The sequence below is a fragment of the Lactuca sativa genome, chromosome 8 (genome assembly GCF_002870075.4).
Source record: "Lactuca sativa cultivar Salinas chromosome 8, Lsat_Salinas_v11, whole genome shotgun sequence".
Lineage (NCBI taxonomy): Eukaryota > Viridiplantae > Streptophyta > Magnoliopsida > Asterales > Asteraceae > Lactuca > Lactuca sativa.
In genome coordinates, this window is record NC_056630.2 from 29,893,701 (window position 1) to 29,965,789 (window position 72,089).

General features: G+C 39.4%; 1 protein-coding gene and 1 non-coding gene across 2 annotated transcripts; one reads left to right on the forward strand and one right to left on the reverse strand.

Annotated features, from left to right (window-relative positions):
• Window positions 1-26,918: 26,918 nt before the first annotated feature.
• LOC111911152 (uncharacterized) lies at window positions 26,919-29,304 on the reverse strand. Its single transcript, XM_023906943.1, has 3 exons — window positions 28,301-29,304; window positions 28,149-28,230; window positions 26,919-28,004 (listed from the first exon to the last, which is right to left on the reverse strand). Exons 1-3 carry the CDS (start codon window positions 29,302-29,304, stop codon window positions 26,919-26,921), a joined length of 2,172 nt encoding a protein of 723 aa, XP_023762711.1.
• Window positions 28,814-28,920, forward strand: LOC111911166 (small nucleolar RNA R71). Its single transcript, XR_002856779.1, has one exon. It is a non-coding gene; the product is annotated as a small nucleolar RNA R71 (small nucleolar RNA).
• Window positions 29,305-72,089: the final 42,785 nt, after the last annotated feature.

Consider the following 72,089-nt stretch of genomic DNA (forward strand, 5'->3'; position numbering starts at 1 on the left):
AAATTACATTAAAATAAGAAAGATTTAAAAAAACAAAAAGAAGTAGAAAACAACAAAAATTAAAAAAACACAACCTAGAAAACATAATTAATATCCGAATTTGATAAAACCAAAGTACGTCACTCGAAATCGTCATCATCGTCATCGTCATCGGAATCCTCGCTCTCGACGACCATATTTGAATCCTCATTTGATTCGTCAAACAAATCATCGTGTCAATACTCTATCGGCGGTTGAATGTGAGCCCTATAAAGGTGATCCACCAAATCAGCACGAAGGGCATGATGAATGTCGCTATCGTATATTTATCTTCTATTTGCCCTATACTCTTTCATACCTTCGACATTTGGCAAAACTTCGTTCTCGTTGTATCGACATATCGTTCTTCCTCCGTCTTTAAGAATCATATTATGTAATATGATGTATGCACACATTACGTGTTGCTACCTTTACACTTCATATGACCGTGCCCCGACTGCTAGTACTTGCCAACGCCTCTTGAGTACACCAAATGTTTGCTCCACGTCCGTCCTAGCTGACTCTTGCGCCTCTTTAAACTTTTTTTTCATCATTCTTACATGTAAACGATTTCATAAAAACAGATAAGGGGGGGATATATACCGTCAGTAAGACAGTACTTGCACTTATATGCTACCCCGTTTGCTTGAAAAAGTAAATCGTGCGACTTTCCAAGGTAGATATCGTTGAATATCGGCGATTGGTCCAAAACATTGATGTCGTTGTTTGCACCAGTCAGACCAAAGAATGCATGTCATATATAAAGATCATGTGATGCGATTGCTTCTATAACAATCATCGACTCTCTATGGTCACCTCGAATGTACTGACCACGCCATGCATTGGGGCACAATGCCAAAGCCCAATTCATGCAATCAATACTACCTAGCATTCCTGGGAACTCATGATTTCCTTCATGCATCGTGTACAATTGGTGGACATCGTTGATAGTTGTTTTGCCCAAAAACTGTAGCTCGTACACCAAAGTAATAGCTTTGGAGAACTTGTACACACATTTCCCGTACGGTACGCTCAGACATCCTTAAATACTCGTCCCATTTGTCTACGTCCTGTCATATGCTAACTGACGAATTGTGGTTGTGCACTTTTGAATTAAAGATAAACCTTTTTGCATTTACCATCCAACTTCCATTGGAAATATGGAAAACAGCCTTCCAAATCGCCAACAACACATAAGAATAGCTCCTTCCTCATCCGGAATTGTCGTCAAAACTATTCAGCGTACACATTGTTATCTACAGAGTAGTCTTGTATAAGATGATTGTGTCCGGCTTCGCGATTTCTATGCAACGACGATTTTCTTGGTTTACTTTGTGGACGTAAAGTTTGACCTCGTCGGTTTTGAAAATATGCAACGGTCTTCGCAATGACGGAACCGACAAATAATGCCTCCTCTTGAGTCGTCGAATCGGACGACGAATATGATGACATTGTGTTTTAGTGTTTTTTTTTAGAGAATATGTAGAAATGAGTTAAAATAATGTTGGGTTGGGTTGATATTTATAGTGGGGGGAGAAATTAAAAAAATTTAAAATTATACATACATACATATATATATATATATATATATATATATATATATATATATATATATATATATATATATATATACAGAGAGAGACACACACACACACACATTTCCAATTACATTAGTGCTACCAATAAATAAATAAATAAATAAATCGGCCAATAGGAATCGGGGAGAGAGTGCGACAACCGGCTCCCCCATCTCTTTACCACACCACCGTTCCCACAATCACAATATGGCGTTCCGACGTGCAGGAACGGCTCCCGCACCCTATTCCCGCTGCACACCGACGAGTCTTATAAATACAACACACATACACATTGATTGACTCTTACTCATTTTTCTAACGAACAATTTTAGGGACCATCAAGTCATGAAACATTTGGTTTCCTATAAACTTCGTCTTCGTGAACGCGTTAATGATTGTTGATACATGAAAGTGAACCTCTAGCAATCCGAAGCCACGCCAAAACTGAAGTCAAAGTGCATTCCGAGGGTCATGAGTTCCAAAATGGAGATATTTCCGAAATGAAGATATGTCCAAGAAACACCTAGTATTTTATGTTATTTTGAGTCTGTGTCAACATTTAATGTTTCTTAGCGTTTGTTTTATTGTAAATTTCATGGGACAAGATCAAGAAAATCTTGTATGTCAGCTTTTTAACTTCTCAGATTTACATTCTCCGTGAAATTTTGTATTTTGTCTTTTTATCACTCATTGGCTACTTAAGTAGATGAGTTTTCCATGCAATGTAGCCTTTAATCAACATTCTCTTTCACATCAATACTAATTTGCAAGTCAAATCATTATCTCTATCATTCTCATTGTTCTTAAGTTATTTTTACATTGTTCGTGCTCATTTTCTCTTACTTAAATACTTTGTTGAACTTATTACTTTAAGACAAGACTGGTTTACTAGACTTGACTGGACTCTTAATATTAGCATCATACATTGATCTTAAGTTAATTCAAGGTTTGATTTTTCAAACCTTGTCCACGCACATATTCTTGCACTCTCAATTGGTATCAAAGCATAAGTGGTTGTCCTTCGAATCCATAAGAACATATTATAATTGATCTAAGATTACCTTCGTATCTCAGTCATTTTTGTGTTTAGGATAAAAGTTCTTCTATATACCACTTCAGATATAATACTTTAACTTCAATGACTGCTCTTAATCCAACTCAACAAATGTATTCGATGCAAATAACAAATAGCATGGGTTTCCCAACACGTGCCCCATTACTAGTTGTTGAAGAGTATGATCATTGGAAAGTTAGAATGGAGAGATTTTGTAACACCTGGAATCTAGAAGGTTAATCGTGGAATTATGCCAATTTCAAGTTGAACTCGGCGAGTTGAAGATGAAGAATCGTGAGGATTTAATGGGTCTACTCGACGAGTTGAGAAACATCAACTCAGCAAGTAGAATTTGTTTTGGTCGCGAGATTAATGAGACAACTCGGTGAGTTGGGTGTTGTTTAGAAAACCCTAATTTTGGGGGTTTGCACCCTATTTAAACACCTTAAGTTCCAGGTGTTGACCTCATTTCCAGCCTCCTTAGCCCCTAACCCTAATCTCGAAACCCTAGATCCTCCAAGAGTGTTGTGAGTCCATTGTATGTGTTTTGGTGTGTGTTTGAAGCTCATTCAAGGAGGAGAAACTTGGTGCAAGAGGGTGGTTCAAGAAGGAGCTCATATATCTTGATTCTCTGCTCCAGTTTCCAGCACATTTTTGGTATAAAGTTCTAACCTTTCTTAGTATTGGCTTAGATCTCTTCTTGGGTTTATTTGCATGCTTTTAGCCATAGATGGGTGATTTTTTAGGAAGTAGAAGTCCCAACTTTTTATCCTTTCCAAATCTATGATCTCCATGAGCTCTTTTAGCATAAAGGTGCTAACTTTATGGTCTTAAGGGATTCATGCATTCATTAAGTTCTTCTTTTTGCCTCTTTTAAGCTTTTGAACTTCTTCTAATCACGAATAATTTAAAGTTGGAAACTTTTCATGGCTATCTAGCCTCATATGGTGATATTTGCATCTTGGAGTTGTGTCCATGTGGATTAAGTGCTTAATGATTAAGTCTTTACCCTTTTAAGTTTAGGGTTTGGGTTTTGAACCTATTTTGGTGGTTGTTAGGAGTAAAGTTGGAAACTTTACCCTTCTTGAGGCCATTTCAGTTAAGATCTGGGTTAAGAAGCCCTTAGTTTCGAAAAGGTCGGCTTAATGAATTAAGAGGTTGGGTTTCTGGCGAACTTGGAACACCCATAAAAATCAAGCCAATTTAAAACTTTTTCAACCAATTAAAACCATTAATTATTACAAAGTGTTTTCAAAATAGTTTCATGTCAAAGTATCCCAAAAATCAAAATCTTAAAATGTAAGGAGTTGTACAATCACGCCTTCGCCTTCCCGCGATCATCCGAAGTACCTAAAACCAAAACTGAAACTGTAAGCTCAAAGCTTAGTGAGTTCCCCCAAAATACCAATGCATAACAAATAGTACACATAATAACAGTATGTAATGGGTCCATAACTCTACGGACTGGATTACCCATGAGCCTATAGTATAAGTTTGGCTTGTCTTACAAGCCCACAACTCATATCTGGCTTGCTCCCTCAGTCCTAGGACTGTAACGAAATGATTAGCCCTCAGTGCGAGTCTGGTATGCTCTCCTGGCCCTCAACTCACATCTGGAATGCTTAGGAGTTATTAGTATGAGTCTGACATGCCCTCCCTAGCCCTCAGCTCATTCTGGCATACTCCAGGGTTTGTTGGTCACCGCACGGAGCAGTGCAACCTCAACCCTACCCACATAACTGTTGGATTAGTGTCTAAGTCCATAACTATTTTGGTATGTACTTGACCCGATTATGAGCATTGTCCTTTTGGGTTGCCTTCACCATAGCAATATGTAGGATGAATTAAGGAGAGAGAGGTTTAAATATGATTTATTAATATATTATGAGAATAATATATTAAAGGAGAAATCATATTGTTTAATTAATATTAGTCAAGAATTAATTGATAATTAATTTTGTGGCTAAAAGAGATTAATTAAACTTAGGGGACTGGACTGCAATTATTGGATAATTGAGTTATTGGGCTAAGGAATGCTAAAGGAACAAGGGGTGAACGAAATTATGATGGAAGCCCATCATATTTTCGTCCATGGCCTTATCCAGAAGGTTCCATGGGCTGCTTAGAGTTTAAGCTGTCCATTAGGGTTTTGATTGAAACCCTAGCAGCCCACACAAGTATATAAAGGACCCCTTAGGCCCCAAAAACGTGGAAAACACTTCCATTAGGGTTTCCAGCCGTTTTTGGTGCCTCCCCTCTCTTCTCCTCTTCATCCAAGTTGCATAAGGTGTTTGTGACTCCATTAGAGGTGCAGCACTTGAGGCACTAAGCTTTCTAAGGCCAATTCAAGCAAGGAATTGATTGTTATTGCTATATAACAATCAAAGGTAATTCTATAAACCCTAATTCAGTTTATAATATGTTAGATCTAAGTTTGTTAGTCTTGGATTCAAAGCATGTACAATAGAGAAACCTAGATCCAAGCATTAGGGTTTGTATGAGCACATAGGATTGTTCTTATGCATAAAACCCATAAGTGGTACCAGAGCCTTGATTGGTTTCAGTTGTATGTGATGCTTAACTGTTTTATTTACTGAAAAATCGATTTTTGGCATCTGCCCGACCTGACTCGGCGAGGCAGTGGATGAACTCGGCGAGTCTGTCCCTGACTCGGCGAGTCCAGTCCCTGACTCGGCGAGTTCAGGGGTCAGACAAAGGGAATTTCAGGTTTTTGTTGCTGTTTTGACTTGGATTTGATGCCTAATTCGTTTTTTGAAGTTAAAATCTGATTTTTATCTTAAATTAGTGATTATCCTTGCCAAAACAATAGATAATTTCAAATCTTTTAAATATTGGTTGTTTATATGATAAATATGGATTATTTCAAATTATTTGGTAATTATCTAGTGACTAAAATAAGATTAGGTCAAATATAGATAATTGTAAAATTAATTGTTTAATTTGAATTATTTGTTGTTTGGTCCCTAATGTTTTGAAATGTTAAATTCTAAAACCCTAGTATTTTGAAAAGTTCAAATCACACCCTTATGTTTTTATTGATTAATTAAAGTGTATAATTAAAAGTGATTTAATAAACCCATAAAGTTTTGGTTTACATTTAATTAAATTAAAAGTATAATTTTACTAAATTAAACCACCTAGTATTTTAAAAGTGTAAAATACACCCTATACTATATATATAACATTATAAGTTTAATATTATATATATGTATGAGTAAAAAGTCAGTCTTACCATTAGTAGGCCTCATTCACGAAGCTGGTCTATAAGGGGTGTTTAAGGAAGTTGCCTATAAAATGGCGATTGAATGAGTATCCACTCTTACCCACCACACTCTTGACTAGTGGAGGGTCGTTAGCCGAACGGGTAGGACAGGACAGAACCCTTTCATTATAAGTATAATGAAGTACAAAGTAACTAAATGTTTTTTCAAATTCCCAAATCATAGTTACTTTAGGCAAAATGTGAAATTGTATGCTAACCCATGGAATTACACTTCGTACCCTTGTCAAACGTTAGTGGAGCGTGTGTGGTTAACCGACACACTAATTTGGGGATGACATTGGTGGCGAAGGGTGGCTCGATGCTTATCATAGATCAATGGAGCGTGTGTGGCTAACCGGCACATTGATTAGATGATAGTAGCATTAGGCGCACCACGTGATTCGTATGGTTATTCACACCTTGTTTGTGATCCTCGGCATCCCAGTCACAAATAGTAGGGCATAATCGAGATTAAACATGCCATTGAAAAGTTCAATGAATCTCAAAAGATCTAGGAGTTTCAATTCATTTAAAACTTAAACTTCCTTTTCGTTTTTCATGGTGGAAATTGGTAAATCGTCATTTACCTACCTTCAGATATTCTGCAACTAGATTACAGCATCCCTCTTCTAGGTTGTAGAGTATTGTGTTGGATCATAGCTTGATGTTTCATTTGGGTGTTACATCAAGAATTCTAATTAACTTAACTTGAATTTTCTCCCGTTTTGTAGATGTCTACATCTTACAATGGTCTTCCTAAATCCTTTGGAACAAGCTTTCCAAATAAAGATGACGTTCCGAGATACGATCAAGGAAATGAGAGTCATGCTTCACTTCCTCCACCTCCTCCAATCATTCTCCCTGACCCACAAGTTCAAAGGCTTGAAAAGTTCAAGCTCACTCAAGCCCTTTTGGCAAGTAAACACGAAGATGGGAAACCTGTGTGTGCACACGTCTTAGAGATGAAGTCACACATTGATAGGTTAAGCATGTTGGGTGTCGAGATTTCAAGCGAGTTGGTTGTTGATTGGGTTCTTCAATCACTTCCTGAATCATATAGTGAGTTCGTTAGAGAGTACTATATGATGGATCACGACGTGACCCTCATTGATCTCACCTATTTGCTTATGGCTGCTGAATCATCAATGATTTGGCGTGCTGGTCAAGCAAACTTGTCTGGTAAATCAAACTCCCAAACTTCAATGGACACTGGCAATATTGGAAGTGCAAGAAAGAACTAAGTCTATGATTGTCCGATGTGCTGTGCCAAAGGAGTCCATTTGCTTTTATTGCCACGAGAAGGGGCATTGGAGACGAAGCTGCCCTAACTACCTGAGAGATCTAAGAGATGGGAGAGTCAAGACGTATGGCTCTGCTTCAGGTAAAATCCATTATCTAACTCTTTTGAGTTCCTATTCTAGATTCTTAATACATGATGTGATAAGATTACATTTTGATGTTTTGTAGGATCGAAGAAAAGAGAGGAAGCTTGAGGGAAGAAGTGAGCTGAATCTAATCATGAAGAAATGGATTTCGATCGCATTACTTGATGAATGGATTCTTGAGCTACTACTTGGAGTTAGAACAGATTGTTAATAAATATGTAATAACATAGTTTTTCAATTGAATTGCATTGTAAGGACAAATTTTTTCCGCAATAAAATGAATTTTGACTTTATCTTATTTATTTATCCTTGCAATGGCATGTATGAAAGAATTAATGTTTGAATGTTTCTATTATTAGCAATAATGGATTTGATTCTTAATTATGTTATTTGTGGAAATGTCAAAAGTTTACCAAATAGGGAGAGTTTCTCATCGCCCAAGTTTCAATTGGACAGAAACTTGGAATCATGCAATGTGCATTGTATGATGAATGAAAAACTTTCACATTTGGGAAACTTAGACTAATTCTTTGGCAAAGTGTCAATTAAAGGACTAGGAGATCGAGTACACTAGGTCGTACGTTGATCAAGTCTACCACAAGAGTGACAAAGATATTCGTCATGATTTACTAAAGTTTAGTAAATATGGTTATACTTATAAGATTGAGTATAATTCTGAGTTAACTGAAATAGTTTCAATCAATAGCAGAACAAATAAGAAGAATCAAGAAGGCAGAAAGATAAAAGTTTCTCCATTCTAAGAAGAAGGGAGAGTACCTTTTATTGTGTTTTATGATGAAGTCTTAATGATTAAGAACCATATCTCAATTGATCCTCTAAGTGAGTCTTAGTGCATTTGCATGTCTAAGAAGAGGAATCAAGAATTGTAGAAATGGTTAAATCAAAGAGTCAATCATACTTCGTTCCAATATCAAGTCTTGGAGTCATACTCCAAGATTGTGACATTGAGTGACAAGTCTTAAGTAGGTTTATAACACTCATCAAATGTGGAATTTGGAAAAGTTTTCTTATTCTACACATTTGAAATTGGTAAGTTGTGATGTCTTGGATAAGACAAAGACCAACTAAGACCAATTTGTTAAGTGTTTTGTCTTGATAAATGCTTCACTAACTCTTGAATATTTGTTTGTTAAGAAATGTTTCTTGACAAGAGAATCTTATATGTCAAGGAGTCAGTGGGAGTCTTAATGGTCTTGAAAGGTTTCAAGAACAAATCAAGAATAAACCTTATCGATCATCACTAGCACACGACTTGAGGTTTACAACCTATCGTGCTGACATTATTTTGTTTATGTGCCATTCCAATTGAGTTAATTGTGTATATGAGTTCTATGAGTTCTCATTTGAATGCATACTAACGCCTTAGTCGATGGAAAGTACATTGATATGAAAGGACAAGTTACTAAACTACTTGGAAGACATGGTTGGCACTCGTGTTACCATAAGGCAAGAAATCAAGATTAAGAAAGTTCAGTCCATATGAATTTGGATTTGTCACAAACCTTGTTTTTGGCAAATTCACATGGATAGGAACTCATACACCATAAAATCTAAGTGTCATAAGATTTCCTCCTTCATGAAAATGACTGTGAGGAAATGCTTTCACTAAGAGAGATTTTAAGAGGATAGCGTTTGTGAAAATTGTATTCTCAAATTCGATTATGGTTATGACATCCCTTTCCATAGTTTGAATTGTGAGATTTGGCAATTAGTTTGAACATTTGGAACTTAGTAACATAAGTTCTGAATTGTTTAAACACACATATGAGCTATCTAAGACAAAGGTGTATAAGGTTAAGAAGCCTAGATAAAGGCTTATCGAAGCATCTGGTATTAGAAATATGAATTCCATAAATTCAATAGGCATTGTTTTCTGAAAGTTCATTTGTTTTCTGAATACATGTCAAAGCTAGTGGGAGCATAAGTGTTAATAATCATCATGATAGTGGGAGCATAAGTGTTATGCTTGTATGATTATTATGGCGAGTATTGCAAGTTAGCAATATTAATTATAGAAAAACAAAGATTCAATTTGCAAAGTTGCATGGGTTGAAAAGTTATTTTAATATAATTAAGGGAGAGAATATTATACTTCGTTTCAAAATCTAAAGCTTAGATTGAGAAATTTTAATATTTTCAGTCAAAGGATACATTGTGTGTTCTTAAAATTCGATTATGATTACGGCATCCCTCTTCATAGTTCGAATTGTGAGAACATGACACATAAAATATTATGGCAAAAGATTGGTAAAGTATCATATCTTTATGTAAGACATTATGCATCGTGTCCCATACACTTCGGGTATAGGATCGATTGCAAATGCTATAATAATTTACCATTCTAAAATTTCCAAATGTTTAGCGCATTAAGAGGGAAAAAGGACTAGAATTGGTTTTGACTAAAATAATTGAACAACTATCAAAGGACGATCCAAAGTTCGTTGAGGATTGGTCGCTTGTAAGTAGTTGGAAGTATGGTATTGGATGGACCATATCGACATTATTATGAATAGATAAGATTCTATTAAGAATGAGTTGTCATATGGAAAATGTGGAAATGTTTCCAAATTGGGAATTGGATATTGAGAATCTATGTCTAGATTAGAAACTTTTATGCAAGAAGGATGTTCAAAGGAATGTACTTTGAATGTGAGACTTCACGTCTATAGAATTGTCTAGTAACAATTTGAGATAGAGTACTTTGTAATTTCATTGGTCAAGTCTTGGTGACTTTTGTGCTATGACTTTACGAAAGGATCGTTGCGTAAAATGTTAGAATATAGCATATTCTAGTAGTGGCAAGAACCTTGTGTTCTTACACTAATGATAAGGATTGGGAATTGTGAAATGAGCATCATTGAAAAGGTTTTTCAATTAATCTATTTCACAAAGTAAGGACCATAGGAAACATAGTGTGCATGCTTTATGCATGGGACAGCTATTGTTGTAATTTAAGTAATAAGTTGATTTTATGAAACAGTAAACGATAATAATGAATAATCAATATGGTGGTTAAATAGAAGTGTTTTATTTACTCTCACAAGTTTGAGGCCGTATAGGATTAAGTATTATTGTTATGTTTCAATTTGCATGTTTTGACTTCCAGAATAACTAGGTTGTTCAAACATCCACAGTCAGTCATACGTTGGGAGTAGGTGTGAAGGAAGACTATCATGAATCTGTCTGTAGATTGTCTGAAGTGTTTAGACATGGCACAAGTTTGTTGCAGAGTTCATGAGTGCTTTGATAAGATTAGAGTATTGGATTAAACCCACGCTCACTTGGATCACTTCATGGTTTTATCACGAGTGATTAGTGAGACGATAATATTGTATATTCTTGAGACCGAGACATGTGAGTTGTTATTTGTTGGTCGGTTGCACATTGATAATAAGTAAACGCACCAGTAACTTGGTGTTATAAAACTTATTGTTGTGTGTGATTCAATCAATAAATGCAAGCGAGCATTTGAGTCGAAGTTTATCCATTCCTTTTACCCAAAGTGGGATAAAAGCGATATCATTGGGCCTCTCGATGATTTAGTGATGACACCTAAGCGCTTGGCCAAGCCGGGACTAAGTTGATGTGTTCAATTGTAGTCTGTTGTCAGTCGTCATAAATCGGAAGTCGGGAAACAGTATAGAGAGAATGATTGAAATTCATGTCTTTTGTCTATACGATATCTTGAGAATGGAGGAATATATAATCCCTTATCTAAAGGACACGCTATTTGATAAGATCAGAGTTGACAGCGGCTTTTGAAAGCTACGATTGTTGATCAGGTTCTGAAGTCATACGGAAAATAGTTATTAGACTTATCCAAGTGGGAGACTGTTGGATTAGTGTCTAAGTCCATGACTATTTTGGTATGTACTTGACCCGATTATGAGCATGGTCCTTTTGGGTTGTCTTCACCATAGCAATATGTAGGATGAATTAAGGAGAGAGAGGTTTAAATATGATTTATTAATATATTATGAGAATAATATATTAAATGAGAAATCATATTGTTTAATTAATATTAGTCAAGAATTAATTGATAATTAATTTTATGGCTAAAAGAGATTAATTAAACTTAGGGGACTGGACTGCAATTATTGGATAATTGAGTTAATGGGCTAAAGAATGCTAAAGGAACAAGGGGTGAACGAAATTATGATGGAAGCCCATCATATTTTCGTCCATGGCCTTATCCAGAAGGTTCCATGAGTTGCTTAGAGTTTAAGCTGTCCATTAGGGTTTTGATTGAAACCCTAGCAGCCCACACAAGTATCTAAAGGACCCCTTAGGCCCCAAAAACGTGGAAAACACTTCCATTAGGGTTTCCAACCGTTTTTGGTGCCTCCCCTCTCTTCTCCTCTTCATCCAAGTTGCATAAGGTGTTTGTGACTCCATTAGAGGTGCAGCACTTAAGGCACTAAGCTTTCTAAGGCCAATTCAAGCAAAGAATTTATTGTTATTGCAATATAACAATCAAAGGTAATTCTATAAACCCTAATTCAGTTTATAATATGTTAGATCTAAGTTTGTTAGTCTTGGATTCAAAGCATGTACAATAGAGAAACCTAGATCCAAGCATTAGGGTTTGTATGAGCACATAGGATTGTTCTTATGCATAAAACCCATCAATAACATGTCGACGTGTAACATATAATGTTCGTACAAATAATCACACAGTATCACAGGTAGTCCTACAGATCTACCATACTAGCATATCGAACTAACATGCATATCTAACTAATACTCAACATATCAATAACTACTAGCATATCAATTCAATAGGTCGATCTTGGTGCCTTAGACCCCTTAGTATAGTGAGGATAACTCACCTTACAAATGTCGAACTGTAGAAATAAGGTCAACTCTCGAATCACAGCCATGAATTCCACCACCTATACTCACCATAAAACTACTTCCATAAATTCCCAATTTACTAAAATACCCCCAGAAGTCAAACTGGTCAACCATTGGTCAAAGTCAAAGTCAACGGTCAAGGTCAACAATCCATGTTGACCAAACTCATCAAGGGCAGCTCATTGACTCGTCGAGTCCTTCTAGAACTCTAGAAATTGCGAGAACCCTAGTTGAATCGTCGAGTTTCTAGACAACTCGTCAAGTCCATGTGTATCCAAAAGTTGGGAAAAACCCTAACTGACTTGTTGAGTCATCTCACTGAAATGCCAAGTCTATGCAGAAACTAACGGTTAATCTTCATCGGACTCGTCGAGTTGACCATGCAACTCGTCGAGTCCCTTCAGTCCATTTATCATACAAATGCTTTTTTTCGTGAAACCAAAGCCCCAAGTTGTAGATCTAGGCTCCTAGGGTGTGATTATCACATAAAGTTGCTAACTTTATGTGCATGCAAAGCTCCATTAAGCTAAAACACTCATAAATAGCCTTAGAAGAAGGTTCTAGACATGAAGAAGAGCCAAAGCCTCATAAAGCTTGAGGCTTTATGTCCATAAGAACCTAGAGGAGTCCAGATCTGAAACTATGCCCTTGTGATAAGCTCAAATCTGAAAGTAACTCCATTTTTGAACCAAAATGCCCATATTCTCACTTAAGAAGGGATCTAATAAATGGAAGACCAAGGTAAAGGCTTTTTACATTTAAATGCAAGCCAAGACAATGTAGATATTGGATCTACCATCTTCTTCTCGTTCCAAGCTTCTTCAATCAAAAGCACCAAAACCACACTTTAGTCTCTCAGAAACTCAAGAACAAGGTTTAGACTGATTAGGGTTTCTTCTGGCCATCAAAAGGTGGTAAGGGGGCTAGAGAAAAGGACTTAAGGTCCTTTAAATAGGGTTCAAACCCTGAAAATTAAGGTTTCCATGCACAACCTTTACTCGTCGAGTCGGGGTCTTCCGACTCATCGAGTAGGAGTCAAAAACCACGTGGGATGACTAGATTCGACACAACGAATTGGGGCCTCTAACTCGTCAGGTTCCCTAAAAAATGAATAAAAAGATTTTAAAATATACCTAGGAGTCGGGGTGTTACAGTTCTCCCCTACTTGAATTAGACTTCGTCCTCAAAGTCTGTTGCGGTAAATAACTCTGGGTAATACTCCTGCATCTCTGCCCCCGGCTCCCAAGTCCACTTTGATCCCCGTCGGTGCTGCCATTATACCTTTACCAATGGTACTTCCTTGTTTCGTAGAACCTTCACCTTCCTCTCAAGAACGATCACTGGCTTTTCCATGTAATTTAGGCGCTTGTCGACCTATATGTCATCTAATGATACCACTGCCTCCTCATCTGATATGCACTTTCATAACTGTGACACATGGAAAGTAATGTAGACCTGACTAGGCTCCTCCGGGAGATCCAGTCTATATGCCACCTTGCCAACCCTGGCAATGATCCTGAATGACCCAATCTATCGGGGACCCAATTTCCCCTTCTTCCTGAAGCGAATCACATCCTTCCAGGGTGAGACCTTCAGTAGTACCATGTCTCCCACCTAAAACTCCAGCTCAGATCGGCGCCTATCGGCACAACTCTTCTGCCGACTCGCTGTCTGATCTATTGAATCCTCTCGGTAGTATCAAAGACTACCTTTGTCCGTCCCATCACCCTATGATCGATCTCACCCCAACAGACTGGGGTGCGACATCTCCATCCATACAACAGCTCATATGGTGGGGCACCAATACTGGAATGAAAGTTGTTGTTGTAGGAGAACTCTGCAAGGGGTAGGCAGGACTCACAACTCCCAGCGAAGTCAATAATGTAGTCTCTCAGCATATTATCAAGAGTCTTTATGGTCTGCTCACTCTGGTCGTCCGTCTGCGGGTGATAGGTTGTACTGAAGTGCAGTCGCGTGCCCAGTTCCTCGTCGAACTTCTGCCAAAAACGGGAGGTGAACCGAACATAGTGGTTTGAGACAATAGAGACTGACACCCCATGGCGAGCAACGATCTCGTGGATATACAAGTCGGCTAACTTCTCGGCCGATAAACTCTCACGTATAGCTAAGAAGTGGACGCTCTTGGTCAATCAATCCACGATGACCCAAATAGCATCGAAGCCCTTCGCCGTCCTCGACATCTTGTTGATAAAATCCATCATGATATGTTCCTACTTCCACATGGGAATCTCCAGGGGCTGCAGCTGGTTGTGCGGCCTCTGGTGCTCGACCTTGACCATCCTGCAGGTCAAGCACCTCTCTATGTACCAACTGATTTTTCGCTTCATGCACGACCACCAATAAATCAATCGCAAATCCTGGTATATCTTGGTGGTGATGGGTTTTGAGCATTCTAACACTCTTTTGGTGTACATGCAACCCTAGAAACCTTGGATCTATGTTTTCTCTAATATTCATGCAAATAAGAATTTTCCAAGGTTTACATCCTAACTAGCATGGCATGGGGTACTTGTAATATAAAAAATAGTAGAATGACATACCTTTGTAGTTTCTTGGATTCCTTAAGACTTTGTGAGCCTAGCACCTCAAATGTGATGCCTCAAATGTTTCACACAACACCACAACTCTTGGAATAACTTGAGAGAAGAACATTTTGATCAGAAAATCGGTTAGCCCTCATTGTCTTGCAATAGTGGCCAATTTTGCTAGCTATGGAGCTCTTTATTATAGTGTGCCACGTGTAGGGTTACACCATGTAAACCCTAATGTGCATGGCTTTTCATTTCCCCCATGATCCATGGGTTGTAACCTCCATGGAGCATCCATGGAGCACCCAATGGGACCTAGCCCAATCTAGTGAATCATGAACCATAAACCCACTATATAAGAATGAATGATTTACAAATCAATCCCCATATATTTAATTAGTCTCTTTTTTATCACAAAATTAATTCCAAATTAATTTTTGATCAATACTAATTAAATAATATGATTTCATACTAATATATTAGAACTTATAATATATTAACAAGTCATAAGTGTCCTTTTCTCATTTTGTCTATCCAATAGTTGAGTTGTCGATGCAACCCAAATGGACCATACCAAACTGGGTTACGTACATACTAAATATAGTTATTGACTTAGACACCTTATCCAACAGTTTCCCACTTGGATAAGTCTAATAACTATAGTTACAGGTATGATTTCTGGAACCGACCTGCAATCGTAGCTCTTTCAAAGTCTCGCAGAACTGAGATGATGATGCGTTGTTTAAGATAAGTGATCATATAATCCTCTGTTCTAAATATCAACCGGACAAATACATGGAACAATGTCGTACTTATTGTCTAGCAGTTTGTTTCCCGATTTCCGATTTGTTTGACATAGAACTAAACTGAACACATCAATTTGGTTCTGACTAGGCCCGGTATATAGGTCAAAACAAAATCATCGAGGGGCCCATATATCGCTTATAATCCTCCAAGGACTAGAAGGAACAGATAAACTTTGACTCACATGCTTGTACTAACCACTTGTTGAATCATACACAAAAGCACATTTTATAACATCGAGTTACCGATGCGTTTTCGTACAATCAATGTACAACCAACTCATAATCAACAACTCATATCTCTAGGTTTGAAGACTTATATGATGTTACCGTCTCACGATCATTCGAGATAAATTCCATGAAGTGATACAAGTGAGCGTGGGTTGAATCCAATACTCAGAACTTATGAGCACTCATGAATGTTGTGGCAACCATTTGCTATGTCTAGCACCTTAGACATCTACAAACCCAATTCATGACATTCTTGATTCATATCTACTTCCAACATATGACTGACTGTGGAGAGTTTGAATAAAGAAATTATTCTGGAAGTCAAAACATGCAAAATTGAAACGATAATAAATAATTGACACAAGATAGCAACAGTTTACTTATAAATAAACAACAAATTTTATTTAATCATCAAATGTCAATTTATATTTTACAAGTTTCAGAAATAACTATCTAATCTGTAAAACTAATATCATCCTTCGTCCCGATGCGCCTCGCATGCTGCAAATGCTTAACCCTACACAGTCCCTTCGTGAGGGGATCTACTGGGTTCTCATCCGATGATACCCTCTTTAACACGAGGATTCCTTCTTCTATCCGATGTCTAATGAAATGGTATTTTTTGTCGATGTTCCTGGATCTCCCGCGATCCCTAAGTTCCTTAGCTAAGGCAACTGCACCTTCGTTGTCACAGAAAATCTCCATAGGCTCCTTAATAGCTGGTGCAACTCCTAGGTCTCCAATGAAGCTCTTTAGCCATATAGCCTCCTTTGCCGCCTCGCTTGCTGCTATGTATTCTGATTCTCAAGTTGAATCAGCCATTGTTTCCTGCTTGGAACTTTTCCAAGTATTCGCTCCTCCATTTAGGGTAAAGACCCAACCCGACTGAGAGCGGAAATTATCCCTATCAGTCTGGAAGCCATCATCACTATACCCCACTACTCTCAAGTCATTAGTCCCACCAAGGGTAAGGACCCAGTCCCTAGTCCTTCGTAGGTACTTAAGAATATTCTTCACCGCAGTCCAGTGAGCCTTGCCAGGATTCCCTTGATATATGCTAACCATGCTCAAAGCAAAGGCTACATCAGGGCGAGTACAAGTCATAGCATACATGATCGAGCTTACAGTGGAAGCATACGACACTTGACTCATCTCAGCTATCTCAGCCTCTGTACTCGGGATCTGAGTCTTACTCAGTTTGGCGTTAGTATGGATCAGTAAGTCACCTTTCTTGGAATTCTGCATGTTGAACCTTTTCAACACCTTATCCAAGTAGGTACTTTGAGTAGGTCTAATTAGTATTTTACTCCTTTATCTCAATATCCTTATCCTTAAGATATAGGCAGCTTCTCCAAGGTCCTTTATAGCGAAACACTTCCCAAGCCAGGATTTAACTTCCTACAAGGTTGGGATCTGCATTTCCTATGAGTAGTATGTCATCCACATACAATACCAAAAAGCTAACTATACTCCCACTAGCCTTAACATATACACATGACTCATTTTCGCTCCTTGAAAAACCAAACTCTTTGATTTTCTCATCAAAACAAATATTCCATTTACGAGATGTTTGCTTCAATCCATAGATGGATTTCTCAAGCTTACACACTCTATTAGGGTGCTTTGCATCGACAAACCCCTCTGGATGACTCATATAAACATCCTCAACCAACTTTCCATTAGGGAAAGTGGTTTTGACATCCATTTGCCATATTTCATAATCATGAAATGCGGCTATGGCTAGCAAAACCCTAATAGACTTAATCTTTGCTACTGGTGAGAAGGTCTCATCATAGTCAAGTCCCGGGTTTAAGTAAAGCCCTTTGCAACCAGTCATGCTTTATAAGTGTGTACATTTCCATCCATGTTGGTATTATTCTTGAAGATCCATTTGCACCTGACCGTCTTACGACCCGGTACATTGTCAACCAAGTACTAAACTTGATTGTCATACATGGACTGAATCTCGCTGTCCATGGCCTCTTTTCATTTAGCGGGCTTAGGGCCTGCCATGGCTTCCTTAAAGTTGTTAGGCTCATCCAGATTTACCAGTGTCCTATCACTGATAAATTCATCACATTCCGCAGTAATATGAAAACCATAGTAATGCTAGGCGCTACCTTCAGCAGGATTGTGCCGGATATGTCACCTACGTCATGGATACCTGGGAGGAGGGTAAGGTGACTGTGAGTGATGTGCCGGTGGTGCGAGAGTACCCAGATGTGTTTCCAGAGGAGTTGCATGGGATACCTCCGGAGAGACAGGTGGAGTTCAGGATCGACCTGGTTCCTGGTGCGGCCCCGATAGCCAAGGCACCGTATCCGTTGGCTCCTCCTGATATGCAGGAGTTGTCTACACACCTGCAGGAGCGGTTAGACAATGGATTCATCAGACCGAGCAGTTCAACCTGGGGAGCCCTAATTCTGTTCGTGAAGAAGACGGACGGGTCGCATCAGATGTGTATAGATTACCGGGAGCTGAACAAGGTAACAGTGAAGAACCGTTACCCATTCTCGAGGATTGATGATCTCTTTAATCATCTACAAAGGGCATCTTGGTTTACTCCAAGACTTAGGAGCAGTACAAGGAGCACTTGTGGGAGGTGTTGGATACCTTGATGAGGGAGAGCTTGTACTCCAAGTTCTCCAAGTGTGAGTTCTGGTTGCGCGAGGTGCAGATTCTTGGGCACCTTGTCAACCAGAACGGTATTTTGGTTGACCCGACCAAAGTAGAGGTCGTGATGAGATAGGAGGTTCCGAAGTCTCCATTTGAGATTCGGAGTTTCCTAGGATTGGAGTTCTATTACCGGATATTCATTCAGTATTTCTCTAAGATATTCGTACCCATGACCCGACTGACGAAGAAAGCTATTGTTTTTCGTTGGGGGCCTGAGCAACAGGCAATGTTTGAGACATTGAGACAGAGACTATGCAAGGCGCCGATCCTTGCCCTGCCAGAGGGCGTGGAGGATTTTGTGGTATATTACGATGCGTCTATCTTAGGGTTGGGCGTATTATTGATGCAGAGAGGACATGTTATCGCTTACGCTTCAAGGCAGCTAAAACCTCATGAGGCGACTTACCCGACGCACGATTTGGAGTTGGAGGTGGTTGTCTTCGCCCTCAAGATTTGGCGAAACTACCTCTATGGGGTCCGTTGTACCATTTACATGGATCACAAGAGTCTGAGGTACCCTCATAGACCATCCGAATCTGAATATGAGGCAGCGTCGGTGGCTAGATGTGGTGAAGGATTACGATTGTGAGATCCTCTACCACCCAGGAAGGCCAATGTGGTGGCCGATGCTCTTAGTCACAAGGCTGCTTTGATCAGAGACGTTTGCTTGTGGATGATAGTGGTGACTCCGCTTCCAGAGTAGATTCGAGAGGCCCAGTGGTGACTCCGCTTCCGGAGCAGATTCGACACTACCTCTATGGGGTCTGTTGTACCATTTACTTTAATTACTAACTAAGATTGGTTAATCCTAGCTCTAACAATTTAATGTTCACTAAATCACTAGGTAAACAAGTTCATGCAGTTAATGGTCATTAAGCTACACATAACATGAAATTAAGCAACTAAAGAAACAAATATAAGCATGCTAGGTAACGATAAATCAAACACAAGCAATTCACCAACTAAATAAATCCATGTAAAATTAAGCTATTCATAAGTTAGAAGCTTGATCTAGCTAGACAAGAGTAGCTAGATTCAGCTGCTCATAATAGCAACTAACAAACAAACACAAACTAAATAGGCAAGCATGTTCATAAGTATTAAATAAGTAAACTAAATTATGAACCTCTACTCCTTTGGTGTTGAGAACCTTTTTCCAGAACTTCTCCTCTACTAAAAATCGTCTTCTAGAAACCCTCCAATCAGCCAAAAGTTCTCCAAGTCGTAATGGCCAATAGTATTTATATTATCTGAATTTTCAAATGCCACGTCGTGACTAGATATTCATGACGTGATCCGTAAGTAATCCGTATTCGCCATGGACTCTTTCTTCGTGTACCTATCTTCTGGAAAGATCATGACCACATCGTGGCAGGAGGGTCCACGTCGTTATTTCGGTTGAATCCATGAATTTCTTCATCTTTTGTACTCCAAGTCTCCAATGTTCCATATATTGTCACTTTTGGTCCCTCTCTTCGAAAATGCTTTATTTTGGCTGCAAATAACATTTTATCCTTATAGGTACCATAATTATGTTGGATTAGTGTCTAAGTCCATAACTATTTTGGTATGTACTTGACCCGATTATGAGCATGGTTCTTTTGGGTTGCCTTCACCATAACAATGTGTAGGATGAATTAAGGAGAGAAAAGATTAATTATGATTTATTAATATATTATAAGAATAATATATTAAAGGAGAAATCATATTATTTAATTAATATTAGTCAATAATTAATTAATAATTAATTTTGTGGCTAAAAGAGATTAATTAAATATAGGGGACTGGACTACAGTTATTGGATAATTGAGTTGTTGGGCTAAGGAATGCTAAAGGAACAAGGGGTGAACAAAATTATGATGGGAGCCCATCATATTTTCGTCCATGGCCTTATCCCAGAAGGTTCCATGGGCTGCTTAGAGTTTAAGTTGTCCATTAGGGTTTTAACCGAAACCCTAGCAGGCCACACAAGTATATAAAGAACCCCTTAGGCCCCAAAAACGTGGCTAACTGATTCCTTAGGGTTTCTAGACGTTTTTGGGTGCCTCCTCTCTTCTCCTTCTTCATCTAGTTGCTTAGTGGTGTTTGTGACTCCATCAGAGGTGCAACACTTGAGGCATTAAGCTTTCTAAAGCCAATCAAAGCAAGGAATTGATTGTTATTGCAATTTAACAATCAAAGGTAATTACTAAACCCTTATTTTAGTTCTTATTTAATAGATCTAGGGTTTATAGCTTTGGATATTCAATTGCATGTTCATTAGACAAACTAGATCCAAAAGCTATTAGGGTTTGCATGTACACCATAGGATTGTTGTATTGCTTGAAACCCATCAGTGGTATCAAAGCCTAGGGTTGTTTGTTTGATGTATTTGATGTTGTTATGGTTTATTCTTTCTTAAAAATTGAAAATTAGGGTTTCTTTGAATTCACTTCTTTCATGATTTTTGGCATCTTCAACTTTTGATTCTTAAGAATTTTGATCTTTTGATCTTCAATCTTGACAGCTCCAAAAATTCTCTAATTTTTCACTTTTCGGTAATTTCTTTCTCTCTCTCTCTCTCTCTCTCTCTCTCTCTCTCTCATTTTTACATGTATAGCTCACTTTGTTTCACTCCAAACCCTACATGCTTAAGCAGGGGCGCTTAACTTCAACCTTTATTGGTTAAGACATAACTTTCTTGGATAGATTTCTGGTTTAGGCTACTAAACATATTGCATCCCTCAAACTAAGCGGGGTTATGTTTTTGTTCCATGACTTCACCAAAATAAGGGAGGCCACAAATGCATTATAACGTATATTGGCTCAACTAAACATTTGAGCTCTTATCGGATCATCCCATATAACACTAGCAACAACAGTTCAAATTATTACTACTAGATCCAATTAGTAAAAATTTTAAAAATTTACCAAATTATCTAACAATTCAATTTTTCTACCCCCTACCCCACACTTATTTCATATAATGCCCTCATTGTATGCATAAAATAAATCAAAATTATGAGAAAGGAGAAAAACGAACATACTACCCTGTGATAGCGGTGTGAACGAAACTCCAAAAGTGCGGATAAAATGTGCATTTCGAACATGAACCTCTTCAAAATATGAACTTGGACATGAGCTTGATAGAGAAGTAAATGAGCCATTAATCAACAAATCGAAACTTCCAATCTTCAATAAGAGTGATGCAAATGTGTATAAGAACGTGGGAAAGCATATGTTACAGTATATGGTGGAGGAAACGAGCCATAACGGTCTTTAGAATGATCCCAAGAAGATACGTGGAAAGCCATAAGGTAAAACACCCAATGGTTTTAGAAATGGATAAAATTTCGAAACCACGTCGTGATGTAGAGTACCACGTCGTGGTGTCGTGAAAAAGACATGTGCATAATTTCTTATTTATACCAAACCACACCATGGAAAAGGGTGCCACGTCGTGAAAACTGGGCCTTTAGAAAATATTAATATCCCACTTCTTCATGAACCTTGTACTTTGACCAATATGTTAATGGGTTAAGACTCTTCTAATTCTGTATGTAAAGACACTTCCAGACTTTATCCTCTCTTTCTCTCTCTTTAACGCACCCCACACTTATGTCGAACTGTTGGTCGCGACTCTTGACTTCATAGACTCTAACGATACTCGTCTAAATGAACACAACCCACGACTCAACTTTACTCCTTCCCAAAACTCCTTAGCAAGCTGTAATCAAACAACCAAAAGAAAATAAAAGTAACATAATAAACCAAGTCTTACAAACCAAAATAAGTTCAAAAACACACAAAACAAAACCAAATAAAAACTAAATAAAAACTAAGAATAAAAAAGTCAATCATCATCGCCATGTCCTTGTACTCCACTAGGTCCTTCTCCATCTCCCCTTGGCATCCAAAGCTCCTCCAAAGTAGGTATGTACGGGCACTGCGGCGGCACGACAGGTGGTCGAACTACACCCATGTGAGAAAACATGGCCTCCAACATTCGCGTGTTGTAATTCATCCCACCACAGATATTATCCAAATAGGACCCAACCCGACTTTGAAATGGGTTAGTGGGCATTCCTTCCTCATGTTGTTGAGCAGCATGACCTCTCTCAACTTCTCCCCGGGCTCTAACATTTCTTCGTCTTCTAATAGGAGGTTGCTCGGGTTGTTCCATCTCTTGCTCTCCATCTTCCGGGGGTATAACATAGCCTCCCCCGACATTGACCACCACTCGCATAACACCCAAAAACTGAATAGTTAAATCATTGTCCGAAAAACGGGTAAGATTCCCTACAAACTCGTGAGACAAAATCCCATATGACCGGGCAAGACGGGTGACCAAATGTCCCATATGACCGGGCAAGACGGGTGACCAAATGTCCACCCGTAATCGGACTTCCTTTTCGTGAACTGGTCGTTTTCTTTCCCATAAATATTGCGAACATGTAAGGAAGATCACAACACACCCCAAGAGTAATAATACTCCACAAAAAGAACAAATCTTGTAAAGAAACCTTATCACCATGGTGTTTGTGATTGATAGAAAAAGTGATAAGGCGGTGAAGAAAATGATACACCGGGTTCCGAATTTGTGCTTCACTTGAATCACGAGAATTATACTCGTGATTGGAGATAGTCCGACAAAATTGAGCATAAAAAGTACCAGGCATAAAATCCCGAACGCAACTAAGTAAAAATGGAACAAAGAACGGAGATTGAGTCTCCACTTCTGTATAGATTCCCTTGCGCCAAGCAAATTCCCAGAGACTACATTCCTGATACACCCCGCCCAACCGGAAAACTAGTGCCCAGTTATAATAAAAGTTAATGGTGCGTTCTTCAAAGCTCACAGTAGAGAAAAACTCCACTGATAATTCCCAGTACACGGGTTCTTGGATCGCGAACAAGTTCCTCCACCCATGGCAAGTAAAGGAAAAATGGTCTCCCTTGTACACTTTAGTCCAATAGCGTTCCAATTCAACAACCATTCCAACACCGCCAAGCCATCCCCAACCGACAATCGGAGCTATAGCAAACTCCCTATTGTAAAACCATCCCAAACGGTTCTGGTATGTCGTCAACAAGGCCCGTGAAATGTTCTGCGGAAAGCGATATAACCGATGAATACTCGCCACATCAATCGGATCATTGTCCTATTGAACAACCCTTCTAGGTGCCATACCTGAAAATAAAATTAAACCAAGCAAACAAAACTGTAACGCCTGTGTTTCTGGGCTTGTCATTAATGTTGATATAATAGTCTAGGTTAACCTTTGTAACCCGTTTTGAAATAATAGAAGTGTATTATTTGAGTATTATGTGTTTTGTGCTTAACTGTGTGACTTAAATAAATTAAGGATAAAAATAAGTGTCAAAATAAAATGTTAGATAATCCCGATATCTATGAAGGATGTGGTAGTGGTCGTGACTAGGTTTCCGAATATATAAAGAATGTTGAAATCCGAGTTATAATGAAGAAGTTATGACCTCTCAAAGCTTTGCGACAGAACCGACACGACGCTGAATGACGTAAAATAAGAAATTAAGATAGAACGATATTTAGCTCTAGTAATCTAAACGAAAGTCATAGAGCTCATTAAACCGAGAGCGTGCATGAAAAGAATGCCCAAATCTGACTTCGTATCAGGAAGTTATGATTTTTTTGAAGTTTCGACTTAGTAGTATGCAACCCCAATCCTCGATTTGAGATCGAGTGATTTTTAGCCGAAACAATCTAAACGAGAATCGAAGATCTCGTTAATAGTAGTGAAACGATAACAAAGATAGGCGAAAACGGACGTCAGATGAAGAAGTTATGAATTTATAACGGAGTTTTCCTGTCCCGACCTACTAAGAATAATATAAAAGTAATATATTTATAATATATTAAAAACAAAGTCAAAATTAGCCAATGGAGTCTAAACAAGAGTTGTAGATCGTATTCTCACCTAGGCGTAGATATAAAGAACGTCGAAAACGGAGTTCGTATGCGAAAGTTATGAATTTCTGAAGTTCATGGCGCGAAACCCCAAAACTGTCAGACACCACGACGTGGTAAAAGTGCCACGACATGGCAGGAGCTCTGGAGTCTGTCAGACCCACTTGCAATGACGCATGCAGTGAAGACCCAGCCACCACGACGTGGTAAACCGTACCACAACGTGGCAAAGGCAAATTTTGCCCTATAAATAGATTTGAAGGGCCAACCGAGTTTGGTTGCTCAAATTCTCTCCTCTCACTCATATTACCTCGATTTACGTGCAAAGAAGTTCCCCCGAAGACCCGGTATCATCTCGAGACCCGAAGCAAGTCCTGAAGCTGGAAGATCCCGCAAAGAAAAGAGTTTTCGAGCCGAAGCTATACCCGTAAGAAGCCCGGTGAGTGAAGTGAACCCAGTTTCACCGAAGAATACTACTCTTAGAGCCGTAGTGTTGTCCGATCATCTTCTGATCAAGTGAGTGTGTAGTTACTTTCTTCTAATGCATAACTATGAAGTATTTTATACAAAATACGTGTTATGTGTATATTTTGTTGTTATATGTGTGAATGTATATTCACTTTCTTCTATCTCATAGATATGATTTATTCTCTATGAAATACGTGTTATGTGTATGTGTCTCATCAGTTGTTTGGAATATGTATTGAATGAGAATGCTATATAGGTTTTAAACTATGTATAAAAATATATATTTTTATCTACTAATATGTTGGGTAGAACATGGGTAGATAGTTGATGTGTGATAAACAGATGAGAGGCCTCGATGTTGTTGTTGTTTATCTAGTTATTCAACGGGGTATGGATAACGACCACGGACTCTTTCTAGATAGTCCTGTGGAATGCTAGCAGGCTCATAACCTGTAGGTGTTGTGAATGATGTGTTCACCGGTGTACTCTATCCCCCTCATGGTTGCCTTTAGGACATCTACTGTTGAGGAAACCTCTTCGCAGTAATGTCCGTCCCGATGAAAATCCTAGATCAGGTCCCTTGAGATAGATGTTGTTTTAGGGACGTAAAGTGAGGATGACAGGAATGAGTAATTGGGTTATTGTTGGTTGGTGAAATTAAATGTAATTATTTATTGTGGGTTGAAAACCCTATATGCTCACCAAGCTCCCAAGCCTGACCCACTCAGTTTTGTTGTATTACAGGTAGTGGCGCGAGAGCATAAGTTGGATGACTTATCAAGATCTTTTGATATTTGACCAGTTGTTATATGTAACTGTTGTATGGTTTATCTTTTGTTGTTTATGCTTTTGGTCTGTTTATCGGAACATGACATCCTAAATATTGTTATATAATGAAAATGCATCTCTTGATGAAATGCTTTGATAAACTTTATTTTACCATATTTTATTTTGGGAACAAATTCTGCAACTCTTTTAAATCAAAGAATTTACTCTGAAATTATTTTAAAAGCATAAATGAAACCGGTTTTTTTGGCTGTGATTTTGGGGATGTCACAAAAACACCCAAAGCATAAAAAAACGAAGTAGAATTCTGTTTACCCAGGAACCACGTCGTGGTTTTGCACGCCACGTCGTGGCTTCTCAAGCGGAACGTGGTCACAGATTGAACATTGTATGCGCAAGTCTAACCAAAAACAATACTTGGGGTCTGTTTCTATTGCTATTCTAAAGGCTTGCAACCTAAAATAGTAATCCATTCCACCTAATTTTGGAAATTTTATCACTCACATAAACCCTAGCCATGAAAATGTATAAATTGCAAGTAATGTCAACAATTAATGGATGAAATACATACCAGATTGAGTTAGAAGACAAGAAAATGCAATAGATTTAGAAGAAAAGCTAAAGAAATCGGTTGTGGGGACTCTTGCTTCCGTTCGTGTGACAGTAAACAAGTAAACAAATGGGGAACAACTTGTGCTCAAAGGGTTTATGAACTGGTCCCCACCGGTGACTTTTTAAAGGCCTCATCGTGGCAGGCAATACCACGTCGTGGATTTCTTTTGGGTCAAAATCAACACGGGTCCATCTCAATGGTCATCAGTATTGGGCTCACCCTGTAATTTATCTATAGCCACGACGTGGTGAGGTTTACCACGACGTGAACCAAGTCTGGACCCTATAATTTTTAGATAATGATTTTTTTTTTTGTTTTTGCTAATTGTTTACCACTTATTTCTAAATTTTCCCACATCTAATTTTTACCACTTAATACTATTTAGATGATGAATTGATAGCTTTCCTAATCAAAAACTCAAAAACTAGAAAGAAAAGAAAAGAAAGTGCAAACCAAACTCGGGTTGCCTCCCGAGAAGCGCTTCTTTTTAATGGAGTCATGAGCTGGACTCCGTGTCTCCTACGTCGAATTGTCATAATAGCCCACCACTTGGATCTTTTGTTCCTTGAAACGCCTCTTGTAAGCTTGCACTCGACGAATATATGCCTTTTTAAAATTCTCCTTTTTAGCCTTGACTTCGTTTCCATCGAGCTTGCGTTTGATCCTTTGAGTCTTTAATCTTTCATCATTTTAAGCTCTGTAGTATCCTTTTCCTTCTTCACCACTGGACTAGTCACCCTTGATGTAACATCCTCTTCATCACTTGACATCTCATCACTTTCCTCACTTAGCAAAGATGTTGGTGTTGTGTAAGCAATGACTTCAATGAGAAACGGAACGGATGCTCTTGGTTTAGTGCGTTTGACTTGATTAAGTGTCATGATTTCTCCCTCCATGAGCTTTTCCAATTCTTCAAGTTCATTGTCTTCATCAACATTTAACACTTCACCTTTAACATCGTATCCTTGAAACCCATCTTGCATTCCAAAATCTTCCTTATCATCACCAACCCTTAATGTAAGCTTGGATTCACGAACACCCACTAAAGCTCCAACAATATTTAGTAAGGGCCAACCAAGAATGATTAGGACATTAGTATCCATGATAACAAAATCAACTAGGAAAACAAACTTCCTAATTTTAACAAGGATGTCCTCTACAATCCCTCTTGGATGAGTCACTGAACGATTGGCCATGTGAATTGTCATTTTTGTAGCCTTCATTTTCTGAATATTAAGCTTCTCATAGAATGTGTAAGGCATTAAATTAATGCTAGCCCCAGAATTGGCTAAAGCATAAGTCTTCAGGTTGTTACCAAATTCACGTGGGAGAGTGAGGCATTTAGGATCTCCCATCTTCTTTGGTATCTCTCCCAACACAGCCCTCGAGCTTTGCTCACTTAGAATTACCTTAGAATTCTTTTTCAATTCATGTTGAGTGTCTATTAAATCTTGGAGGAACTTAGTGTATTCTGGAACTTTTGCAAGTGAATTAATAAAGGGAGTATTAATAGAAATACCCTTTATTTTCTGAATAAACTCTAGATGCTCCCTTTCCAGTGGACTAAGATTAGCTTGAGACGGGAATGGCAAAGGTGGTCGATAAGCCGAGACGGTTTCTGAAATTTTCTGTTCAGACAAGGGCCACGACGTGGACAAATAAGTCCCACGATGTGGTTTCTGTATTTTAGCAACATTTTCGTTCTCGAGTTTTGGCTTCTTCGGCTCTGGATCGAACTGTTGTGGCTCCTCTTCTAGTGCCTATAAAAATTCAGAGATTGCCTCTTTTTAGTATCAATAGCCATGACATGAGGTTGAGTCTTCTTCTCGGGAAATTGTGAGGATAAATTTTTTTTCACCAAAGTAGCGAGTTGATTAACTTGGACTTCTAAATTATGAATTGACGCTTGATGATTTCTTAACGAAGCTTGCTAGTCCATCATCATTTTGTGCTGTTCCTTCATCATATTCAGGTGTTCCCTTAGCACTGCATCGGTATCATTGTGCCTTTTCTCGGATGCTTCCATAAATCGAGTTAAAATATTTTCCAAGTCTACTTTCTTCTTGGGTGGTGGCTGCTCTTTTTCGTAGAAGCCTCGGCCTGTCTGCTTAAATTTCTCCTCTTTTTGCTTCTTGTACTCTTCATATGGCTACCACTCTTTCTTTGGTTTTCTTCAATCTTCATCATACTTTTCCCCACTCGAGTAGCAAACTTGAGCCTCTTATTCCCGTACTCATCCAAATGGCAATCTTTGGTCAAATGTGGGCCAGTAAATCTCTCGCAACCAACTCGAATTGCATGAATTGATTGGTCCATTTGGGTCAATCTCCTATCCATAGTGTTAAGCATTGCCATCACAACAACCATTTTTTTAGTTCGTGCACCTCCACTGCCTTTTATTCCGTCACGCCCTGGGTTGTGATACTCACGAGAGTGCTTTGAAAATTCTTCAATCAGCTCCCTGGCCTTATTTGGGTTCTTCTTTGTTAGTGGTCCTTGCGAATCAAGGAGTTTTCTAGTCATGACATTCAACACATCATAGAATATCGACATCTCTTGCTGAATATTTAGGTCATGTTGAGGAAAATTCCTTAACAACCCCTTGTAGCGTTCCCATGCCTCGTATAATGACTCCCCCGGATTTTGTTCAAAGTTGGCAATCGCCTTCTTGAGTTTAGAAATTTTGGAGGGTAGGCAAAACTGATCTAGAAATTTTTCACGCAATTGGGCCCATGTGGTGATTGTACCAAATGGAAGTGCCTTCAACCAGTCTTTTGCAGCTCCTTTGAAAGTGACTAGTAACATCCTTAGCCAAGTTGTCTCCCTTGGGATATTAGGAGTATTAAAATAATCCGCAATATCATTGACCTCGTCTAAATGCTTGGAAGCATCCTCATGATCTTTCCCATAGAATGGGATATCCTTGAGTGCAGTAAAGATATGTCCCTTTAACTCGAATGTGGCATTGGTAGGAATCGTAGGATGTACTAAACGCGGCCCCACATCATCTCGAATGCACTTCTTGTAATCCCCCATGGCCATCTCATCAATGTTCGCCATTTCGTTCTCCGGCTCATTATCAGGTTCACTAGTATAAAGTCCAAATTTTGTTTCTGATTCGTACTCGGACTCGTGTGGATTAGGAATTTGATCGAAGTCTTCAAACTTGCTCTTTGAGGCTGAGCTCGATTCTTCCGTTTTCTTTCCTGACTTCCTTGAAAATGCTTATTTCAGTTCTTGTAAAGGCAACTTCTTATTATTCTTTTTGTGCAGCGTAGACTCCGGATCTTCAAGCGGTGGCACCAAAGGTGTGTTGGATTCTCTGGTCATGAACTCCTGCAAAATAAACAAAAATAAAAACGTAAAACTGAACTAAAGCAGAAAAGTAAACCAAAAACTAAAGAAAACTGGAATTCACAGAATCCACGTCGTGTCAGGAGGCTCCATGTCGTGAGTTCTGTAAAAAAAATTCTATGCTAAAAAAATAACTTTTTGCAGGTTTTACCCCACAAAAGGATTGGTCAATCAAGAGCAAATAAATAAATAATAGCTAAGTCGTTCCCCGGCAACGATGCCAAAAACTTGATGTGCACAAAAGTACCCACTAATTTTAATATTTATAACTTAACAAACTTAGACTAACTATGCACCTATAGACAATGTACCTAGTCAGATTATAGTATAGCTTAGGTAAGTTGGGTATCGATCACAGAGAACGGTGTTACTAATTAATCTACTTGCTATCAAATTAACCTAATTATTAACAAGTTTAAAAGGGTTTTATTTGATTTTACAAGATCAGACGAACTTAACTCAAATTCAATCAATAAGTAAAAACACTCTTATCTAGTTCGAATCCACTTCGTCCTTATGGCTAGCTAATAATTATGGATTATCAAGTTGGTTATTATTATATTAGTAATTTAAGTCTAACTTTACCAATAATTAATTAATTCATGTAAAACTATGTATGGTCACACACAATTAAACACATAATCAATTATGATTATGAATATGCTATGTAAGATTTATTATGCAAACTCAATTATAGTCATAATTTACATTCTCTAGCACAACTAAATTTATTTACTTTAATTATCAACTAAGATTGGTCAATCCTAGCTCTAACAATTTAATGTTCACTAAATCACTAGGTAAACAAGTTCAAGCAGTTAATGGTCACTAAGCTACACAGAACATGAAATTAAGCAACTAAAGAAACAAACATAAGCATGCTAGGTAACGATAAATCAAACACAAGCAATTCACCAACTAAATAAATCCATGTAAAATTAAGCTATTCATAAGTTAGAAGCTTCATCTAGCTAGACAAGAGTAGCTTGATTCAGCTGCTCATAATAGCAACTAACAAACAAACACAAACTAAATAGGCAAACATGCTCATAAGTATCAAATAAGTAAACTAAATTATGAACCTCTACTCCTTTGGTGTTGAGAACCTTTTTCTAGAACTTCTCCTCTACTAAAAATCGTCTTCTGGAAACCCTCCAATCAGCCAAAAGTTCTCAAAGTCGTAATGGCCAAAAGTATTTATATTATTTGAATTTCACATGCCACGTCACGACTAGAGATTCACGACGTGATCCGTAAGTAATCTGTATTCGCCAAGGACTCTTTCTTCGTATACCTATCTTCTGGAAGGATCGTGACCACGTCGTGGCAGGAGGCTCCACGTCGTGATTTCGGTTGAATCTGTGAATTTCTTCATCTTTTGTACTCCAAGTCTCCAATGTTCCATATATTGTCACTTCTTGTCCCTCTCTTCAAAAACACTTTATTTTGGCTGCAAATAACATTTTATCCTTATAAGTACCATAATTCTATGCAAATAACCAAAATATTAATAAAAATGTTGATCAATATTGCCTAAAACTATGTATAAATATGGCAATATCAAGATGCAGCCACTAGATATTCGCATGTGGAAATGGGAAGATATCACCATGGATTTCATAACCAAACTTCCCAGGACCGTGAGGGGAGTGGATTCCATATGGGTCATCGTGGATCGGTTGACCAAGAGTGCCCATTTTATACCGATCCAGGAGAGCATTTCGGCTGAGAAGCTGGCCGGTATTTATATTCGAGAGGTTGTAGCCCGACACGGAGTGCTAGTCTCCGTGATTTCTGACAGAGATGTACGGTTCACTTCCATATTCGGGAAGAAATTCCACAACGAGTTGGGTACTCGTATGCACTTTAGCACCGCTTTTCACCCGCAGATGGATGGTCAGAGCGACCGGACCATCCATACTTTGGCAGATATGCTACGGGCATGTGTCTTAGACTTCAGTGGTAGCTGTGATACCTATCTTCCATTAGCGGAGTTCTCCTACAATAACAACTACCACACGAGTATTGATTGTCCTCCCTTCGAGATGTTATACGGGAGGAAGTGCAGGACCCCAATTTGCTGGGGTGAGGTTGGGAAGAGAGTCATGGGGAGTACCGAAGTGGTACTCAAGACTACGAAGAGGATCCAACAGGTCAGGAGCGGGCTTCAGACTGCTTAGAGTCGGTAGAAAATTTATGCCGACAAGCGTTGTTCGGACCTGGAGTTCCAGGTTGGGGATATGGTCCTCCTGAAGGTGTCACCTTGGAAAGGTGTCATCCGGTTCAGGAAGCGGGGCAAGTTGGGCTCCAGGTACATTGGTCCTTTTAGGGTTGTAGCCTGGGTGGTCAAGGTAGCGTATAGGCTAGATCTGCTAGCCGAGCTTAGCCAGATTCATAGTACCTTTCACGTCTCCTAGCTGCGGAAGTGTCTGGTAGACGACTCTGCAGTGGTACCTTTGGAGGGTATTCAGGTGGATGACCGCCTGAACTACATTGAGCGACCAGTAACTATTCTCGATAGAAAGTCGAAGGATCTGAGGAACAAGAGGGTCGAGCTAGTGAAGGTGTAATGGCAACACCGTAAGGGCTTAGAATGGATGTGGGAGCCGGAGGATGAGATGCAGGAGCACTACCCCGAGCTTTTTCCAGATGCATCAGCAGACTTTGAGGACGAAGTCTAAAATAAGTGGGGAAGATTGTAACACCCGGTTCCCGGTATGTATTTTAAATTTAAAGATGTTATGTTTTTACATTGGGACTTGGCAAGTTGGAGGCCCAACTCGTCGAGTAGACAAAACTTTGGACGCGGATTTTAAGTAATCTACTCGACGAGTCGGGAGCCCGACTCGACGAGTAGGACTGTCTAGTGGAAACCCTAATATTTAGGGTTTGCACCCTATATAAACAACTTATCTTGCCTCAACCCAGCCTCCATCGTCCCTCTCACTTCCAGAAAGCCTTATCTCGAAACCCTAGAGCTTGTTCAGTGTTCTTGAGCCATTTTTTAGTATTTAGAGTTGTTTGAAGTTTGAAGGAAGAAGTGGAAGCTTGAGAGTTCTTGAAGAGGCAATTGGATCCAGATATTTTGCTCCATTTCTAGTTTATTCAAGGTAAAAAGCTTAAACCTTGACTTATCATTTGATAGATCTCCTTTAAGACATGGATCTTGCCATTTTTGGGACATTTCTAAGCCAACTTTGGGTTTGGATCATATTGTGTAGTGTTAGCTTCAGATATGGAACCATTGAGGGTTCCCATGGCATAAAGGTGCCAACTTTATGGCCATGGGAAGCCCATGCATCTTATAAACCCCATTTTATATCCTTTTGAGCGAAAAACCCCATGCATGGACATCAAGTTCATAGCTTTACGTATAAAATGGACCCTAGGAGATCAGATCTATGATTTGGATGCATTAAGACCCACTAAAATTGACTGTATATTTTTGAACAAAGAGGGACCAGGCGAGTCGTTCATGGGGCTCGGCGAGTCGGGTCATATTTCCCATCAAATCCTTCTGTTGATGGACCAAATGCTAAGATAGAAGAACACTCGGATTTCTAGGCTCATTAGGGACTTGTAAATCATGGAACTTGGCGAGTGTATGAGCGGACTCGGAAAGTTCAAGGCAATGTCCCAACCACATGAAGACGGACTCGATGAGTTCAAGAAGAACTCGACAAGTCATAGACTAAACACCTTCATGCGAATGAAGATGGACTCGACGAGTTCAAGGATGAACTCGACGGGTCAGTTGAAGGAGGTCCTAATGTTTTGTGAAGGAGAACTTGTCAAGATCTTGCTAGACTCGACAAGTAGGGACGCAGTTGTAGCATTTTATGGACGTGGGGGCTCGACGAGTTGGTGGACCAACTCAGCGAGTCTAGTCAACCAGATGTTGACTTTTACCAGGGTTTGGACCTTGACTTTGACTTGAACTTGAGTTGACCCTTGTAAGGGTTATGAGTATGAAACGGTAATCTAGAAAGGTTGTTGTGTAGGGATTGAGGAGTTGAGAAGAGTTGATTTCTATACCGAGGACAATGCGCACTACACACATCGAGGTGAGTTACCTTCCAGTAGAAGTGGGCCTAAGGCCACAATGCCGTCCCAATAGTACAAGTTGTTGTTAGATAATTGTATTTGTAATAGTTATCTATGTTTGCTACCGTCTGATGTGATTTACATATTAGTATAGTATGATGCTGTGTGATAGTAGTAGTAAGGGGAATAGTCCCCGATTTTCGGTCGATAGGGCCGATTAGGTAGTGTAGTACCCATCCATGCTAGACAATATGATTATGTTTGATATTATGTGGTAGTAGTAGGGGGTGAAATAGTCCCCGTAACCGGTTGAGAATAACCGAAGGGGAAGGTCGGACACCCCGATATGTCTGACAGGGGTAGGTTAGGCCCCCCGTATGCCTAGCAAGGTAGGTCGGGCACCCAAGTATGCCTGAAAACATGTTTATTATATGGTATGTGGTATGATGGGGGAACTCACTAAGCTTTGTGCTTACGGTTCTCACTTTTGGTTTCAGGTACCTCTTCGTCGAAGGGGAAGGAGCTGGCACGGTAGCTGCGCATCACACACACATGATTTCCGCATTTTGAGATTCAGTGGATTTGTACTCTGACATTATTACTATTTTCTGTTACGATTTTGAGACATATGATTATGGTTTGATGACTGAAACGATGATGATGTTTTTTTTTTCCAGTAAATGGTTTTATAAGTATTATATTTAAAACAAAATTTTTTTGGTCTTAAAAATTGGGATGTTACAGTGCACGATCAAGCCTTCACCTTCCCACGATTAACTGAGGTACCTGAAACATAATCAAAAACTGTAAGCCCAAGGCTTAGTGAGTCTTCCCCAAAATACCACCGCAATACATAATCATGACTATCACACAACAACACACATATAGAACCTTCAACATGTCTGGACCGCCACACCGGGCCTACAACATGTCTGGACCGTTCTCTGGGCATTCAGCCTGACTGGTCTGCCACACAGGCCTTTAGTCTATCCGAGCCGTCATGGATCTGTTGGCCTTCAGCACAAAGCAGGATCGCCTCAACCAACCACACACATACACATCTTGACATATACATAACTGATAAACACATAATCAATCATCAGGCAAGCACATATCATACAGATCAATAAACATAACATCATCCTATCTACCAGGATTCAAATTTAACCGATTACTATAGTACTTAATTATGCGACAACCAGGATAACAATCCAAAGGGCCGACCCTAGTTCCTTTGACCCAACAAGTACAATGAGGAACACTCACCTCACAAGTAGTGCTGAACTGGTAAGATCCAACTCCAAATCTCAGCTCTGGACCCAAAATGCCTACAACCACCATGTGACCATTTCTATCGAAATTGCAAAATACCTAAAATGCCCTCAAGAGTCAAAGTTGGTCAACAATGGTCAAAGTCAAGGTCAACAGTCCATGTTGACCCAACTCGTTGAGTGCACCTACCAACTCGTCGAGTTCTTATAGTATCCAGATAATCGGGAAAACCCTAGCCAACTCGCCGAGTTTTCCCAGCTTAACACATTCAAACCTTTTTCATCAAGTCTAACGCCTTAAAATATAGATTTGATACCCAAGAGCTGGAAAACCACGTAAAGTTGCCAACTTTATGTCCATGCATGTCGCAAAGAGGATCTAAGACTTAAGAAAGGCTTAATAAGGGACCTAAAGCATGAAAGAGGCCTAAAACTTGATAAAGCTTGAAACTTGAAGTCCAGTGAGGCCATAAAACGTCCAGATCTTAAGTGATAACTTCATGAAATACTCAACCCATAAACAATCCAAAAAATAAGCCAAATATGACAATAAACTTCCAAGAAAGAGATCTAAGCAATAGATAAGCAAGGTGTCGAATTTATACCTCAAAATGGCTGAAACAAAAGAGTAGGTTCTGGATCTATAGCCTTCCTTTCAATCAAGCCACTTCAAAATTCAAGCTCCTTCAAAAGAACATCAAGAAATCACTCTTCAAGCTCTCATACACACACAACTATAGGAGAGGATGCACGAAGTAGAGTTTTCTAGATAGGGGAGACGGATAAGGAGGCAAGCCAAAGGGTATAAGGCCTTTAAATAGGGTGCAACACCCTAAAAATTAGGGTTTCTTAATCAGCCACCAACTCCTTGAGTTTTCCCTCACCATCTCGTTGAGTTGGTCCAAAAATATGCGCGACCAAAAAGTCTTCAACACGTCGAGTTAAGGCCATCAACTCAACGAGTTCCAAGGGGAATTTTCCTTTTAAAAAATAAATCTCATACCTGGAAGTCGAGATGTTACAATGTGTGTGTACAGTCAAACCTTTGTCTTCCCACGATCCTTGAAAGTACCTAAAAAATGTTAAACATACATGCATGCAAGCAAGGCTCTCGACACTAAAACCGATCCGCCTGAACAACATTGAGTATCTAGGCTCATAACACTTTAGTTGATCTTGCCATCAACTCGCCCCTTGTGAGTGTCTAGACTCACAACTCTTAATGTTGATATTTTCATCAACTCACCTCTTGGTCTTCAGCATAAAGTTGGTCCGCTCACATCTTGGCCTTCCGTACAAAGTTGGAACGCCTCAGCCCACCACATCATATGTTGACATATACATAATACATTTAGACAAACAGTTCAACACCACAAGCAACAATCTACAAGTCTACATGCCTAACAACATACTACAATCTATCCACATCCTAGCACACATTAGGATACATACTACATTATATAGTATAGTGAGAATACTCACCTCACAGATAACCAGATAATCACCACTACACGTGAATAGAGTAAAAGTCGGTCTTACGAATATTTAATAGAGTTAAGCCTCAGCCTAAGACCCAAAACCTAAAAGTTTAACTTAAGGTCAAACTTACTCAAAAAGTCAACATTTAGCTAAACAGGCGCCCCACGCCTTATAAAGGATGCCCCTCATCCACTAAAAGACAAACTAGTCGGCTAAAAAAGGCGCCTTCCGTAAAACTTCTGAAAACATACCACACGTGGGAAAGACACGACGTGTGCAAACGCTTTTCTTAAGGGATTTTCGACTTATTCCGTTAAGTCAAAGTCCCAACTTCCAGATCTGGTCCTTAATAATGTATTAAGATCTGGTCCTTAACAATGTATTAATGGATAAAGTTTCCAACTTTATCCATTAAGACATCCCCATCAAGCAATATTTGAACTTTATTACACTAAAATGACTTAAAGGACCAAATAACTTGCATATCTTAAAGACATGCACAAAGTATCAACTTTATAAGCTCAAAAGGTCCATTGAGCATACCTATGTGATACAAGGGAGTTGGAGTCATCTCAACTCCAAAGTCATAAACAACATGGACCAAAAAGAGACAAATATGACCCATAAGAATATCTAGCAATCCAAAGAGAAAGTTAGGAACTTTATACTAAAAAAGGTCTAGAAATGAAGTGACTTTGTTGGATCTAAGCTTGAACCTTCCTTCAAAGATACTAAGAGAGCTTCTTGATCTTCAAGCTTCACTCAATAATGGGAAAAATAAGCTTATAAATCAACCACAAGCTCAAAAGCGAGATAGAAAAGGTTAGGTTTTCTGAGAAATCATTGAAAGGATCATGGAGGATAAGAATGATCAAACCCTAGAGGTTAATGATGCTTAAATATCCTCCCAAACCCTAAAAAGACGTTCAACCCATGGGTCGGGGCATGCCACGACTATTAAAGTCTCCCGCGTCTTTTACGATAAATTCTAGATTCCCAGTTTTTCAGATTTCAGCGAAAAAGCATCATAAAATCAGATTAAATTACATAGCGGGAATAAGGGGGTGTGACTTATCTTTTTTAGAGGCAAAATTCCTTTTTGAAAAAGTTACAAAAAGTCATGTTTTCCTGACTTTTCCAAAAAGTCAGTTTTTCTTATATCAAAAATCCAAAAGTAGTTTTTAAAATCCTTTTACTAAACATCTTTGACATTTTATTTTTTTCAACAAAGACTTTTGTCTCTCAAAAAGATAAGTAAAACACCCCCTAAGGATGTTACAATCATACCATACCATACCCTATTTTTAGTGTGCTACATCATTTTCTCATCGCCTTATAAGACTGGTGGGTGTCATACCATATTTTTTTTTATTATTTTAATTAAATAGAATATAATTTAAAAAAATGTAATTATATAAAATTTATAAAAGAAAATTAGTTAATTAATTTAATTCAAAACGATTACATGAAAATTAAATTAAAACACTACACTACAAGACTAATTGTAATATTTTTTTCATCATTTTCGTTCTAGCCCTTAAAACCATATCAAACACACGATTTGTTTTGAGTTGTAAATTGAGAATTGTTTGGATTCATTTTTGGAAAACAAAAATTTGAAAGATTTTCTATGAATCGAAAGTGTTGGTTATGTGAAAAATGTGATATAGAATGTAATATATATATATATATATATATATATATATATATATATATATATATATATATATAGTGTTTATCTTTTTTTTTAATAAATAAAAATAAAAAATGGTGCGGAAACGCTTTCTCGTGCGGTGGGCTTACCTCACTCCGACCACCTGATCTGTGTGGTGTTCTTGCACCACCACGATGACATACCACCACCACAGTTATAAAGGTGCACCGACAGGTCTAACTATCCATCAAAGACTTCTAATAAAAAATAGGAAATGGTGGCCAATATGGCCTTGGTTTAGCCAAAATAAAATAGATAAAAACAAAAACCCACGTTTACAAATTCGGGATTATTCCGACATAATACAGGTTTTATTTGTTTTCTTTATTTTCTTATATAAAAAAAAAAGAGGGGACATGACCATAGTGCCATCATGTTCAATGCACACGAGATGAGTTAACAGAAGTACATTAACAGTTGTTAACCGAAGGGACCAGTGATGAAACAAAACAAAAAATAATAGAGAAAAAAAATGCAACTAAGTGAAAGAGCACACGAACTATTTCAGTAATTTACTTAAAGATAAAGGACATACTTAAAAATACGACGTTGATGTAACATTCCATTTATAGTTGAATGATTTATAAAGATAAAAACAAATTTATATAAAAGTTAAAATACTTTCATTTCATTTCTTGTGAATACTGGTGATGGCAAAATCGCTATATCACATGTTAGGCTTGTTTAACATATTTTCTTGAAGTAAACGAGTCTACAGTGGCTTGGGCCGGATTTAAGCATATTTTCTTGAGAGCTCATATAGTGGGCCGAATTTGGGCCGGATTAAACCATACTTTCATAAGAGCCCATCCCATGGGCCGTAGGCCGGAAGTCCGGACTCCAAAGAGCATATTTAATTAATTAATTAATTTTTTTTTTTTTGGTTAAAAAGCAAAAAGTCAGAAGTTGACGAAACCCCATGAAGCGCAGCGTCATGTTTCTCCCATAGAGATAACGTCCACCGCCAACTCAATCACCTTCTACAAACGCGACCAGTGGATGACTTATATCCGACACGTGTCCCGAATCCGATTTCCCTCTATATTTCTTTAAAATTGAACAAGTAAATGTGACGATGTAATTCTTAATATTCAAAGAATCATAGTTTTATTCTTTAAATTCAACGAGTAAATGTGACGATGTAATTCTTAATATTCAAAGAATCTGTGTATCCAAAAAAAAAAATTATAGTTTTCTACATATATGACTTTTTTAGTGAAGATATCATAGTTTTATTCTTTTAATTAAAATAGAACCCATTCCATTTCATCCATGGCAAAAGCCAAAATGGGAAGAACCAATAGGACACCGGTGAAGGGGACACACGCGTCATTTGTAGGAACGAAAGAGCTTCCACCTCTCCTATGCAATACGTCGTACATGTTAATGAGAATTGGATGAGTTAGTTTCCCACGTGTCACCATACCTCATTTCATCTTCTACCATAAAGTTATCAATTGTAAACTAAGCCAGATGTTATATCCATGCGATGGTGTGAAAGATTTGTGTATATATATGTATGAAAAAAGTATTTTATGATGATATATAGAAAAAAACATATTTTGTAATGATATAAATAATTAATTTATAGATTGAAAATAAGTTATATCTAATATATACCGGGAATGAAATAAATTTATATTATTATGTAGATAAAAATATGACGATCTCAATAATATATTTGAAGTTTTATTACGTATTGAATATGAGAAAAATGAATATGTGACTGTTATGTACCTAAGATTAGGTATAGAACACATAGTTTTAAACAAAACAAATCTAATTTTAATTTCTTTTAACTTTGCCTTAATATAATACCATTTAATTGAGTTAACTGATAGAATGAAAGATATTAATTATATATCTTTTTATTATAAAAAAATCATTGAAGTTCATAAAGAAAGTAAAAAGCAAATATATTTTTAACGAATATAACTCAAACATTTTGTCCTTCAATTAAAAAACTATATCTAATGATTTGTGAAAACCTTGATTGAATTATTATATGTTCTTCTTTTATTTTTTATTGTATTAATTTTATTTAAAATTTAGTAATGTTTATTAAATGGTCATGACTTTTAATGCTTTAAGTTCTTAGATACAATGAAGTAAAAGAATATAAATTCGATCGGTTTACCAAGTCACATAATTAAAAAATAATAGTAAAAGAGATATAATGATTAGTTTGGATATAATTGATCAAAACTGCATAGTTTGAAGCAGTGTTTTAAAAACCCGTTTGAACCGGCCGGTCGAACCGGTTGGACCGGGAACCGGAGGAAGGAGCGGTTCAACTATCACCGGTTTTATATTAATTTTTAAACCGGAGTGAACCGGCCGGTTTTTAGAAAAAACCGGTTAAACCGGTCAAAATAAACCGGTTAAACCGAATAACTACACATGAAAAAAACCATTTACATACTAAACTTTGATGATTTTTTTTCTAAATCTATTTAGTTTTCTCTAAATAAAACATATGGTAAATGTTATAAAGTTTTTTGATATGGTTGTATTAATCTAATATTATATTTGGTTTCGATATTATATTTTATTTCTTTTTGACGTATATGATTTGATGCAAAACATTAAAACTTATGGTTATGTGTTATTTTAATGTATTTGAATTCATTTACAACTTATTTTTATATGTTATTTTAATGTTTGAATTTGTAAACATCAAATTCATAAAATATATATGTATGTATGTGTAGGAAAATAGAAAAAAAACATGAAAAATATAGAAACCGGTTCACTTGGCGGTCGAACCGGTTAAACCGGTTGAACCGGGAACCGGTTACCATACCCGTTCAAGTAAAAAACCGGTTTTTAAAACATTGGTTTGAAGTGTTCTATATGTATGCTTAGGTACATAACAACCACATATTTCCTAAGCCCATTGAATATACTATTCATCCCATGCTAAAAACATATCGAAGATATAAAACAAATTTATAAAACAACTAAATATGTAAAAATGATTTAGAAGTAAACATATTTATATAAATATATTATGGTTGAATACTTTATTATAATAACCATTAAAATACATGTAACTCGTTGGACTCATTATTTGTTTGAATTTTACGCATGTTAAATTATAAGTATAAATGAAGATGTAAATATATAATTACTTAAGGGTTAATCTGGTAATTAGCTAGGAATCCCCGGAACTCTCGAGGATATGCGAGTGTGGAGATTATTGCTAAACTTGCGATATAACTTGCACCGCCCAAATCTAACAACCTCCTATAAATAAGTAGTTGGTTCAGTTACTTATGACACGTGTCATATCATCCAGACTCTTCCATTAGAAAAATAGTAAATGAGTCAAAAAGATATCCATAAACACAACTGTCACCTCCTAGATTCATCCACATGCATGTTTAAAACGAGGTGACCAACGTTCTCAACTACCACCGACGAACAGGAAACATATAACCTCCCACGTCTATATTTGCAGTCAAAATTAATGTCATTTACGTGTTTTCAAAATTGGGGTAATCACAAAATAAGCAAGAAAGCAGTAAGAATATTATGAAATAATTATATATGTATTTTGAAGTTTTATTATACAATGATCATGTATTTTACACACGACAAACTCATATTAATTTAGCAAAACAATTTGGCTAATAATTGTATAGAAAATGGAAACACAGGGCTTCAAGAATAACTAGCGAGATTCCATTATTTCACAAACTGTAAAATATTTGTCTATTTAAAATGTTTTAGGTTCATGTAAAAATGACACATCTATTTCAAGGATTTTGGTATCAATGTTAGGTAGTTTGTGAAATAAGATTGATGTACGTAAAAGAGTTGCAAGCTTCTTCTATATAGTCATTGCAAAATAAAAGATATCCACTTGAGTTTATAATGATAGAAAGTTAATCGTAGAGCCCGTTCTTTTTATCCATGAGATGACCAATTTGATCTTCATATAACATTACCACTGATAATGTCTGATCGGATGTAAGATAAAATCGAGTGCCTTAAAAGCTAACAACCATAGGGCATCAAATAGTTTTAGGATCGACTGGGACGGGTCAATCGGGTTCCCAAACGGATTGGGTTATATTTACATTCCTATTATTGTGTGTAGATACATTTTCTAAAATGAAATCATAAATATTAAAAAATAGATTAAAAAGTAAAAAAAAAAAAAAATTAAAGACGCGAAAAAATGGATTAACAATAACAATTAGACGTATCAAATATTTAAATAATAAGATGAATTGACGAGGACAAAGCACTATTTCTTCTTGAATATGTCATGTGGAATTTAAGAAATGGAATGAGCTAAATAGATATATACCTATTTATAAATTTGTACCTACCGAATGTAACAATTTGCAATTAAAAATTATATATAGTATCTAACATTATTTTCATTTAGAATATATACATTTAAATCCTAATATTATAATCGATTTGACCAAACAATCTTAAACTTTATTTTTTAACAGTAAAGTCCTAACTAACGACAATTTTTGACATGTTTATCATTTTTTTCCGGTTAGTTGGTAATTAGGATTTTACTGTAAAAAAAAAATAAAGTTTAGAATCAAATCGTGAATTAGAACTTTACTGTAATTAATAGACAAAATTGCAAACATGGTCCGTATGATTAGATGAAAATTGTTACTTTGGATCAAAAATGTTTGGATTAACACTCATGGTCCAAAGGTTTTATTTTCTTCCCACTTTGATCCAATTTACTTTAAACATTTTTTTAATGACGAATTTGTTTTTGTTTTTTCAGTTTATTTCTTTATTTAAATAGTTTATAATTAAAAGAAAAAATGAAATCTCTCTCTGTGTGTTTGTGTGTGTATAAAATCAAAATGAGAAAAAATCGATGCCAATGAACTGATTCTTCCGGAGACGAAGGGGGTGAGTTTGATGGCTGACAATGAAGCCCTCTCCAATGATCTCTTCCACCTACTCATAACGACGTTGACCCTATGAACATGTTCATCGATTTCTCCGTTGAAGAAAAAATATATATTTATTTGTTCTGGGTTGAAAACCTATCAGAGAAGGGAGGGTGTCGTTAGAGCCATCGTTTCGACTTCATATCTATTTCGTCATCTGTCGTTTCGTCATCAGATCTACCACTGTGTTCTTTACCGAATCTGTTTGAAGTGGGTTTCTTGAGTTATGGTTGTCCGTCGCCATCAGAAACCCTTACCCTAGCTTTTTGAAAACCCTCGCCACGTCTACTCTCTCTCTCACCTTCTAGGACCCTCGAGTTACAACGTCATCAAAATCCTTCAGATCTACACCAAAATGAAACCCTTACCTCTGACGAAGGGCTCAGACCACATGTTTGTTTCCGGAAAATGAAGATCTCAACCTGTTTGTTTCCTGAAAATCAAGCGCTCAGACCACCGACGGTGGACGCCTCCGATCTTCTAACTCCTTCAGATCCACTAGAAACCTCGATTGTTTTTGCGAGTTTTTTAGGGTTTGAATTCAATTTGTAGGTTTTCCTTGACGAAACCAAACCTCTCATCAATTTTGTTTGCATGTGTGTGTTCATCAGATTTTGTGTGTGTGTTCATTTGATTTTGTGTGTGTGTGTTCATCAAATTTTGTGTGTGTGTATTCATTTGATTTTGTGTGTATTCATCTAATTCCATGTGTGTTCATATGATTTCGTGTGTGTATGTGTGTACATTTGATCTGATCGTGTGTGTGTGTTCTTCATATATGATTTAGGTGGAGATGAAGGTGGCAAACTGTGGTAGTGGTAGACGATGGTCGAACGATGGTGGTGGCGGTGGATGTTCTTGAGTGTTCTTAAACCTACGAATATGTTCTTGGGTGTTTATGTGTGAGAGAGAGAGTGCGTATGTGTGTGTGAGAGAGAGTGAGAGAGAGAGAAATACATTTTCTTTTTTATTTTTCTTTTAATTATAAAAGTATTTAATTAAATTAAAAAAACTGAAAAAACAAAAACAAAAGGGCAAAATCGTCATTACAAAAAAAAGTAAATTGGACCAAAATGACAAGAAAATAAAAACCTTTGAACTATGATTGCTAATCCAAATCTTTTTGGCCCAAAATGATAATTTCTACCTAACCACAACACCATTCTTTCAATTTTGTCTATTAATAAAGTAATATCTATAAGAGTTATGTGAACCATTATTTTTCATAATTTTTCTTCTTTTATACTCTTAGAAAATTGTGATTTTGTACGATGCATTTTCAAAATAGATTAGATGGTTCATTATCTTAAAATGGTGTAAGCAAAAGAAAGAAACATTTATTGTCTTGCTTCAACCACTATAGGATTATGAATCACTTGAGTGACCTTGAGAAGACATTGCAAAAAATTGTGACTCCCTCGGAGAAAAAAAGAATAAGAAATAAGAAAAAGTGAGTATATAATTACGTAAGGGTTCAACTTAACCAAAATGTTTGCCAATTCAGATCATATGTGAAAGTATCATCGACTTTTTGCCCAACCCATTATTACGAAACATGAAACACTTTAACCAAACCAATTGGTTAAATTTGCAACAAAAATATAAACTTAATGACTTAACTTTTTTTTTAGAATGATAATGATTTTATAGAAAGTTAGCAAGAAGCTAGACAAAGCAACCAATTACAATGAGGAAATAGACATAATATCATGACACTCGTTTTCCGATATCTATTATCAGCCCAAACAAAACTTTGGGAGACTACCTTATCAAATAATAAACAATTTTTTGGCTTTATTTTACCAAAATCAAAGAATTTCGAAAACACCAAATAGACCATCACATAGTGTAGAAAATGACCTCCAAAAACTCCTTATAAACCAAAGACAAAGCAGAGAAGTAAACCAGTCAATCCAATCTTGAAAAGGAAGAATAATATCTACAAAGAAGATTCAATAAATCAAACGAATCACACCCAAGAAAAAGATAACCAATGCTCTCCACTTTCTTGTCGCATATAGGGCATAAAATCGAATTAATCTCTTAACCTCTAAAAGAAAGGTTATTTATAGTAGGAATTTTGTTTAAAAGAAGACGCCAAACAAAAACATTAATTTTTATCTAATTAAATATTTAATTAAGAAAATAATAAAACAAAGTATCAAAATCAAAACTTTATATCAGCTTAATATTTTTTATACAATTTGCCCAAACATAAAATAACATTTGTTCATATTCCTTTACGATTCTAAACGTTCCTATAAAAATTTCAAAACATAAACTAAAAGTGCACGAAGGTGCCATGAACTAAAAGTGTGATCAATTCTTGTACGAATTATGTCGACAAAAAGCGAAGTTGATGGGTATATAGGATGTATTATGGGTCTACAATCATATAAAAGTATATATATGGATTAATTACGTCGACAAGAATCGAAGTTGATGGGTATATTGGATGAGTTATGGGTGGACAATCATATAAAGTTAACATATATATATATATATATATATATGTGTGTGTGTGTGTGTGTGTGTGTGTGTGTGTGTGCGCGCGCGCGCGCGCTCGCGCACGCGCGTGCGCAATGAAATGACTTTTGAATCGTTGGTTTTATAACTACAACCCGTAAACCACACCACATTAAAAAATTACAAATTACAAACCACACTGCTACTAAATACAAGAGTTAATGCTTATACTTAAACAATAATAGTTGTAACATCCGGATTTCAGGTATGATTTTTATATTCCAATTGTGAAAATTCTGATGGTCACGACACGGTGGAGGGATCACCACGACGTGACATTCTGTCAATATCGCATATTTCATTAGATGGGTGTCATGTCGTGGTCATGCATTTGCCACGACGTGGTGACTCGTTTTTGTCAAACCCTAAACTTCGGGCCTTGAGCCCTATTTAAAGGAAGTGATAGTTAGGGTTTCTTTCACCCTCAACCTCCATCACCTCCAAAGCACCTTTGATAAACCCAAGCTATATTTTGAAGTTATTGGCTCATTTTTTGTAGTTTTGTGATCTTTGAATGAATAAGAAGGAGCTCTTGTGCATGGATAGTCAAGCGACTTGTCTCTACTCCTTGTGTGCACCTTCTGGACTCTTTGTAAGTCCTCAAGTTTTCACTTTTTTGGTTCTCTTATCATAGATCTAGGTTTTATAGCATATTTTGGCTCATTTTTGAGTTTGGGTTGGTTAGATGAGATAAAGTTTGCAACTTTATAGCTCTTCTTGGTCCTTTTGTCACTATACCTTTTGAATATAGAAGTTAAATGAGTTTTGAGAGCCATGCATGAGTTTTAGGTCATTTTCTCATCATTTTGACCTAGTCGAGTGAAGGGTATGCATGTCCATAAAATTTGGATTTTTATAGATCATTAAGTTCCCAAGAAGCTTTCTGGAAAGTATGAATAAGGAGCTTTACGGATTAAGGACTCAATCCATTAAGTCGTCATAGTGCAGTAGCCAGGATGTGGCAAGATGGGTGCCACAACGTAGCGAAGAAGGATGTTGCAACTGTTTTGTCTGAACTCTGCTACGATGTGGCGGCATGCCTGCCATAATGTGGTAACGGATTTTGATCGTGATCAAGTTGAATGGCCACAACGTAGCCATTGGTTGGCTACGACTTAGAGGTCGGCTCGAGTTGACTTTGAACATTGACTTTTTGACCTAGTTGACTTTTGGTTAAATTGTTAGTTTTAGAGTGTAAGCTGAGGTTTGGCCTTAGGTGTTTTGTTAGGTGGGTTGTAGCATCGATTTCCTAACTTTGCGAGCTGTGGTATATCTGAATACGCATATGAGGTGAGTTTTCTCAGTATACTATATAGGATGATAGATTGTCTTTGTGACTCTTGCATGCATGTTAGACGGGTCCCATGATGTAGGTAGGGCCTGTATGAGGGTGTGGTCGTTAGTTGTGTAAGCGGGGCCCGATGTTATGTATGATATGTGGTATTTTGGGGAACTCACTAAGCTTTGTGCTTATGGTTTTATGTTTAAATATTTCAGGTATTTTTGGTTCCAAAGAAAGGGTCCGACTTGATTGCACTGCATCCCCTAGAGTTTTACTTCAACATTATTGATTTATCTTTTGACTCTGATGTTGTGCATACATTATTCTCTGATTGGCTTTTGAACAAATGATTGTATTGTTTAGGATGATTAAGAGTAGGATAGTTTGCGTTTCAAAAAAAAATGAAAATTTACTTAGTATTTTTAGGACATTACAAGTTGGTATCAGAGCCTTGGTTTGAGGGATTCAGACACACTTCATAGTGTGTCTAAACTCCTAAGGAATTATTAAAAAAAATTAAAGAATTTTTTTATTAAAAAGGGTTTTTATGAAGGAAAGGGGTGTGATGCATGCAATCAGTCGAGCTCAGGTAAATAATTCCCAAAATACCCATATATGAATGTTATGCTTTAGTATGCTATTACATGAGTTACATGCTAGAATATGGCTAAGGATCTGCTCAGGCTTTCATGATGTATATGCTCGTTAGGAGAGATGTCTTTATATGCTTGTTATATGTGGATTGCTTAGGTACTTTAGGGTTTTGCTGATACTGGAAGTTATTTGATGAATGTGCTAGGGTAGTACATAGTTAAGACTGGATAGCCTTAGAATGTTTGATTCAACCTTATTGCCTATTTGTGTCTAATTAAGGCCTTATGGTACAAACATCTATTCGAGCGTTTATTTTATTGTGATTATGTGTGACCTGCATTCATGGAGTCGTTTTTGGTATCAGCAGAGACCTTACCGACACGTGTGAGAAGAGAGTTCCTAAAACAGATTAAGAAGTACATTAATGCATTTTGTAAGCTATTTAGCACAAGGACCTATGAGTGTAGTCATAGTGGAGTGACTTAGAGGATTCATGATGATTCCTGAGGAAAGTACAGATAGGCGTGTAAGGTAGTATTGAACTCGAACTTTTGAAAGCACATGATCGTACTGAAATCAAGGAAAGTCACAAAAATTCTAAGAAGATTGTAGTATGATAGTGTAACATCCGGATTTCCAGGTATTATATTTTATCATTTATTTTTGAGAAAAAGAGAGGGACTCGACGAGTTGAGTCGTAGACTCGTCGAGTAGGACCGCGATTGCTGACTGGATTAATGAATGGACTCGACGATCCGGGAAGGGTGGACTCAAAGAGTCCGCGCTGTGGATTGAAACCCTAATTCTCGAGGTATGTGCCCTATTTAAAGGCCTTTATGGCCTCCAATTGCGGCTACCAGTCCAGAGAGAGATACCCTAGCGATTGTGAGCGAGTTTGAGCCTTTTTGATCATTTTTGGTGTGATTTTGCAAAGGAGAAAGTGCTTCCAGCGAGGAGAGGTCAATAGGATTGCATTTCAGTGGGTTTTCAGCTTGGATCTTCAAGTTTGAGGTAGCTATTCGATCCTATCCTTCTGTTTTACTTAAGGGCATTGAATTTAGGGTTTTCTATACCCTTTTATGGCTTGTTTGTTGAGTATAGTGTCCCATTGAGTGCTAAACTCTAGATCTAGACCTTTTGAGGTCCAGAGAGCCTGAACCATTTTGCTTTTTGTGGTTCTATGGAGGAAATGGACATAGGTTGCCATGTTAGAAGGGATTTCACCAAAATAAGCCTTGGGAGCAATGCATGTGTAACAAGATTCGACCTTTATATGGTTATTGGTCATGGGGGAGCCAGATCTATAGATTAGTGAAGCAGATCTGACCTCAGGAGGTCAGTTGAGTGTTGTCATGGGAGCAACTCGCCGAGTTCATAAGTGGACTCGACGAGTCGAGTCGGGGTTGCCCCGCGATTCGTTGCTGCGTAACCTGACGAGTGGAGAGGGAACTCGTCGTGCCAAGTGGGACTTGGAAGGATTCAAAGGGCCAGTGTGGACTCGCCAAGTCGCCCGAGTGCACTCGACGAGTCTGGTCAAAGTTTGACCGTTGACTTTTGTCGACTTTTAGGGTTTAGTCAGTGTTTGGACTTATGAGTCATTGGAGGGGTAGAATGGTCTTTTACCCTTCTTAGAGAACTTATAGCGAGGAGTTAGCCTAGCCTTTAGAAGTTGTATTAATTAGAGTAATTATTTATGTGATTAGACGAAGGCTAGTACGGTATTTCAGAGTTCGAGGTTTACCGAGTTATCCGAGGTGAGTCTTCTCACTATACTTTACCTAGAGTGGTAATTAGAGTTATGTGACGGAGTATATTGTATGCTATTACATGATGTGATATCTATGTGATTCTGTGCTATATGTGATTCGGACTTTACAGAGTTAGGACCGAATGGTCCACAAAGTTAGGACCAGAGGGTCCACAGAGTTATGGGACTGGAGGGTCCCACTGAGACACTTTGACCAGAGGGTCATACAGAGTTATAGCCTCGAGTGGCTAATATGTGTTGCATGTGGTATTTTGGGGAACTCACTAAGCATTTATGCTTACAGTGTTTGGTTTTATGTGTTTCAGGTACCAGTGAGGATCGCGGGAAGGCGTCGGCATGATCAGTACACACATGAGGAGTTTTTATACATTATGATCTTGGGTTGTGTTATATGGATTGATATGTGAAACGATGAGATTTTATAATGTTTATGAATGAAAATATGTTTTTAAAATGTGAAAAATTGTTTGAAATGTTACGGTGTTACAGATAGACCCCTTTATTATGTTTTGACATTCAGTTGTTGCTTTTCAATATGGTGGTGATTACCCGAGGTTATGGTTCGGGTTCTGGTTCCGGTTCAGACGTTGGTACTGAAATAATTAATGAAAGGATACATGAGTTTCTCATGTCGGAGATCACGCGTGGTATCTTGGATTCGACACCTATGATGTTTGGTATGATGAATGAGGGGATTATGGAGATTTTGGACAAGCATTTAGGGGCTTTTCGTACTAAGATAGCAACAAGTCAATTTGGGCATCCATTCTCACTAATTAGAGTTTCGTGCTTGTGGGGCTTCTGAGTTCTTCGGGAAGAAGGACACCATTGCGAGTCATCGGTGGATTGTTGAGATGGTGAGCGCCTTCCATATGATCTTCTGCCCTGATGGGTCAAAGGTCAGGTTTGCAGCATGCCTTTTGAGGGATAGGGTACGTAACTGGTAGGAGGAGGTTGGCCATGCTCTAGGAGCCAATTCCATCGAGGTCATGAACTGGACGGACTTTGTTACCAGGTTCAGATTAGAGTCCGCACCATCTATTGAGGTCCAATAGCCGGTGAGAGAGTTTCAAGACCTTCTTCAGACGATAGAGACTATGGCGAAGATCACTTCCATGTTCAGAGAGAGGGTTTTGTTGGTTCCGCAGTACGTTGCAGATGAGGAGATGAAGAAGACCAAGCACCACAACATGTTGAGGGATGACATCAGTGAGTTTGTCAGCACTTCAAGTTGCAATACCTTGGAAGACATGATTGAAAGAGGTTGTGAGTGGGAGATCGAGTTGGAGCTTCGTGTGAAGTGCAAGCCAGCTCAGGTTTAGACAACGGAGGGTTCGAAGAAGAAGACCAAGACTTATGATTCTCGTCCTAAAGGCCAAAAGGGCGTGTCCGGTATGCTAAGTGCGGGAGGACGCATGAGGGGAGTTGTTATTACAGGGGAGGAGGTTACTTCAATAGTGGCCATACAAGACATTACAATTGAGATTGCATGTAGGGGAGCATTGATATGCTTCCACCACAATCAGATGGGCCACAAGAAGTTTGTTTTCACGATATCGATAGGTGGAGTAACGAAGGACCCACTCCAACTACATTGAGGATTACTGACGACCGCGAGGCCAATGTAGAGGCTCCCATGGTTAAAATTCGAGCATTCCAGTTGACGGCCGAGGAGGCCCGATCAGTGCCATATGTAGTCACTGGTATGTTTCTATTTATTCTCTTACTACTTTCATTAAATATTCTTATGTTTTATTTGTTTGTGAATAGGGATGTTTTTAGTCAATGGTGTACTCATGTTCTCTTTGACTCAGGTGTTACCTGATCCTTTGTGTCTCTTATGCTTAGCAAGAAGTTCGATGACACCTTGGAAGCGTTAGATTTCCCCTTGGATGTGAACCTTGCTAATGATCGTAGAGTGAGTGCTCCGAGATTCCACCGGGGTTATGTTCTCAAGTTGTTCTGCGAGAAGTATTCATAGACTTAGTCCCTATTCCTCTACGAGGGAAGAAGATCATTGTAGGCATGGCTTGGTAGAGTCATAGGGGTATAATTGATTGTGAGCATCAATTGGTGAGAGTTCGAACCCCGAGTGAGGGGGGAAATGGTTATACATGACGAGGTCACTCAACGTGGAGCAACTATGTTTTCAGTTGCTAGGGTTAGGAGCTTTCTTCAGCATGGATGCTCTAGATGTTTGGCTTATGTTATGAATTCTTGGGATGTGAATAAAAAATTATGAATGGTTTACCCATCGTTCGGAAGCTTTCCAATGTGTTTCCCGAGGATCTACTGGGCGTCACTCATGAGAGGTATGTAGAGTTCCAGATTGATTTGGTTATGGGCGGGACACTGATAGCCAAGGCATCGTATTGTCTAGCACATTTGGAGATGCAAGAGTTATCTACACAGTTATAGGAGTTGTTAGACAAGGGATTTATCAGGACGAGCAGTTCATCGTGGGGAGTATCGATCTTGTTTGTGAAGAATAAGGACGGTTCACAGGATGTGTATCGATTACAAGGAGCTGAACAAGTTCACGGCGAACCATTATCCTCTTTTGAGGACGTACTGACGAATTATTTGATCATCTTCAGGGTGTGTCTTGGTTCTCCAATATTGATTTGAGGCTGGGTTAATATCAAATGAGGGTTACGGAGGAGGATATGCATAAGATGACTTTCAGGACTCGTTATGGTCTTTACGAGCTTGTAGTGATGTCGTTTAGGCTCACCAATGTATTGACAACGTTCATGGAACTCATGAATAGGGTGTGCAGGCCAATGTAGTACCAGACATTAATTGTATTTACTGATGATATCTTGGTCTATTCGAAGACCTAGGAGCACTTACGAGAGGTTCCGGAGACTTTGAGGAGGGAGAGGCTTTATGTCAAGTTATCCAAATGCGAGTTCTAGTTGCGTGAGATGTAGTTTCCGGGGAACCACATACATCATGATGGTATGGTGGTCGATTTGGCCAAGTACGAGGCGATGATGTAGTGGGAGATTCTGAGGTATCCATTTGAAATTCTGAGTTTCCTTAGGTTAGAAGGATATTATCATAGATTTATTTAGCATTTCTCCAAGATCGCAGTCCTTCTAACCCAGTTGACAAAGAAGAATGCCACCTTTTGGGGGGGGGGGGCTTGAGCAGCATGTGACATTTGAGACTTTGAGGCAGAAGTTGTGCGAGGTTCCGATACTGAACCTCCCCGAGGATGTGGATGATTTTGTGGTTTATTGTGATACGTTAATTATGGGTTTGGGTGCAATACTTATGCGAAGGGGCCATGTGATTGCGCATGCTTCGAGGCAGTTGAAGCCTCACGAGACGAATTATCTTACTCATGACCTGGAGTTGGGGGCTATGGTTTTCGCCCTCGAGATTTCGCAACGTTATTTGTATGGGGTCCAGTGTACCATCTACACAAATCATAAGAGTTTGAGATATCTAGTGGCTCGGTGAAACCTTAATATAAGACAACGCAGTCATACAGATGGTTGAATGTGTACCATCTACGCCAGATTTTGTATCATCCTGGGAAGGCCAACATGGTGGTTGACGCCTTTAGTCTCAAGACGATTTGTGCTCTTATTAGAGACCTATGCTTGAAGATGATTTTCACTTCACCACTATTGGATTTGGTCAAAGAAGCGCATGTTGAAGGGTTGAAGGAAGAGAATTGGAAGAAAGAAAAGACCAGGGGTCAAATTCCTTCATTCGTCAGAGATAGTCGGGGCTTGTTGACTCAGTATGGTACAGTGTAGGTTTCGGTTTCTAGTGGAATCAGACAAACATTGTTGGAAGAAGCAAACAAGTCAAATTTTCTGATTCATCCAAGCGCTACGAAGATGTATAGAGACCTGATAATGAGCTATTGGTGGTCCTGTATGAAGAGGGAAGTAGCTTGGTATGTGGAGCGGTTATTGATTTTCCGGAAATTCAAGGCCAAACACCAGAGACCCCACAACAAGATACAACCATTAGACATTCCCATGTTGAAATAGGATGTGATCATCGTGGATTTCATCACGAAGTTGACTCCGATTCAGGAGAGTTCATCCGTTGAGAAGCTAGCTGAGATCTACATAAAGGAGGTGGTAGCACGCTATAGGGTTCTGGTTTTTATGGTTTTACATCACAACGTCTGTTCTACTTCTAGGTTATGGAGGAAGTTTCACGAGGAGTTTGGTACTCAATTGCTTTTCAAAAATGCTTATCACTCTCATACTTATGGGCAGAGTGAGCGTAGCATTCAAACTCTCAAGGATATGTTTCGTGCACGTGTATTGAGTTTCATTGGGAACTGGGATACTTACCTTCTTTTAGTTGAGTTCTCCTACAACAATAGCTACCACGCCAACATTGGTATGCCTCCCTTTGAGATGCTCTACGGGAGGAAGTGCCAGACCTCAATTTGTTGAGGGGCGGGTCAGATAGCGGGTGATGGGGACTAATCAAGACTAGTGAATTGATTCAACAAGTTTGTGATATGATTTAGACCATGCAAAGTCGCTAGAAGAGTTATGCCGACTGGCGATGCTCCGATATCGAGTTTTAGGTTGGAGATTTCGTGCTTCTGAAGGTGTCACCATGGAAGGGCATCATCCAGTTTAGGAAGCAGGGAAAATTAGGCCCCAGATACATCGGTCCTTTTACATCTATTGTCTGGGTATGCAAGGTTCCTTATTGGTTGAATCTTCCTATGGAGCTTAGTCAGATCCACAACACCTTTCATGTCTCTCGATTGTGGAAGTGTTTGGTAGATTATTCCGCAGTGGTTCCCTTTGATGATAATTAGGCTGATGAGAACCTGAATTATGTAGAGAGACATATTGCGATTCTTGACAAGGATACAAAGATCTTGTGCAACAAGATAGTGGGTTTAGTGAAGGTGCAATGGCGACACCGGGAGGGTTCTGAATGGATGTGGGAACTCCAAGAGGAGATGAGGGAGCGTTACCCTGAGTTATTTGCAACAACGGATTTCGAGGACGAAATCTGATTCAAGTGTGGGAGAGTTGTAACTGTAATACCCGTGTTCCCTGCTAGATTAAGTCATAGTATATAATCACTTTGCTTAACTATTTTAACCTTTATATGAATGAATAAGAAATGATTATTCATATATTAATATGGTTACGTGTTTTATAGGATATCATGTTTAAATTATATAAGTATTTAATAATAAAATAAAGAAAATTAAAATACGTGTCAAAGATAAAACATTACTTAGGGAAAAAATCTTAAATTAGTTGTAGTACATGTAATAAAGATTTGGGAGATTTAAGGTGCATTCAAATCCGACTTCATATGAAGAAGTTATGCTTCTTCGAAAGTTTCGCAATTAAACTGACACGACTCTGCGTTTAGTAAAAAATTAATTTTTAGCCTTAGTGATCTAAACGAAGGTCGTAGTAGTCATTAATCCGAGAGTGTGAATATATAAAACGTCCAAATCTGACTTCATTAGAGAAAGTTATGATTTTTCTAAGATTCAATGTAGCAATATACAACTCAAAAATCAAATTTTAGATCGATCGATTTTTAGCCGAAATAGTCTAAATGAGAGTTGAAGATCTCGTTAATAGGAGTCTAACGATATAAAGTATGTCCAAAACGGACACCAAATGAGAGAGTTATGCTTTTTATACGGAATTTAACAATATAAGCTTGTGTGAAAAATATGAAGTCAAAATTATCCGACGGAGTCTAAACGAAAGTTGTAGATCACGTCGAGAGTTTTTCGGGGATATAAACTAATCAGTTGGATCTGAATTTGAGTTATTGAAAAATATAATTAAAATAATCATAGAGTATGATTCTTATTATTTCTTTTATTTTTATTTTAGTCTATTATCAAATTGAAAAATATTATCTTGAATTTGAACTATTGATATAACATATAGAAATAAGATTTAATTTGCAAGTTATACTTTAAACATTTTAGCTAGTTTTCAGATTTTAATAAGGGAAATTAACTTACTAAGTTAAATACCTTTTTAGTATGTTCACATATAGGTAATATTTTTTTTGTATTTATTTACCCAACTAACTAAAAGATTTTGTATGCTCATGAATCATATTGAAGTGATATTAATAATTAACATATGATATTGATGGGTCACACTAACAACAACTTGATACAATTGATTATTTATTTGAAATTGATTTTAACAAATATTCAATAAACTCTTATAATTAATTGGAAATTATTTATTTCATGGAAATTATAATTTTCATTAGCAAGTAACATTACATAATTCATGTGGTATGCATTAATAATTCATGCACAACATTTTGGACTAGATGAATTCTTTTTTCTTTTACGAAAAAGTTAAGGTTTATATTTTATAATCTTGGTTTATAAAATATTAAAGACTTTGTCTTCTTTTGCTATATTATTTTCGAAATTATGAGAAGACAAAAGGAAGACATGCATTTTGATTATTTAAATAAAAAGTATGGCTTGTCATAAGAATCATGGGGGACAATCTAGCTAGTAGAAGCATCGGTGATTAATGGTTAAAGACTCATGAATATTGTGCATGTTATATAAATGAGAAAAGGCTTTCATTCTATATACTTCATGCATTAAAGTCGTAAGTCCCTTGGGACTCCTCGTTATCTCTTTTTTTGTTCTTCTCATGGACGTTACTTGCTTCTTGATGCTCTCTTTATGTTCTTATTTTTATAATAACAGAAAGCTTAAGAGTCTTAAGACTTTTAAATAAATTAAAAGTCTAATTTATTAATAGATTAAACCACTTAGTATTTTAAATGTTTAAAATACACCCTTATACTATATAAAATTAAAAGTCTAATATATTATATATGTATAAGTTAAAAGTCAGTCTTACCATTAGTAGGCCTCATTCACGAAGCTGGTCTATAAGGGGTATATAAGGAAATTGCCTATAAAATGACGATTGAATGGGTGTCTACTCTCATCCACCGTTTCCTTGACTAGCGGAGGGTCATTAGCCGAACGGGTAGGATAGGACACTAAGCTCTCATTAAAAGTATAATGAACATATAAAGCAACTAAACCTTTTATAAATTCTCAATCTTAGTTACTTTAGGAAAAATGTGAATTTGATGCTAAGCCGTGAAATTGCACATTGCATCTTATTGGTCGTTAGTGGAGCGTGTGTGGTTAACCGGCACACTAATATGGGACTAATGAAGGATGGAAATGGGTAGCTCGTGAATTATCATTAATCAATGGAGCATGTGTGGTTAACAGGCACATTGATTAGGTGATTAATGACAACCAAGCTAATTTGCATGGCTATTCACACCTTGTTTGTAATCCTCAGTATCCCAGTCACAAACTTGAAGGACATAATCGAGATTAAACATTCCACTGAAAAATTCAATGAATCTCAAAAGATCTAGGAATTTCATGTAAAAACCTAATTCATTTAAAATTTTCGTTTTCATGGTGGAATTGGTAAATCGTCATTTACATACCTTCAAATAATTTGCAAATGGATTATGACATCCCTCTTTCGAATTGTGAGTTGTTGTGTTGTATCCTAGCCTTAATATTTCATTTGGGTGTTACATTAAGGATTAAATCAACTTACTTGAATTTCTCCCCTTGGAGATGTCTAGTATTGACAAATATGGTCTTCTCAAATCTTTTGGAAAAAGCTTTCCTCATGAAGATGATGTTCCACATTTTGATTAAGGAACTACAAATCATACTTCATTTCCTCCACCTCCTCAAATAATTCTCGCTGACCCACATGTTCACCGACTTGAAAATTTCAGCATCACACAAGCCCTGTTGGCCAGTAAACACAAAGATGGGAAGTCTGTGTGTGTTCACGTCTTGGATGAAGTTGCATATTGACAGAATGGGAATGTTGGGTGTCACTTTCCCGAGGAAGTTGGTTGTTGACTTGGTTCTTCAGTCACTTCCCGAGTCGTATGGTCAGTTTGTTAAAGACTACTATATGACAGATCACGACATGACCCTTACTGATCTTACATATTTGCTAATTGTTGCTGAATCAGCATTGATTTGGCGCACTGGTCAAGAGAATTTTATTGGAATATCTACATCCCAAATTTCCATGGACATAGGTGATGGCATAGACATCCCATAAATAATTCCTTCTCCTAAGGGAAAGGAATTGGCCATGGTCAAAAGATTTGAGCATAAGAGAAAAGCCAGTTATGAGATAGTTTCATGTGCCAATGCCAAAGAGTCCACTTGTTTCTACTACCATTTAAAGGGACATTGGAAGCGAAGCTGTTCTGACTACCGGAGAGATCTAAGAGAGGTTAAAATCAAATTGTATGGTTCTACTTCAGGTAAGTCCACTATCTAACTCTATTAAGTTCCTATTTATAGATTCTTAATACATGATGTGATAAGATTACATTTTGATATTTTGTTGAATCAAAGAGAAAGAAGGAATTTTAAAGGAAATAGCATGTTGAGTATGATCATGAAGAAGTGGATTTCGATCGCATGGTTCGATGATCAGATTTTTAAGCGGCTACTTAGGAGTTATGATAGATCGCTTATGAATATTTAGAAACATAGTTTTCTTATGTATTTGCATTGTAAGGACAAGTTTTCCACGTTTTTATAAATAAAGAAAATTTTGATTTTATCTTATTTATGTTTCCTTGCAATGACATTTATGAAAATTGTTGCTTGTATGTTTCTATTAATAGCAATGTTGAAAATGGTTTGATTCTTAGTCATATCCATTGTGGTAGTGTCGTAATTTTCTAAGTAAGGAAAGATTCTCATCGCCCAAGTTTCAATTTGACAGAAACTTGGTATCATGTGATTTGATTTATATGATGTATGAAAATCTTGGTACTTGAGAAAATTGGGACTAATTCCTTTTTCACATATGTATGTGAGTCGAGTGGAGGAATAAAGGAGATCTAGTACACATTGTTGTGAACTGGTCAGGTCCACCACAAAGAATGATAAAGACTATTCGTCATAATTTACTAAAAGTTTAGTAAATATGATTTTTCTTACAAGATTAAGTGTAATTATGAATCATTGAAAAAGTTTCAATGTAGAGCAGAACGAATAAGAAGAATCAATTAGGTAGAAAGATAAAAGTTTCTCCAATCTGAAAAGAAAGGAGAGTACTTTAGCATCGTGTTTTATGATCATCCTAATGATTATGGAACCATGTCACAATTGATCCTCAAAGTACACCTTAGTGCATTTACATGACTAAGAAGAGGTATCGGAAATGATTGAAATGGTTAAATCAAGAAGGCGAGTCATACTTCATTCCAAAATCAAGTCTTAGAGTTATACTCCAAGATTGTGTCTTGAATGACATATCCTAAGTAGGTGTATAACACATCATGAAATGTGGAGTAGAAAAGTTTTTTTACTCATGCACATTTGTAATTGGTAGTTGTGATATATTGGATAAGACAAAGGCCAACTAATACCAATTATATGAAGTGTCATTCTTGATAAGAATCCGCACTAACTCTTGAATATTTGTTTGACAAATTATGTTTCTTGAGTAGAGAATCTTATATGTCAAGAGGTTAGTGGACATAGGTAATGACATAGACATCCCTTAAATAATTCCTTCTCCTAAGGGAAAGGAATTGGCCATGGTCAAAAGATTTGACCATAAGAGAAAAGCCAGTTCTGAGATAGTTTCATGTGCCAATGCCAAAGAGTCCACTTGTTTCTATTGCCATTTAAAAGGACACTGGAAGCGAAGCTGTTCTGACTACCTGAGAGATCTAAGAGAGGGTAAAATCAGATTGTATGGTTCTACTTCAGGTAAGTCCACTATCTAGCTCTATTAAGTTCCTATTTATAGATTCTTAATACATGATGTGATAAGATTACATTTTGATTTTTTGCATAAGGCAAAGCACTGGGATCAGTGAAAGTACATTAATCAATAAGGGTGAGTTTGTAACAACCCAATTTTCACGCCCAAAAAAATTTCATTTAAATTAAGTGGTTTGTAAAACATTTGTAGTAAAACATCATCCGATCATATCATTTCACAAAACATATTTCGTGTGTGAAAACCCAACACATGAAAATAATAATAATGTAAGAGTACAATCCCAGAACATCTCATAATGTGGAAAACCAATGTGTGTGTATGATGTGCCGCTACCGCGCCAACTCCTTCCACTTCGCTGAAGAGGTACCTGAAACCAAAACTGAAAACTGTAAGCACGAAGCTTAGTGAGTTCCCCCACTATACCACATACCATAAAACCATATAACATACATATATTGTCAGGCATATCTGGGTGCCCGACCTACCCCTTCGGTCCTCTCGACCGGATACTGACTAGCATAACTGGGTGCTGGTCTCCCCTTCAGTCCTCTCGACCGGATACTGACTAGCTAACTGAGTGCTGGTCTCCCCTTCGGTCCTCTCGACCGGATACTGACTAGCATAGTTGGGTGCTAGTCTCCCCTTCGGTCCTCTCGACCGGATACTGGGGACTATTTCACCCCTACTACTACCACATAACACATATCACGTAATCTATCTAGCATAACTGGGCATGACTGCCCCTTCGGCCCTATCGATCGGTAATCTGGGGACTATCTCCCCTACTGTCACTAGTACATAGCATCATATCGTACTAGCACATAAACATATCATAGGTAGTAGCAACCCTAGATGAATATCACAGAGACAATCATCTAATCATACAACTCCTACTGGTGGGCCGGCATTGTGGTCGTAGACCCACTGCTACTGGAAGGTAACTCACCTCGAAAAGTAGCTGCTAAAAGTCTGCTTGCTAAGCGCCTGACTGCTGAACCGGTAATCCTCCGACTATAAATTATAAACATAGATTAGCCACTTATAAATACCCTTAGTTCGGATGACTGACCCACCCGTGGTCCAAGGTCAACTCCTTGGTCAAGGTCAACTTCCAGTTGACTGGACTCGCCGAGTCATGGCACAGACTCGCCGAGTCCTTTTCCCACTAACCTGGTCCTACTCGACAGTCCCTGTTCTCACTCACTGAGTCACCCACAGCTCACTACTTGGGACGAAAGAACCGACTCGCGATCCGACTCGCCGAGTCCCCACGAGCAGCTCTCCTACTCACTTCCAAATCCTCACCAGAGCATCCTTTATGAGGATTTGGGTTTCTGGGACTATTGTTACACGTTAAATTGCTAATTCCGCGTGCAGATACGAAGGGTTGGACCTCCAACACCTAAACCCCTATTACTCAGTAACAGTTCATATGACTCACCGAGTTTGAAGAACAACTCGTCGAGTTCCAGGCAATCTTCATAGGACTCGCCGAGTCTAAGACCATCTTCATAGAACTCGCCGAGTCCCTTTGACCCACTACCCATACAGACCAAGTCTGACAAATGCAACGCTTCCAAACCATAGATCTATGTTCCTAGGGCATGCTTATCACGTAAAGTTGCAAACTTTACGTGCATGCATGGCCCTATAAGCTCCAAAAGGCAAATCCAAGCTCTTTATGAGGTCATACACTCAATAGGGACCTCAATCACTTCATCCACAGAGACTTTATACTTCTAACACATCCATAAGGTCTAGATCTGAAGTCCTTTCGGATCATAGAGCACAAACACATGGAGTTTGGTGTTTTAGGGCTTGAAAACCACCAATTAGGGACAAAAAGGGGATCTAATGAACTAGTGATCAATGTAGGGACTTTTCTACCTGAATGGAAGCCTCTTGCAGGGTAGATGTCAGATCTACTTCCCTTCCTTGCACTCTTCCACCTCCTTCTTCTTCTCTTAAGCTTCAAACTTCCTTCACAAGGCCAAAAATCACTCACAAGGACAAAAAGGGGCTAGGGTTTCACTCTACAGCTCTTCTGGAAGCGTTAGGGACAAGGGAGGCCGAGTTAGAGTGTTAAATAGGTGCAAACATCTGGGTTAGGGTTTTTTTCCAAACAGGGCCTAGTCGCCGAGTCAGAAGCTTGGACCCCACGTCTCATCCTGCTCCTACTCGGCGAGTTGGTCCTTCAACTCGCCGAGTCCAAGGCAAAATGCATAACTTAAGAAATATTAATTACAAGGAATACGTACCAGGAACCAGGTGCTACAAATCTCCCCCAGTTATTTTAGACTTCGTCCTCGAAGTTTGCTGCTCGATCCTGAAACAGCTCGGGGTAGTGCTCTATCATCTCTTGCACCGGCTCCCAAGTCCACTCTGATCCCTTTCAGTGTTGCCATTGCACCTTCACGAGTTCCACCCTCTTGTTCCTCAGGTCCTTCGACTTCATGTTGAGGATTGCCACAGGCCGCTCGATGTAATTCAGGCTGTCATCGACCTGAATATCCTCCAAAGGCACCACTGCCGAGTCGTCCACCAACACTTCCGCAATTGAGACACATGGAAAGTGATGTGGATCTGACTGAGTTCGACTGGCAGATCCAACCTATACGCCACCTTAAAAACCCGGCCTACAACCCTGAATGGGCCGATGTACCTTGGGCCTAACTTGCCTCGCTTTCTGAATTGGATGACGCCTTTCCATGGCGACACCTTCAGAAGAACCATATCCCCGACTTGGAATTCCAAGTTTGAACGGAGCTTGTCGGCATAACTTTTCTGCCGACTCTGTGCAGTCTGAAGCTTGCTCCGAACCTGCTGAATCTTCTCGGTCATCTTGAGCACCACTCGGTGCTCCTCATGACCCTCTGGCCAACTTCACCCTAACATATCGGGGTCCTGCACCTCCTCCCATACAACATCTCGAAGGGAGGACGGTCGATGCTTGCATGATAGCTATTATTATACGAGAAATCCGGCAACGGAAGTTAGGTAGGTATCTCAACTACCTCCGAAATCCATGACACATGCCCGCAACATATCCTCAATTGTTTGGATGGTCCGCTCGCTCTGACCATCCGTCTGCGGGTGAAAAGCGGTGCTGAAATGCAGACGAGTACCAAGTCTTCATGAAACTTCTTCCAAAACCTGGAAGTAAAACGCACATCCCTATCTGAAATCACTGATACTGGCACCCCGTTCCGCGCCACTATCTCCTTGATATAGATGCCAGCCAACTTCTCGGACGAGATGCTCTCCTGAATCGGAATAAAATGGGCGCTCTTGGTGTATCGGTCCATGATGACCCATATCGAATCCACTCCTCGCGCGGTCCTGGGAAGCTTCATGATAAAATCCATCGTAATATCTTCCCATTTCCACAACGGGATATCCAACGACTCCATCTTACCGTGTGGCCTTTGGTGCTCGGCCTTGACCTTCCTGTAGGTCAAGCAGTGCTCCACGTACCAGGCTACATCCCGCTTCATGCAGGGCCACCAATAATCCAGACGTAGATCACTATACATCTTCATCGCCCCGAGATGAATGGGGAATCTAGATTTGTGCGCCTCTCCCATCAGGACCTGGTGCACGCCTCCATGTTACGACACCCACACCCTACGGTGTAGTGTCAACAATCCTCAAATGTCATAGTCGAAAGAGGAAATCTGACCCACAATCCTCTCACTCTTCCGATGTTCCTCCTTCATCGCCTCCTGCTGAGCCTCCCGAATCTGCTCCAACAGTGGAGTCACCACCGTCATACTCAAACAGACATCCCTGATCGGTGCTGCCTTGCAGCAAAGCGTATCGGCCACAACGTTGGCCTTACCCAGGTGATAAAGGATCTCGCAATCATAATCCTTCACCACATCCAACCACCGATGCTGTCTCATGTTCAGATTCGGCTGATCCATGAGGTACCTCAAACTCTTGTGGTCCATGTATATGGTACACCAAACCCTATAAAGGTAATGACGCCAAATCTTGAGGGCGAAGACCACCTCCGACAACTCTAAATCGTGCGTCGGGTAGTTTGGCTCGTGAGGCTTCAGCTGCCTCGAAGCGTAGGCAATGACATGCACTCTCTGCAACAGTACCGCGCCCAACCCCGAAATGGACGCGTCACAATAAACCACAAAATCCTCTACGCCCTCTGGCAGGGCTAAGATTGGCGCCTCGCACAATCTCTGTCTCAGAACCTCAAATGTTGTATGCTGCTCAGGCCCCCATCGAAAGACCACGACTTTCTTAGTCAGTCGTGTCAGGGGTACGACTATCTTGGAGAAGTCCTGAATGAATTTCCGATAGTAGCCCGCTAATCCCAAGAAACTCTGAATCTCAGATGGAGACTTTGAAACCTCCCACCTCATCAAGGACTCTACCTTGGCCGGATCCACCGAAATCCCGTCCTGGTTGACAAGGTGCCCAAGAAACCACACCTCGCGTAACCAGAACTCACACTTGGAGAACTTAGCATATAAGCTCTCCCTCCTCAGGGCCTCTAACACCTCTCGAAGATGCCCCTCGTGTTCCTCCTGCGTCTTGGAATAAACCAAGATGTCATCAATGAAAACTATCACAGACCGGTCCAACATCGGTCTGCACACACGGTTCATGAGGTCCATGAACGCGGCAGGAGCATTGGTGAGCCTAAATGGCATCACCACGAGCTCATAATGGCCATAGCGCGTCCGAAACGCAGTCTTCTGCACATCCTCCTCTCTGACCCTCATCTGATGATAACCTGAACGCAAATCGATCTTGGAGAACTAAGATGCTCCCTGTAACTGGTCAAAGAGATCATCAATCCTCGGGAGTGGGTAACGGTTCTTCACTGTTACCTTGTTCAGCTCCCGATAATCTATACACATCCGATGCAACCCGTCCTTCTTCTTCACAAACAGAATCAAGGCTCCCCAGGGTGAACTGCTCAGTCTAATGAATCCCTTGTCTAACAGCTCCTGCAACTGTGTAGACAACTCCTGCATCTCGGGAGGAGCCAACCGGTATGGTGCCTTGGCTATCGGAGCCGCACTAGGGACTAGGTCGATCCTGAACTCTACTTGTCGCTCCGAAGGTATTCCAGGAAGCTCCTCTGGGAACACATCAGCGTAGTCTCGTACCACCGGAACCTCGCTCACCATCGCCTTACCCGCCTCCCGGGTATCCAGAACATACGCGACGTATCCCGCGCAACCCTGTTGAAGATAGCGCCTAGCTCTCACTGCTGAACATACTGCGGGTCCATGCTGTGGCCTCTCGCCGTGGATCACCAACTCTCCCCCACTTGGGGTCCTGATCCGCACCAGCTGTTGTGCGCAATCTATCACCGCCCCATTAGGGCTCAACCAATCCATGCCTATAATCACCTTGTTCCCACGCAGTGGAATGGGAACCAAATCCACCAAGTAGCACTCCTCAAACAACCTTAGAACACAATCTCAGAACACTGCTGATGCTCGCACCGATCGATCATCGGCAATCTCTACCTCTAAAGGGCGATCCAACATGCCCGAAGACTCAGTAAACCTCTTGCTAAGCGCAAGAGAAACAAACGATCGGGTGGTACCCGAGTCAAACAACACCTGAACTGGGATACCGTTCACATGGAACGATCCCGTCACCACATCGGGTGCGGCGCGTGCCTCCTCGGTGGTCAGCTGAAATGCCCGGCTCCTCACCACTGGAGCTTCTGCCTTGCCCTGTCGGCCATCAGTAATCCGCAGGGTCGCTGGAGCTGGCGCCTTCACTGGCGCTGCTGCTGTCAACTAGGGGCAATTGGCCTTCTTGTGGCCCTTCTAGTTGTAGTGGAAACACAGCAACTCAGATGTCGAGAAGACAGGCGTAGGGGCGGTACAATCCCTGCTGAAATGCCCCAACTTGCCGCACTTATAGCAGCATGCCGATCCCGGCTTGCATGCTCCCTCGTGCGTCTTGCCGCATTTCTTGCAGCGGCCTCGCCCCTGTTGGCCTTTCGGCCCAGCATCTGATCCCTTGAGCTTCTTCCCCGAAGCCCCTGTAACCTGTCCCTCCTCTGCCTTCCTTTTCTGGATATGTTCCAGATCAATCTCCCTCTCCCTAGCCCTGGCAATCATGGAATCCAGGGTAGGGCAAGCTAAAAAACTAACATGCTCCCGAATGTCAGCTCGTAGCATGTCATGATAGCGGGTCCTCCTCATATGCTCATCACCCGCGTACTGGGATACCAACAACGCCCTCTCCCAAAACTTGGCGTTGATCTCCGCCAAAGTCTCTGTAGTCTGTCTCATGTCCAAAAACTCCTTGGCCAGCTGCTAAAGCTCTACCACTGGCACAAACTCTGCTCGGAACCGAGTCACAAAATCCGACCATGTCATAGCCTCAACAGCCGAGGCTCCCAATGAGTCACCAACAGACTCCCACCAGTCTCTAGCTCTGTCTCTCAAACACCCTGCTGCGTATCTCACCTTCGACCCCTCGGGGCAGAAGCTGGTCAGCTGTGCGGACTCAATGTCCGCAATCCCTCGTCTAGCAGCAATGGGGTCCTTCGCCCCATGGAAATCCGGCACACCACTGGCCCTAAAATCCTTGAAGGACAGTGTGCGAGATCCTGACTGGCTAGATGCCATGTCACTCCTGAACGCCCTGAGGCGGTCCTCCATCAGCTCAACTATCCCTTCCTTGATCGACCCGAAAATAATGGGGGTCGACTCAAGGATGCCTTTGGTGATCTTTGACGCGATGAACTCGCGTAGCCTCTCATCTACTGGCTCGGAACCTGATCCCGAACCCGATCCCTCTCCAGAACTACCACCTGCTGGCCTCTGACGTAGTACCACCATTCTGCAATACACACCGGCAACCATTAGTGATACTGATACCTCTAAAGGGATCACGTCTATTACAAGTTCCCTGGTCTTGCCTCAACCCTCCTTGGTTTGGGTACGGATCCTCTGCTTTCAGTAGTACGGGCCCATACTACCTTCCACATCTATCCGTACCTTCCTCAAGGACAGCTTTGCCTCCACCAGATCCCTTTCACCACTGCTGATCCTCTGGTATTCCCATTCTAGGCTTGCCCTAGGGAAAAATCTCTGACTCCACCCAAACCGGTCCTCAGCCGCTGAAGGCCTCCTTGTTATGCCAGTTAGCCATTACCTGAATACCATCACATGCGATGAGGCCCAGATAATCCTTTGAGTAACATACTCGTCCCTACAACGGTTAGACTCAAACAAGAGCTGCGCAATAGGGCCAAATCCAGTACTCTGAGATTATTCAACCCTGATCACATGTAATCTCACGTATTCACCTAATGACTAACTCCCATCACACAGAGTCCCATGTAGCACAAAGCAAGCAACATTCGGACAGAGGAAAACTACTCAAGCAAATCTATCCTCAGCATGAGAAGATGAACTAGCACATAATTCTAAGCTCATACTACGAGGCATAACCTAATTAAGCTATCCTACCACTGTCTACCCAATACTACCATGCAATTCTCATAAGCTGAAGCACATAAAGTAGGCACATAAGGCATCATTCCTAGATCCTTAGTCCTATTCTAGCATGCTGTTCTACTGAAACTGTTAAACATAACATAAACTTGTATGGGTACTTTGGGGAATACTTACTTGAGCTTGGCCAGTCGGGCACATCACACACTTCGTTCTTTCTTAAAACTCTTTACTTAATCCTTTAGAAAACTTTTCTTTTTCGAAATTCCTTAATCCCTTGATTTGAGTTTAGACACCCCTGAAGGTGTGTCCGAACCCCTCAAACCAGGGCTCTAATACCAACTTGTAATGACCCAATTTTCACGCCCAAAAAATTTTCATTTAAATTAAGTGGTTTGTAAAATATTTGTAGTAAAACATCATTCGATCATATCATTTCACAAAACATATTTCGTGTCTGAAAACCCAACACATGAAAATAATAATAATGTCAGAGTACAATCCCAGAACATCTCATAATGCGGAAAACCAATGTGTGTGTGTATGATGTGCCGCTATCGCGCCAGCTCCTTCCCCTTCGCTGAAGAGGTACCTGAAACCAAAACTGAAAACTGTAAGCATGAAGCTTAGTGAGTTCCCCCACTGTACCACATACCATAAAACCACATAACATACATATATTGTCAGGCATATCTGGGTGCCCGACCTACCCCTTTGGTCCTCTCCACCGGATACTGACTAGCATAACTGGGTGCTAGTCTCCCCTTCGGTCCTCTCGACCGGATACTGACTAGCTAACTGGGTGTTGGTCTCCCCTTCGGTCCTCTCGACCGGATACTAACTAGCATAACTGGGTGCTAGTCTCCCCTTCGGTCCTCTCGACCGGATACTGGGGACTATTTAACCCCTACTACTACCACATAACACATATCACGTAATCTATCTAGCATAACTGGGCATGACTGCCCCTTCGGCCCTATCGACCGGTAATCTGGGGACTATCTCCCCTACTGTCACTAGCACATAGCATCATATCGTACTAGCACATAAACATATCACAGGTAGTAGCAACCCTAGATGAATATCACAGAGACAATCATCTAATCATACAACTCCTACTGGTGGGTCGGCATTGTGGTCGTAGACCCACGGCTACTGGAAGGTAACTCACCTCGAAAAGTAGCCGCTGAAAGTCTGCTTGCTAAGCGCCTGACTGCTGAACCGGTAATCCTCCGACTATAAATTATAAACATAGATTAGCCACTCATAAATACCCTTAGTTCGGATGACTGACCCACCCCTAGTCCAAGGTCAACTCCTTGGTCAAGGTCAACTTCCAGTTGACTGGACTCGCCGAGTCATGGCACAGACTCGCCGAGTCCTTTTCCCACTAACCCGGTCCTACTCGACAGTCCCTGTTCTCACTTACTGAGTCACCCTCTTCTCACTACTTGGGAGGAAAGAACCGACTCGCGATCCTACTCGCCGAGTCCAAGAACAACTCGTCGAGTCCCCACGAGCAGATCTCCTACTCGCTTCCAAATCCTCACCAGAGCATCCTTTATGAGGATTTGGGTTTCTGGGACTATTGCTACACGTTAAATTGCTAATTCCGCGTGCAGATACGAAGGGTTGGACCTCCAACACCTAAACCCCTCTTACTCAGTAACAGTTCATATGACTCGCCGAGTTTGAAGAACAACTCGTCGAGTTCCAGGCACTCTTCATAGGACTCGCCGATTTGTTCATCCAACTCGCCGAGTCTAAGACCATCTTCATAGAACTCGCCGAGTTCCACTTTGGGACTCGCCGAGTCCCTTCGACCCACTTCCCATACAGACCAAGTCTGAGACATGCAACGCTTCCAAACCATTGATCTATGTTCCTAGGGCATGCTTATCACGTAAAGTTGCAAACTTTACGTGCATGCATGGCCCTATAAGCTCCAAAAGGCAAATCCAAGCTCTTTATGAGGTCATACACTCAATAGGGACCTCAATCACTTCATCCATAGAGACTTTATACTTCTAACACGTCCATAAGGTCTAGATCTGAAGTCCTTTCGGATCATAGAGCACAAACACATGGAGTTTGGTGTTTTAGGGCTTGAAAACCACCAATTAGGGACAAAAACGGGATCTAATGAACTAGTGATCAAGGTAGGGACTTTTCTACCTGAATGGAAGCCTCTTGCAGGGTAGATGTCGGATCTACTTTCCCTCCTTGCACTCTTCCACCTCCTTCTTCTTCTCTTAAGCTTTAAACTTCCTTCACAAGGCCAAAAATCACTCACAAGGACAAAAAGGGGCTAGGGTTTCACTCTACAGCTCTTATGGAAGCGTTAAGGATAGGGGAGGCCAAGTTAGAGTGTTTAAATAGGGTGAAAACACTTGGGTTAGGGTTTTTGTCCAAACAGGGCCTACTCGCCGAGTCCAAAGCTTGGACCCCGCGTCTCATCCCGCTCCTACTCGGCGATTTGGTCCTTCAACTCGCCGAGTCCAAGGCAAAATGCATAACTTAAGAAATATTAATTACAAGGAATACGTACCAGGAACCAGGTGCTACAGAGTTGCTAAACAACTTGGAAGACATGGTAGGCAATTGTGCCACCACATGGCAAGAAATTAAGATTAAACAAGTTCAGTCCATATGAGTTCGGATTTTTCACAAACCTTGTCTTGTGATTATGGTTATGAAAAATTCACATGGATAAGAACACATACACCATAAAATCTAAGTGACATAAGGTCTCTCTCCACTTCATGAAAATAATTGTGAGGAAACACTTTCATTAAGAAGGTTTTGAAGAGATAGCAGTTGTGTTAATTACATTCTCAAATTCGATTATGATTACAACATCCCTCTTCATAGTTCAAATTGTGAGAAATGGAAATGTAGCACCTGGTTCCTGGTACGTACTCCTTGTGATTAATATTTTAATTTTATGTATTTTTACCTTGGACTCGGCAAGTTGAAGGACCAACTCGCCGAGTAGCAGCGAGATAAGGCGCAGGGTTTTTACTTTGTACTCGGCGAGGCGGTCCCCGGACTCGGCGAGTAAACCCTGTTTGGACAAAAACCCTAATCCGGGTGTTTACACCCTATTTAAACGCTCTAACTTGGCCTCCTTAGTCCCTAACACTTCCAGAGAACTGTAGAAAGAAACCTTAGCCCCCATAGTGTCCTTGAGAGTGATTTTGGCTTTGTGGAGAAGGTTTGGAGCTTAGAGGAAGGAAGAGGAGGTTGAAATGTGCAAGGAGGGGAGGTAGATCCGGAATCTACACTATGAGAAGCTTCCATTCAGGTAGAAAAGTTCTTACCTTGATCATTAGTTCATTAGATCCCCCTTTTTGTCCCAAATTGGTGGTTTCAAGCCCTAAAACCTCAAATTCCATTCATTTATGCTTTAAGTTCTGAAAGGACTTCAGATTGGGATCTTATGGACATCCTAGAAGTATAAAGTCTCTGTGGTTGGGGTTATTGAGGTCCCTATTGAGTGTATGACCTCTTAAAGAGCTTGGATTTGCCTTCTTGAGCTCATAGGGCCATGCATGCACGTAAAGTTTGCAACTTTACGTGATAAGCATTCCCTAGGAGCATAGATCTATGGGTTAGAAGCGTTGCATGTCTCAGTTTTGGTCTGTATGGGAAGTGGGTCGAAGGAACTCGGCGAGTCCCAAAGTGGAACTCGGCGAGTTCTATGAAGATGGACTTAGACTTGGCGAGTTGGATAAACAACTCGGCGAGTCCTATGAAGATTGCCTGGAGCTTGTCGAGTTGTTCTTCAAACTCGGCGAGTCATATGAACTTTCTCTGAGTAAGAGGGTTTTAAGTGTTGAAGGTCCAACCCTTCGTATCTGCACGCGGAATTAGCAGTGTAACGTAGTCCCAAAACCCTAAATCCTCTTACGGGATGGTGAGGATTGGAAGCGAGTAGGAGATATGCTCGTGGAACTCGGCGAGTTGCTCTCGGACTCGGCGAGTCGGATCACGAGCCGGTTCCATAGTCCCAAGTAGTGAGTCAAGGGTGACTCACTGAGTGGAAAGAGAGACTTGGCGAGTGGGACCGGGTTAGTAGGAGAAGGACTCGGCGAGTCTGTGCCACGACTCGGCGAGTCCAGTCAACAAGGAGTTGACCTTGAACCAAGGATGGGCCAGTCAATTGACCTAAGGATATTTATGAGTGGCTAATCTATGTTTATGGGTTTGTAGCCGGAGGATTACCGGTGCAGCAGCCAAACGTCTAGTAGTCGGACTTTCGGTAGCTACTCTTCGAGGTGAGTTTCCTTCCAGTAGTAACGGTTCTAAGGCACCAAGGCCGGCCCGATTAGACGATATGCTAGTGTCGGAGTGTGGGCAGAGCCCGTATCTCATGGTCGAGTTTGATTATGATATATGCCAGTATGATAGATTTTTCTATACTCGTTGTCTGTGTGATACTTGTATGTTATGGATTAGCAGTTGAGTGTGGGCGAGGCTCGTATCTCTCTAATAGCTGAGTGTGGGCGAGTCCCGTATCTCTCTGATAGTGGAGTGTGGGCGAGGCCCGTATCTCTCAGATGGCGAAGTGGGGGTGAGGCCCGTAACTCCCAGATAGCGGAGTGTGGGCGAGGCCCGTATCTCCCAGCTAGCGTAGTGTGGGCAAGGCCCGTATCTTCATGAGTGTGGGCGAGGCCTGTATCTCCTAGCTATTCATTGTGTGTTTGTATGGTATGAGGTATTATGGGGGAACTCACTAAGCTTCGTGCTTACAGTTTTCAGTTTTGGTTTCAGGTACCTCTTCTTCGAAGGGGAAGGAGCTGGCGCGGTAGCGGCCCATCACACACATGCCTCGTATTCCGCACTATGAGATCTCCATGGGGATTTGTACTCTAACATTATTATGTTTATGAAAATGTTTTCCAGACATGTGATATCTTTTATGAAATGTTATGATCGGTGAAAGCTTTTATTTCTAAGTGCTTTACTAAGTATATGTTTTAAAAATGAAATTTTTAGCTTGTATTTTTGGGATGTTACAGGCAAATAGTCTGAACATTTGGGACTTACTGTTGTAAGTTCTGAAATAGTTTAGACACACATATGAGCTATCTTAGGTGTATAAGTTTGAGAAGCCTAGATAAAGTGTTATCGAAGCATCTTGTATCATAAATATGAACTTTGGTAAGACAGTCAATAAGTATTGATTTCTAGGTATATGTCAAAGCTAGTGGGAGCACAAGTGTTATGTTTGTAAGTATGTAATGATTATGCTAGTGGGAGCACAATTATTACATTGAGTGTTGCAAGTTACCAATGCTATATATATATATATATATATATATATATATATATATATATATATATATATATATATATATATATATATATATATATATATATATGAAACAAAGTTTTAATTTGCAAAGTTGCAGAGGTTGAAAAGTTGTTTCGCTATAGTAAAATTTAAGGGAGAGGGCAGTCATACTTCATTTCAAATCTAAAAGCATACATTGAAATTTTAATGGGACTTAGTCATGGATATATATGAATGTAATGTTGAAATGTTTCAACATTTGAATTTTACATATGGAAATATTATAGCAAGAGACATTATGAATCGTATCCCATATGCTTCGGATATAG

Bases quoted from the DNA above. Each gene is read 5' to 3' on its own strand.
- LOC111911152 (XM_023906943.1), bottom strand. From the start codon at position 29,304: ATGGCGAACATTGATGAGATGGCCATGGGGGATTACAAGAAGTGCATT. The intron at 28,231-28,300 runs GTAGACTTGGAA...ATACCGATGCAG, and splicing joins AGCCACCACCCAAGAAGAAA to TGCTAAGGGAACACCTGAAT. The intron at 28,005-28,148 runs GTCAATTCATAA...GAATTTTTATAG, and splicing joins TCGTTAAGAAATCATCAAGC to GCACTAGAAGAGGAGCCACA.